The sequence below is a fragment of the Dromiciops gliroides genome, chromosome 3 (assembly GCF_019393635.1).
Source record: "Dromiciops gliroides isolate mDroGli1 chromosome 3, mDroGli1.pri, whole genome shotgun sequence".
NCBI classification, from domain to species: Eukaryota; Metazoa; Chordata; class Mammalia; order Microbiotheria; family Microbiotheriidae; genus Dromiciops; species Dromiciops gliroides.
In genome coordinates, this window is record NC_057863.1 from 525,298,873 (window position 1) to 525,363,262 (window position 64,390).

The 64,390-nt window shown below is 35.3% G+C and overlaps 1 protein-coding gene and 1 pseudogene across 1 annotated transcript; both read right to left on the bottom strand.

Moving 5' to 3' along the window:
- Positions 1-9,774: 9,774 nt before the first annotated feature.
- On the bottom strand, positions 9,775-11,126 carry LOC122745542 (annotated as a pseudogene).
- A 205-nt stretch (positions 11,127-11,331) lies between these two features.
- LOC122749901 (caspase-13-like) lies at positions 11,332-58,620 on the bottom strand. Its single transcript, XM_043996474.1, has 10 exons — positions 58,604-58,620; positions 56,821-57,066; positions 55,606-55,683; positions 50,317-50,411; positions 47,103-47,276; positions 46,362-46,596; positions 45,679-45,825; positions 37,150-37,259; positions 36,405-36,537; positions 11,332-11,821 (listed from the first exon to the last, which is right to left on the bottom strand). Exons 1-9 carry the CDS (start codon positions 58,608-58,610, stop codon positions 36,439-36,441), a joined length of 1,191 nt encoding a protein of 396 aa, XP_043852409.1. The 5' UTR covers positions 58,611-58,620; the 3' UTR covers positions 11,332-11,821; positions 36,405-36,438.
- Positions 58,621-64,390: the final 5,770 nt, after the last annotated feature.

Sequence of the window (64,390 nt, forward strand, 5' to 3'; positions counted from 1 at the left end):
TACAAATTTTACATGTCCTCAACTAATTCTGAAGTCCAGACAATGCTGGCCACCTTGCTATTCATTGTACATGATTAGTCCATCTTTCATTTCTTTGCCTTTCCATTAGTTGTCCCTTCTGCCTGAAACAATCTCACTCCTTAGCTCTGCCTCTTATAATCCTTGTCTTCCTCATTTACTAGTGCTATCATCCTGGGAAAGTCACCAAAATATATATTTGCTTCAGTTTCTTCAATTGCATAATAGGGATACTAGTAGCATCAACCTCACAGGGTCGATGGTTGTAAAACCATTTAGCACAGTACCTGGCACATAAGAAATGCTATATATAAATGGTTATTCCTTTCCTTTGTAATGATTGGAATGATGCCACCTGCTGGAGAGCTACTGTAGGAAAGCTCTGCCATGAGGAGGTGCCGGAGGGCAAGCCATGTGGTCATGTCCTTGGTGTCAGGAAATGACGTTTGCTCATGGGTGCTGTCTATCAAGGCTACCAGCCAATTAGCTTGGAGATGTGTGTGCAAGTGGATGGGATGTTGCCAGTTTCACAGGAGGCTTGTGGGATGAAGGAGGTGTTGCTAACTCTTTTTTGTCTGGACTCTCGTGAAGAGTGGAGATAAAATGTGCTCTCCCTTTGATAGATAGATGAATCTAGGACTCTTTCTCTCTTCACCAAATTCTTATTCTCCTTAATAAATGCTTAAAAGTCTATACTCTTGCTAAAGCTTCTAATTGATTGGCAACCACTAATTAGATATTTTAGACAGACTAGCTAGAATTTTAGCCCCTTACACCTTTCACCATTTCATTGTGTGCTTCTTATGGAAAGGAAGTATGTATTATAATCTAAGGGTACTGCTGTTGATGGAATAAATAATGTTCAGTCAAAAAAAAAAAAAAGAAGAAGAAGAAGAATCCTTGTCTTCCTTCCAGTCTCAGCTTAAGTGCCTTTTTGCTGTATGGCTTTTCTGATTCAGCAGTCTCATAGTATCTTCCTTCCTAAGACTGCCTTAATATTTCACATTGATTTTGACTATAACTGAATACATTCTTTGTATATATACATGTATATATGCATATATGTACATAATATACATGTGCATATACATATAAACATGTATTTATTATATATTGTCTGTCTTCCCAATGAATATGCTTGGGGGGGAAGCTTGGTGGCACAGTTGGTAAAGCATTGGCCTAGGATTCAAGAGGACCTGAGTTCAAATCCAGCCTCAAACACTTGACATTTACTAGCTGTGTGACCCTAGGCAAGCCATTTAACCCTCATTGCCCCACTCCACTCAAAAAAATAAACAAAAAAAGAAAACAATGAATATGCTTGCTTCTTGAGTACAAGTACTCTTCCATTTTTTGGTATCCCCCATGAGAAGAAAGTAGCTTATTCATATTAAGTATCTAATGTTTATTGATTAATTAGTTAACTACTCTCTCTGCTTGAACTCTTTAAATGAATGAAAAGTCACACACCACCTTCAGAGTCAGTATATTCCACTTTGAACAGTTCTAATTTTTAAAAAACATTTTCTATGCATCAACCTTGAATATGCTTATTTTTTTCCTCCAACTTCCACTCATTGCTACTAGACTTTTCCTCAGGGACCAAACATAACAAGTCTAATTTATCTTCCATGTCACAGCTTCAAAACTCTTGAAAATAGCTACCATATCCCCTCTAAGTAGTTTGTTTTAAGTATCCCAGTTCCTTCAATGATGATTCCATTTCCTATGAGAGAATAACAAAGTTATTGACTTGAGAGCCTATGGTTAAATTCAGTGGGAATATTATATAAACACAAAGAGATACATACATATATACATATATGGAGAAAGAGACAGAGACAGACAGACAGAAATAGAGGAAACAGTAGAGGATTTTAATTTGATGTCTTTTCAAAAATTGTCACCCAAAATGTCTTGTTGACAAAATTGCTTTCATTTCTTTTTTCTTCTGCTCTTTATTTTTTTTTAAATTAACAAATATATTTTAAACCACTACTATATATAGGATACTATGCTAGGTGTGGGAAAATTAAGATTAAAATGGCCATGTCTTCCCTCAACATCATCATCCTTAAAATGAGAAGGTTGGAGTAAAGGATCTCTCAGATTATTATGTTTAATTCTAAGTCCATGATCTTATTATCCTTTGCAGGGGGGGAAGGTACACTATGAATATAATCAATTATTATACAAGGCATAAATCAATAAGGCAAAGTTAGCAGTCAGAAAATGTACCCCAAGAATTTTTTTTAAAAGAAAATAATACTTAATTACAGAGTATTCTTTCCTCTTTCCTTATTCAGCAATTATCACATATCCTTAGTAACCTCTATAATTCTATTATTCTACAATCTAGAAAAACTTTGGTTCTTTCATGGAATCTGGTAAGTACAATTAAAACATTAGAGATTTCAGATTCTGTCATTGTTAGCAATGCCCCTGTCATTTCTGACTCTATCATTTTATCATATCTCACATCTCCAAATTAATATCTGCATGGCTCTAGGGAAGTTCTTTCCTTTCTCTGGTCCCTATAGTATCAAAGATTTAAAGCTGAAAGGGGATTTAGACATCATTTGGTTTAATGATCTCATTTTGTAGATATGGATATTGAGCCCCAGAGAGATGATGTAACATAGCTTAAGTCACTCTTTTTGGAGACAGAGGACACATCTGCATGAATTTGAAAATATGTCATCAACTTACTGAGCATTTCCTTATCCATGACATGAATGCATTGAAATAAATAATATATTTCCAATAGAACAAAAGTTCATAACTTGTGTGTGTTTGTGTGTGTGTGTGTGATTTATTCCTCTGGTAGTCTTGTGAAGCCTATGGACCTCTTCACACAATAAAATTTTAAACAATTGAAAGAAATGCTAGAGCACAGCCAAGATGGTGGACAGAAGCCTGGAAGTTGCCTGAGATCTCCTGTGTTTCCCTAAAAAATAACATTAAATCAAGCTTCTAACCAGATTCTGGAACTACAAACCCTACTAAAAGACAGAGAGACACAATCCTCCTACTTGAATAATTTAGGAGACTTCAGGAAAGGTCTGTCTCACTTGGGTGAAAATTGAGGGCAGCTCAGCACAGCTCAACAGAGATGAGAGTGGTGCAGCTGAGAGTGGTAAAGCTTGCAACAGTGACCCCTGTGCCTCAGGAGTAGACTTCAACTTTATAAGTTTTAAAATAGACAACAATAGGAGTAAGAAACAAAAAGGATGCTTACCATTACCATTAACAGCTACTATAGCAAAAGGGAAGACCAAAACACAAACTCAGATGAGTTTGTCAAAATGCCTACAAGACTCAAGTGGGAAGATGATCTTGTCTGAAGACCAAAAAGCCTTCTTTGAAGATCTCAAAAAGGCTTTTAAAAACCAAATGAGAGAGGGAGAAGAAAAAAAATGGAAAAAGAAATGAGAGAAATGAGTTATGTTAGAAAAATAAGGACAAATATTGACTGAAAAAAAATCCTTAAAAATTACAATTGGCTAAATGGGAGAAAAACTTGGTGAAGTGGAAAAGGAGATACGAAAGCTTACTGAAGAAAATTATGCCTTAAAATTAAAATGGGGGGGGGGCAGCTATGTGGCACAATGGATAAATCAACAGCCCTGGAATCAGGAGGACCTGAGTTCAAATCTGACCTCAGACACTTGACACTTACTAGCTGTGTGACCCTGGGAAAGTCACTTAATCCTTATTGCCCTGCAAAAAATAAATAAATAAATAAACTTGTGCAGATAGAAGCTAATGACTCCATGAGACACCCAAAAACCTGTCAAGCAGAATCAAATGGCTGAAAAAAATAGAAGAAAATGTGAAATACCTCTTTGGAAAAACAACTGACCTGGAATATCTAAAAGACATAATCAAGAAAATGGTCCAGACACCATATTACAGGAAATTATCAAGAACTGTCTTGAATTGTAGAATCAGAGGATAAAATTGTCATCGAAAGAGTCCATCAATCACCTCATGAAAGAGACCACAAAAGGAAAACTTCAAGGAATATTTTAGCCAAGCTCCAGAATTATCTCATGAAGGTAAAATACTCCAAGCAGCCAGAAAGAAACCATCTAAATATCATGGAGCCACTGTCAGGATTGCACAGTTCCTGACAGCTTCAACATTAAAGTATCACAAGTCTTGGAATATGATATTCAGGAAGGCAAAGGAGCTTGGATTACAACCAAAAATCAACTACTCAGCAAAACTTTGTACTACTTTTCAGGGGAAAAGATGGACATTGAATGAAATAGGGGACTTCTGAGGTTTCCGGAAAAAAAAAAAAAGGAGCAGAACTGAACAGAAAATTTGATTTCCAAATATAAGACACAAGAGAAGTATAAAGAGGTAAACATTGAGAAAATGGTTGGTCAATGAGGTTAAACTGTTTACACCCATATGTGGGAGGATACTTTTAACTTTACTTTTAACTCTTGCGGTCTGTATCTCTATTGGGGTATAGTTACTAAATTAACTTTGATGTTATGATTTAAAGGAATGTAAGGGGCAGAAAAAAGGAAACTATGGGGGAGGAGGAGAAGGGGAAGGTGGATTGGGGTTAATTACAACATATGAAGAGGCACAAAAAAAAAACAAAAACACATTACGATAGACGGAAAGAAGAGAGGTATGAGCATTGTTTCAACCTTACTCTCATCAGATTTGGTTAAGGGAGGGAATAATATATAATCCCAATGGTATAAACAAACTTAGCTTACTCTTTAAGAAATCAAAAGGGTAAGGCAGAAAGGGTGGTATTGATTGAAGGTAGGGCAGAAGCAGGGGCAAAAAGGGGAAAGTAAAGGAAGGGTAACTGATAAAAGGGAGGGCAGCTTCTGGGATAGGAAATCAGTATAGGACAAAACTGCTGGGAAAACTGGAAGATAATATGGCAGAAACTAGGCACATTCCAACATGTTACACTGTATGCCAAAATAAGGTCAAAATGGGTACAAGATTTAGACATAAAGGGTGATACCATAGAAAAATTAGGAGAGAAAGGAATAGTTTGCTCCTCAGATCTATGGAGAGGAAAACAATTTATGTCCAGACAAAACTAGAGAATATTATGAAATGTAAGATGAATGACTTTGATTATGTTAAATTGAAAATGTTTTATACAAACAGAAGCAATGAAGACAAAATTAGAAGGGGGGCAGAAAGCTGGAAAACAATTTTTATAGCTTCATTTCTAAAATATTTAGGGAACTAAATCAAATTTATAACAATTTAAGTCATTCCCCAATTAAGAAATGGTCAAATGATATGAACAGGCAGTTTTCAGGTGAAGAAATCAAAACTTTCTATTGCCATATGAAAAAATGCTCCAAATCACTATTGATCAAAGAAATGCAAATTAAAAGAAATTTGAGGTACCACCTCACACCTATCAGATTGGCTAGTGTGACAAAAAAAAGAGAAATAATTAATGTTGGAGAAGCTGTGGGAAAAAATAGAACGCTAATGCATTGTTGGTGTTGCTGTGAAGTGATTCAACCATTCTGGAGAACAATTTGGAACTATGCACAAAGGCCTATGGGACGGTTCATACCTTTGACTCAGTGGTAACACTGCTAGGTCGGTATCCCAAAGAGATCATTGAAGAGGGAAGAGGACCCTCATGTACAAAAATATTTATAGCAGCTCTCTTTGTGGAGGCAAAGAATTAGAGATCAAGGGAATGCCTATCAATTGTGGAATGGCTAAAAAATTGTGGTATATTAATGTAATGGAACACTATTGTGCTGTAAGAAACAATGAGCAGGAGGATTTCAGAAAAAAAACTGGAAGGACTTACATGAACTGATACTGGCTGAGAGGAGCATAACTAGGAGAACATTGTACACCATAACTGCAACATTGTGTGATGATCAACTGTGATAGACTTGGCTTTTCCCAATAGTGCAATGATCCAAAACAATTTCAAAGAACTCAGTATAGAAAATGTTCTCAACATCCAGAAAAAAAGAACTGTACAGATTGATGTATACTATTTTTACTTTGGGGCTGGGTTTTTTTCCTTCTTTTTTGAGATTTTTCCCTTGTTCTCTGATTCGTCTTTCCCAATTTGACTAATGTAGAATTATGTTTGATATGATTGTACATATATAACTTATATCAGATCGTTTTTCATCTTGAGAAGAAGAGAGAGGAGGGAGGATGGGAGAAAAAATTGGAACTAAAAATTCTATGAAAACAAATGTTGAAAACTATCCTTCCATATAACTGTAAAATCATAAAATACTTTTATTTAAAAATAAAGAAAGAAAAAAGAAAGAAATGCTAAATTTCACTTAGAGGTTAGTAAAACTAAATATATATTATTTTGAATTCACAGGACCACTTTCTGTGATATCACACCATGAAACTCTTTATATTTTATGGGTATCAAATTGAGCATTATTACTATAGCTACCATAATCCTAAGAAAAGGAAAAAGAAGTATCCATAGGACAGAACTGTCTATCCAAGATGCAGCTGTCTGAAAGAATGGAGTTAAATCCCCAGTCATGAGACAGTTTCATGGTGGTGCTTCATCCAAGATTCTAGTAACTCTTAAGAAAATAATGGGTTCTCCCATGAAACTCAAAAGATGTATGAGGTTTCTTTGAAATCTACATTATAATCCAGATCTTTGAGAAGCATCTGCATCATCATGCTATCAAGTTCAGCTCCTATCCTTACATATAGAAAACAATTTTTAGCATTCATTTTTTAAATTGTGAGTTTCAAATTATCTCCCTTGCTCCCTTCACTCCTCCCCACTGATAAGGCAAGCAATTTGAAATAGGCTATACATGTGTAGTCATGCAAAATATTTCCACATTAGTCATACTGTGAAAGAAAATAGAAAAATAAAGTTAAAAAATATGCATCAACCTGTATTCAGACACCATCAGTTCTTTCTCTAGAGATGGTTAGTATTCTTTTCATCATAAGTCCCTCAGAATTCTCTTAGATCATTGTATTGCTTATTAAAGCTAAGACATTCACAACTCATCATCTTACATTATTGATGTTACTTTATACACAGTATATTTCACTTTGTATCAGCTCATGTAAGTCTTTCCAGATATTTTGAGAGAATCTTGCTCCTTATTTCTTTTGGCTCAATAGTATATCACCACAATCTCATAGCACAATTCATTTAGTCATTCGCTAATTGATGGGCATCCCATCAATTTCTAACTTTCTGTCACCAGAAAAGAACTGTTACAAATATTTTAGTACCTATAGGTCTGTTTCCTTTTTGTTTTATATCTCTTTTTGTATAGCGACCTAGAAGTGGTATTGCATCTTTTTATAGCCCTTTGAGCAAAATTCTAAATTGCTCTACAGAACGTTTGAATCATTTCACTACTCCACCAACAATGCATTCATGTTTCATTTTTCCCACATCCGCCCCAGTAGTTGTCATATTTTCTTTTCTAATAGGTATAAGATAGTACCTTAGAATTGTTTTGATTTGTATCTGTCCAGTTAATAGTGAATTAGAGCATTTTTCTCTTATGGCTATAGATAGCTTTGGTTATTTCATCGGAAAACTGCTTGTGTCTTTTGATCATTTATCAATTGCAAATTCACTCATATTTACTAAATTTGACTTAGTTCTCCATATGTTTGAAAAATGAGGCCTTGTACTCATTTTGAACTTATTTTGGTATACAGTTTAACATGTTGGAATGTGCCTAGTTTCTGCCATACTATCTTCCAATATGAAGAGATTATATCTTTAAAAAAATTAAATTAAGGGGGGAGAGGAATGCATGGGAAGAAAGGGAAAGGGAGGGGTGGAATTGGCTAAAATATCTCACACAAACGGAACAAGAAAAAGCTTATACCATGGAGGGGACAATGGGGAAAGTGCTGTGGAGTAAGTAAAGCTTACTCTCATCAGATTTAGCTGAAAGAGGGAATAACATAAACATTCCATTAGGTATAGTAATCTATTTTACCCTGCAGGAAAGTAGGAGGGGAAAGGGCTAAGTGAAGGGTGATAGAAGGGAGGGCAGATTACGGGAGGGTGCAGTAAGAGGTACTTTTGAGGAGGGACAGGGTGAAAGAAAATAGAAAACAGAGTAAATGGCATGGGGAGGGAATAGGTTGTAGGGAAATACTGTTAGTAATACTGTGAAAAAAATTGAAGCAAATTTGTCTGACAGGCCTCATTTCTCAAACAGATAGAGAATTGAGTCAAATTTCTTAAAATAAGATTCATTCCCCAATTGATAGATGATCAAAAGACATGAAGTTTTCAGATGAAATAATCAAAGCTACCTATAGCCATATGAAAAAAAATATGCTCTAACTCACTATTGATTGGAGAGATGCAGGTCAAAACAATTCTGGCATACTACCTTACACCTACTGGATTGGATAATAGAACAGCAGAGGAAAATTACAAATGTGGTAGGGAACATGGGAAAATGAAACATCAGTACACTCTTGGTGAAGTTATAAACTGATTCAAACATTCTGCAGAGCAATTTGGAACTATGGCCAAAGGTATATAAAACCATGTATACTTTTTGACCTAGTAATACCAGTACTAGGTCACTATCCAAAAAAAGATAAAAACCAAAAAGTTGAATTCAAAATTGAGGAGATTCCCATCAATTGCACAACAACTGAAAAAAAATTGTGGGATGAGATTATGATTGAACACTATTGTGCTATAAGGAATGATGAGCAGGATGCTATCAGAAAAACCTGGAAAGACTTGCATGAACTGATGCAAAGTGAAATGTACTGTATACAAAATAACAGCAACATAGTAATATGATAAGCAGTGAATGACAGCTATTTTCATCAATACAATGATCCAAGAGAATTCTGAAGGACTTATGAAAAATGTAATCCTTATCCAGAAAAAGAACTGATGCTGTTTGAATACAGATTGAAGGATAGTTTTAGTACCTTTTGCTTAAGGTTTTTTTTTTTGTTTGTTTATTTTCTTTCACAACCTGACTAATGTGGAAAAGTTTTGCATGACTACACATTTATAAATTATATTAAATTGCTTGCATTCTTAAGGGGTGTGTAGAGGGAGGGAGGAAGAGAATTTGGAAAACAAAGTTTTAAAAATCTACATTAAAATTATTTTTATGTGTAATTTGGTAAAAAAATAAAATTTATAAATAAATAATGAAAGAAAAAAAGTAAAGCACCAAATCAATCCCCACTCCAAGATATCAATTATTAACAATTATTACTTACATCATGTAGCAATGTAAACATTTTTTATTTTCTTTGATAATAACCTTTTCCTGTTCACAGTTTTATGCTTCTCTGAGTCTTGCATTTAACAGTCACATTTTCTAAGTCAGCTCTGGTCTTTTCATCAAGAATGCCTGACAGTCCTCTTTTTTATTGAATTCTGGAATTCTGGGGTTTTTTGGGGAGTTACCCTGAAGTATTATACTAGATTTTGCTGTATAGGTGATTCTTGGTTGTATTCCCAGTTACTTTGCCCTCCAGAATATCATATTCCAAGCCCTCCAAATTTTTAATATATAAGCTGCTAAATTTTGTGGTAACTTGATTGTGGCTCCATGATACTTGAATCATTTCTTTCTGCTTGCAATATTTTCTCCTTGACATGGGATCACTGGAATTTAGCTATAATATTCCTAGAAGTCTTGGTTTTAGGATCCCTTTCAGGAGGTGATAAGTGGATTCTTTCAGTTTCTATTTTACCATCTGTTTCAAGAATATCAGGAAAGTTTCCCTTTATCATTTTTTGCACTGAATATGGTGATTTTATTGATGATATGTACACAATAGAGGACTCTAGGCTTCTCCCCCCTACTACAGGGGTGCTTTGGGACAACAATGTGAATGGGGCATGGGATCCCCAGTACGGGAACATAGGTTAGGGATGTGGGCTCCTCAGTGGTGAAACTCTTCTTTTGGCTGGGGATGAAGATCCATGGCTTTCCAATTTACTCCTTGGAGGCCATGTAGACTACTACACGGTTGCTGTAACTGTACTCATTGTCATACCAGGAAATGAGCTTCACAAAATAGTCATTGCGGGCAGTGCCAGTGCCAGCATCAAAGGTAGAAAAGTACGTGTTGCTGTTAAAGTTACTGGATACAACCTGGTCCTCTGTGTAGCCCAAGATGCCCTTCAAGGGTCCCTCTGATGCGTGATTCACCACTTTCTTGATATGATCATATTTGGCAGCTTTCTCCAGGTGGCAGGTCAGATTCACAATAGACACATTGGGAGTAGGAACACAGAAAGCCATGCCTGTGAGCTTCCCATTCAGTTCAGGTATGACCTTGCCTACAGCCTTAGCAGCACCAGTGGAAGCAAGGATGATGTAATGGGCAGCATCACGCCCATTACACCACAGCTTGCCAGCTGGGTAATCTATTGTCTTCTGGATAGCAATAATGGCATGGACTGTAGTCATGAGTCCTTCCATGGTGCCAAAGTTGTCATGAATGACCTTGGCCAAGGGGTCCAAGCAGTTGGTAATGCAGGAGGCATTACTGACAATCTTAAGGGAATTGTCATGTTTATCATGGTTTCGCTCCGATCACGAACATTGTGGTATTAGCAGAAGGGGCAGAAATAATGACCTGCTTGGTTCCACCCTTCAAGTGAGTCCCAGCTTTTTCCATAGTTGTAAATAGACTAATGGACTCTACAACATAATCAGCTCCAGCATCTCCCCACTTAATATTGGTGGGGTCTTGCTCCTGGAAGATGGTAATGGCTTTTCCATTGATCACCAGCTTTCCATTCTCAGCCTTGATGGTACCCTTTGAACTTGCCATGGGTGGAATCACATTGAAACATATAAACCATGTAGTTGAGGTCAACGAAGGGGTCATTGATGGCCATAATGTCTACTCTGTTGGAGTTGAATGCAGCCCTAGTCTCCAGGAGTCCAATACAGCCAAATCTATTGCCTCCTACTTTCACCATCTTGTTTCTGGGTTGCGACTGAAGCAGCAGATCCTGGCACTTAGCTTGGGAGAGGAGCTAAGAGCCCCTTTATTGTTTCTTGAAAGATGATTGCTAGGCTCTTAAAAAAAATCATGACTTTAAGGTAGTTCAATACTTTTAAAATTATCACTCCTGTATCTTCTTTTCAGATCAGTTGTTTTTCTAATGAGATATTTCATATTCACTTTTTCCTCTATTTATTTTCATTCTTTTGTTTTTGTTTTTGTTTTATAGTTTGTTTTTTATAATTAGCTTCCATTTACTCAATTCCAATTTTTAAGGAATTATTTTGTTTTGTACCTTTTGTACCTCCATTTATTTTCATTTGGCCAATTCTACTTTTTACGTTTTTGTTTAATTTTGTTTTGTTTTTATGTTTGTTTGTATTTTCTTTTTTGTGTTCATTGAATTTTTGTGCCTTTTACCACTTCACCTAGTCTAGTTTTTAAGGTGCAATTTTCTTAAGTATTTGTGGGTATGTATCTGTGTGCGCACCTCCTTTATTAAGCTGTTGACTCTTGTCCCATAATTTCCTTCCATCATTCTTATTTCTCTTCTCAAATTTTTCTCTACCTCTCTTTATTTTCAAAATCCTTTTTGAGATCTTCTATGACCTGAGATTAATTCATATTTTTGGTTGCTTTGGATGTAGGAGCTTTGACTTTGTTATCTTCTTCTGAGTCCCACATAAGAAGATCACAATGTGCTTCCCAAACCCAGTACAAAGAATGTAGCACCTCTTCTACCCTCAATTCTCTTTGTCTTATAAATTCTTCACAGACACAGACCTTGACACTTTCTGAGACACAGATTGTGCTGCAGACACTACAAGGAAAAAAACAAACAAATAAACAAAAACAAAAGCAAATTAAAAGAAAAGAAAAAGAATCTTTTGTATTAGTGATACTGTTTGCCTAATCAAACCATTTCATCCTCTACTCTTACTGCTGCCATAGGTAGGCCATACATGAAGGCTAGCATAATCATAGAGTAAGGAATAACCCTTTCAAAAAAAGACAAGTGAGTAAATATTACACCTAAATCCTATACATAAACATGAAATAATTCTGGAGAAAGCAAAACTTTATAATATATGACATGGAGAATTATCAAAGGTATGTGCTTAGGACTTTGTGTTTCTGAGACAAGAATTATGGCTGTTTTTTTGGGGGGGCAACCAAGATTCTGTGGGGAGGTGTTCAGGGCACTGTGGTAATTTACATGATATTCACATGGGAATAAATGCCCAAGGTTACATCTTTACCCTTGTCACCCAAGTTCTCCCTTTTTTTCCTATTAGATGGCAAAATTTAAACTTTTCAGAGTAGTTCTCTTTGGCAATATCCCTCTAATTTGTTTCAGTAGAGAAAGGCATAAATAGTCTTTCTAATATGTACAGCGAAGGCGATAGATATGAGATTCAATATTTGTTGTTTAGGAGTAAAGTTAATTATCTATTTATAAGGGTGCTAGATGGACAGCTAGTGGCACCATAGATAGAGTACTGGGCCTGAAGTTAGAAAGAATCATCTTCCTAAGTTCAAAAATCTGGCCTTAGACACTTACTAGCTGTGGGAACTCTGGGCAAGCCATTTAACTCTGTTTTCCTCAGTTATTCATCAGTAAAATGAGGTGGAGAAGGAAAAAAAAATTTTAAAAAAACCTCAAATGGAATTATGAAGTGTTGATCATAACTGAAATTATTGAACAACAAAAAATTCCCTAGACATGCTAATATCATGTACATAAAGTTTGTCAAATAAAAGAATAACAGAATTATACCTTGTGATGACAGATCACATATGGGTGAAGAAGTAATTAAGAGTCTCTAGGGTTAAGGTGGTCTGAATGTATGAAGATGAAGATGTTAATGGATAAAGAAGCATGGGTATTTAGGGGGCAACAATTATAAGTAAAATCTTAAGAAACAGAACAGGTGTTGAAGTGGAGATGAATATTGTGAGCTAAAAAATGAGCTTTTTAAAGAACTAGAAAGAATTAGCTAGAGACTGGAATTTAAATGTCACTAGAATCTGGAAGTGGTTATGTCCCTGGATAGAGCTAACTTCAAAAGAGTTGTTCCTGAGTAATTAAGATAGGGAAAATGTAACAGAGAAGAACAAGAATATTTATTACTCATCTGTCTCAATGTGTCTGGGACCTCAACAAGATAAACACAGTATTGAAGAGAGTGAACAGTAATGCAGCATATTCCAGGAAATTTGTTTTGTTTATTTGCTCATTTTTTTGTTGTTGTGCTTGCAAGAAGATGGGTAATCTGAGAGAAAGAATTTTAATATAAAGTGGAGTTTGTTAACAAGAGAATAGGTGGTTCCATTAAACACAGTCTTGAGGTGGGAAGGAGCAGAATGGGAAAAGACAAGGGATGGGGTGGTGCTGATGGGGAAGGGTATGAAGATATGAAGAGAGGTATCAAGGAAAAGAGGCTTATGCCAAGACAGTCAAAGATTTAATTACAGGGTTTCTGAGTAGAGGAGAACATTTTCTAGCCTGAATGCAGTCAATTGACATGATTCTCCTCCTAATAATAGTAGCTGGGTCCCCAGCCTCAACTCACAATTGATTTCATTATCATGGCTTAAGTAAAAGATGGAAGGGGAAGGCAGCTAGGTGGCACAGTGGATAAAGCACCGGCCCTGGATTCAGGAAGACCTGAGTTCAAATACGGCCTCAGACACTTGACACTAGCTGTGTGACCCTGGACAAATCACTTAACCCTCATTGCCCCACAAAAACCAAAAACAAAAAACCCAAAACAAACAAACAAAAACAATTATAAAGTTGAAAGGAGATAAGTATCAGGTCTCTTTCTGGTATCCAAGGGAATAAGTCTAAATGGAAAGAGTGTGTGGGATCTGATCTAAGTACTGTGGAAAAGGTCTAATCTTCTACAAGGCATTCCTTCACATCCTTGACAAGTATAACATTTCAAGTCTTCCCTTCTCCATGCCAATCATTTCCAAACAACTATTATAGAACATGTTTCTGACTACCTTACTATTCTGCTGAATCTTATCAGAGCATTTTCCAGTTTGCCATTGCCATTCCTAGAATTCCAAGAAATGACAAAATAATCCAAAAATAGTACAACAAAAACAGAACAGAACGAAAATATGCACTATTTTGAAAACTAAGTTTCTCTCCTTTTCATTCTTTCTGTGACGAACTGTATCTGGAAGTACATGTCTTCTTGTTTTGCCACCAATATAAAGGATGGCACTTCCTTCAGTGACTGGACATTTCACTGTCCATTCAGGGTCCATCACTATAACTATCTATGAGGTTTCATCATTATAATTATATCATATTTCTGCTCCATATCCAATATCGCAGCCTCCTACCTCCTTCAGTAAAGTTTTATCTGTCTAGAGGAAGTAGTACAGTATAGTTGAAAGAGCACAGGCTTTGAGTAAGAAGATCTGGGTTCTAGTTTCAATGCATTATTTGCTATCTCTTTGACTACATGCAAGTCACTTAATTTTCTTGACCCTAAGTTTACTTCTCTAAAATAATGGAAGTACTACTGAGTGAGTTCAGAGGTGATTTAACAGCTCTATCTCTATGATCTTAAGATCATACATATTTTCCTTTCAAAAATATATATATTGGAAAAAATAATAGATATTGAACCATTTATGGAAAAAACTGCTCCTAGGAAAACGCTAAATATTTTTGTCATAGCCTTCTTCCCCATAATGATTATGTGGTAGTGCAGGGACCAATTTTTAATTGGGGAGTGTTAGCTAAGTGGCTCGCCGCAATATTGGGGCAAGGAAGGAGACCAGCAGCCTCCCTCAAAACAGAAAAATACCACCACCCAGGAATCAGCTGAGAATACACAGCCCTGCTTCTGTAGCCTTCCAGTTTCCAGCTAGAATGCAGGAGTGTGTGTGGGGGGTGAGGGGGGAACTTCCTCCCAGCACACTCCTCACAGCCCCCAGCCAATTGGATGGCCCCTCTGACAGTCGCATGACTGCCTTCACTAGGCTTCCAATCATTATAATTTTGCCAGGCTCATGTAGGCATGGGTGAGTGGTGATTAGGTGAGGTGCCAGCACCATGGCAATGGCTACAACCAGTGGGTGGAGCACCATGCAATTTGCGGAGCCCCAGGCCAGTGCACACAGAGGCATAAAAACCTCAAATAACAATTAATTCTTTACAGTAGTTATATAAGTGAGAGACTTTTTTGTTTTAGTATTTGTCTTTCTAGTGCCTACTGTCCTTGAACACAGTAAAGATTTAATAAAAGTTTGATGAATGATTGGTTGCTAATATAGCCTAAGTTTATGTTATCATCTTTGGCTGTCATATTGCACTGTAATTGTAAATCCATGAAAATTCTCAGATCATTTTCAAATTAACTAGTGCCAGTCAAAAAATATTCATATAATGTTCCCCCACCCAGGGAGTGGGAGGTTAAGTGACTTCCCCAAGGTCACACAGCTAGTGAGTGTCAAGTGCCTGAGGCTGGATTTGAACTCAGGTCCTCTTGAATCAAAGACTGGTGCTTTATCCAATGTGCTACCTTGCTGGCACCATATAATGTTTTGTTTTGTTTTGTTTTTTAATCTAGAAGTTTATACATATATCCTTGTATCCAATTTAATTTTAGGATGAGACCATTGATTTAAAGTTGAAAGTTTATCCAACTCCTTTTGCAAATTACATAACTGAGGTCTAGAGAGGCATTTAGATCTATCTAGTCTAACTCTTTTTGTGTGAGAATCAGAGTGCCACTCCCCTGCTGAGAAAGACATTGTGAGAACCAGGGCAGCACTGCCCTGAGGAGAAAGCATGTGACTAGCAGCCAGAATTTACATCTATTCAAAGAACCACCTGTAAGTCATGTCAATCAATGCTATCAGCCAATTAGTTTGGAGCTGTGTGTGGGCCCTTTCGAAGGGAGCTTTGGCTCAAGGGGTACAGGGGATCTTTCCTTTGGTTGGAAGTCTTGGTAGGAGCAGCAGGTGCAGGAAGCTAGGCTCTTTCTTTCTGAACTACATGTGTTCTCTTTACTAACCCCTAAAATACATTAATAAATATTGAATGCCCAAAGAATGGTGCCATAAGAATCTAATTTAAAGCGACCATACATTAGATTTTTAGACCTCCCAGTTAGATTATAAACTTCACAGTTGCAAATAACAGAATTAAAATTTGAACCCAGACCTTCTGACTACAAAATCCTACTTATACTTATCAGTTTTGACATTACAATATCTTTGTATCTTAACTTTGTTTTCAATTTCTTCCCAATGGACTTGAATTATTGAGTTAGGAGAATAAAGCAGTGATATCTTCCAGTGATATCTGGAAGAAGGGTCAGATAATTGAGACTTTAAAAATACTGAGGAGGCAAAACTGAATTATTGCTGAGTTAGAAGCTCAAATCTTCTGTTAGTTAATATGAAGAATAAGCAAACTGAACGATGGGTTCTAGACCACAGAGCTGCTTAGGGACACTTTTTGGTTAAGATTGTTATCCTTATCTGAATAAGGGCTAGATTGAAGCCAAAGTGGGGGTCTCTATTCCAAATACTTTTGTTTAAAATATTTGGTGCTTTGGGATCATTGCATATGACAAAATCATTCAGGACCTGAGCCTTTTCCATAGTTGTATAATTTGCATTCTATATTTGCTAAAGTTCTTCCTGGTTCAGCACATTAGCTTGTAGTAGGCTATCTGACAAGCAATTCATTACTCCACTACTCACTGACTCTACAAAAAGCCTCCTCTTCTCCTTCAGGACCTGGTCTGGAAGAATTATAAAGAACACTCCTTCAGTCATGAATACATGGAAAGGAGTCACCCTTTCAATTCAAATTAATATAATTTTCCAATGGGAAAGGTCCTGAAAAATTATTTTGCACCACTTCAGTGACTTAATCCTATAGATAAGAAAGAAATATAGAGGAAAGAGTACGGGATTTGCATTGAGGTTATATCAATTTTAATGTAGTATCTGGTCTATGATCTATACAACTTCAGTAAGTTTGTTTCACTCTCCTGAACCTCAGATCATTAGCTGTAAACTGAAAGGGTGGACTAGGCAATCACCAAAGGAAAACTTCTTAAATGCAAGTTTTTATATTTGTGTGCATGTGTGTTTATGTACACATACAAACAAAAATAATTAAGAATTCCTACATTAAGGTTATTCCAAATCTAAATCCTATTATCCCTCAAATGTGGACATCTAAGAAACCTTGGGAATATTTGTTTTAAGTATACAGAAAACTTCATCAGTACTGTATATTTGGTTTGAAGGTTTGGGTTTAATTATACAAATTATGACATTTGCTCCAATATAAAGAGAAAGAAATGGTGCAGTTTGCATGTAATAAAAACCCCAATAACATGAAAAGAAAGCATTAGTTTCAAATATTAAAATATCAGCAATTTATATCATTTTAGATTTCAAAGCATCTTTGTGTAAAATTACATGCAAAGAAATAGTTAACAACAACTTATAAAACAACTTTCAAAGAGGGAGAAAAAGAGTTTCAATTTCTGTGCAATCATTTATAATTATAATGGCCGAGGCTAGACCCAGAGAATAGATAAGAAAATACAAATTTTTTGCAGAGTTGGGTGACTTGGGTGTGGAAAACTGCATATATTTTTAACTTTCATTGATATTTTAGTTTGGTCAGGATGCTTTTTATAGTTTTCTTCTTGTTGTTGTTGCTGTTTTTGTTTTTGTTTCTGCTTTGTTGCTGCTTGTTTTATTCTTTGTTACATGGAATTGCACTATGAAGAAGAATGACAACTGAAATTTATTTTGTAATAGGGGTGATATGAATAGAAAAAAGCTAACAAAAACATTTTAATAATGTAGGTTCTCAGAGAGAGAAGGGAGGGTGGGAGAAAAAAAATTTGGAACTAAAAATCCTGTGAAAACAAATGCTGAAAACTATCCTGTAAATGAAAAATAATAAAATACTTTTTAAAAATTAAAAGCATCTCTACAGTTAAAAAAATAACATTAATAATGTGATGACCACCAATTTGCAAAAATAAAGTTATTTTTGGCAGAAAAAAAATAAAAATTAAAAGAATTAAAAAATAAAAAAAATATTGTAGGTTCTCCTTATCTTGGAAATATGGAAAAGACAAATAAATATACAAATGCACATATATACATACATATACATGCACACATTTTATATGTATAATGTGTGTATGTATGTGTGTGTGTGTGTGTGTATGTGTGTGTGTGTCTAAATTTGGTAGAACTTCTAGCCCACAATCCCAGAATGCATAATAGCTAATCTTCAGGCTAAGGAAATACAAAAATCAAGGAAGGTACCTTTAAGGTCTACAAAGTAATCAATCTTCTCTCTAGACTCTTTTCTGGCAAACTTCACTCTCCATAGAACTCTGCGAAGTTTCTCTGTTATATCTAGGATCCTTCCCAAGAGTTTGCTACCCAAGAAAACAGCCAGATAGAATACCTACTCACCAGCCATCATCCTTTTGCTTCAGTCCCCTGTATTACTGTTAGAATAGAGATGAAAGGAACAGTGTGCTTCTCTTTTAGTAAGGGCACGTTTATTGTAGGGAAACATTGAATCACATGACTTGGCAAATAATTAAGGCTTTATGCAGATGAACTGTCATTTCATGTTTTATATACTGGGAAAACTGCTCTTGCTTTCTGGGCAGGTCAAAACCTGTTCAGAAGAATAAAGTTATCATTTTTTTCTATAAGAAGTTTAATACTATATTTGGTGTATCTGTTAAGAACCTCCCTTGTGAAGAAATTTAGGGTAGACAACAATGAAAAGAAACTAGGACTATGATTATGCTTCAAGCAAAGGACCCTTTAGCAATTTACATATAAACAGAATGCATGTTTAAGTTTGAAAAGAAAAAGTCACTCTTTTTACTCTCTTCTACAAGGAAAAGTGAAAGCAAGTAATTCTTTCCAGACAATTTTTTTTTCTTCAACTCTTATTGTGACACCTTTCCTTAGCATAGGGTCTGCTAATTTTGAAAGAGTAAAGCTTTTTTTTTTTTCACTGAGGTATACGCATTTCTAGCCTCACCTGCCAATGTCAATATTGTCTAGGATTCACATTTGATTATGGTTCTGAAGTGTTGTCTCTCCCTGCTACTTGGAAGCCAACAAAATTCCTTAATAAAACCTATCTAATAAAATTCTCTCTCATAAAGCTCTTTTCCCCAAGTCTGATTATAAAAAGATAAATTTCCTGACCTATTTTTGTCCTATGTAAGCATAGCTGGACATTGTTATCCTCATTTTGCACGACAGAATTATGGTGATTAAAAACAGATAAAAGAGCTATTCACATCTTGATTTTATTCTGTTTTCCATGATATGTAGAATGACCTTTGCAATATAAATGACAGAACAAAAATGCTCCCTAAAATAAATAAATAAAAAGGAGAAAAGAGAGATCATAATTACCCTTTGTATATTAGTCATATGCTCCAAAAGAATTACACAATCTGTTGCTTAATAAAACTGGTAGATGTGGCTGCTGAGACAAGTTCAATAATACTTGAAAGATCATGTAAAACAAGAGGTATCATAAGATTAGAGCATGTAAAATTTCCTGATTTTCAAAACTGAAAAAAAAACACAAAACCTAAGGCAACAAACTATAGGCTAGTGAACTTGGCTTTGAATTCTTGGAAAATTCTAGGACAGAAAAATAAAGAGATCCTTGGTTATAGCCTGATTTGGAAGGTGCCTAACAGGCCATCTAACGCATCAGCCTCATTTCACAGAGGAGAAAATTGAATCCTCTGAATTATGTTTTACTTTATTTTTCCCATTTACATGTAAATACAATTTTAACATTCTTTTTTTTTTTTAGTGAGGCAATTGAGGTTAAGTGACTTGCCCAAGGTCACATGGCTAGTAAGCATTAAGTGTGTGAGGCCGGATTTGAACTCAGGTACTCCTGATTCCAGGGCCAGTGCTCTATCCACTGCACCACCTATCTGCCCCATAACATTCATTTTTAAAGAATTTCAGCTCCAAATTATCTCTCTGCGTCAATTCTCTCCCCACCCATCCCTGAGATGGTAATCAATTTTATATAGGTTTTGCATTTGCAATAATGGAAAATCAATTTCCATATCAGCTATTTTGTAAAAGAAAACAGACAAAAAAACCCCACCAAAAGCAAAGGGCAAAGGAGAGTGCTTTGATCTGCCTTCAAAATCCATCAGTTCTTTCTCTTGAATTGGATAGCATTTTTCATCATGGGTCCTTTGAGATTGTTTTGGATAATTGTATTGCTGAGAATAGCTAAGTCATTCATAGTTGATCATTGTACAATATTGATATTACTATGTTAAATGTTCTCCTCATTCTGTATACTTTGCATTAATTCATGTAAGTCAATTTTTTTTCCTGAAATTATTCTACTCATCATTTCTTATACCAAAATGGTATTCTATTAAAATCACATAGCAAACCTGGTCAATTATCACACAATAAGTGGATAACCTCTCAATTTCCCATTTTTACCACCACATATGTCCTTTTCCCTTTTTATTATCTCTTTGGTGATGTGGTAATGGTATTGATAGGTCAAAGGGTACACATAGCTTGATTTCCCTTTGGCTAGTTCCAAATTGCCCTCCAGTTCACAACTCCACCAACAATGAATTAGTGCCCTAAGTGTCCCATACTCTCTTCAACATTTATCATTTTCCCTTTTATTATATTAGCCAATATGACAGGTATGAGGTGGTACTTCAGAATTGTTTTAAATTGCATTTCTTTTTTTTTTAGTGAGGAAACTGGGGTTAAGTGACTTGCCCAGGGTCACACAGCTAGTAAGTGTTAAGTGTCTGAGGCCAGATTTGAACTCAGGTACTCCTGACTCCAGGGCCAGTGCTCTATCCACTGCGCCACCTAGCTGACCCAAATTGCATTTCTTTAATTGATTTTTATATGTCTATACATAGCTTTGATTTTCTCACCTGAAAACTAACTGTTCGTGTCTGTTGACCACTTATAAATTGAGGAATGACAATATTCTTATAAACTGAACTCAGTTCTCTATATATTTGAGAAATAAGGCCTTTATCCAGAAAAAGAAAAACTTGGTGTAAATTTTTTTCCTCAGTATTCTGCTTTCCTTCTAGCTTTGCTACATTGATGTTTGTAAGAACTTATTTTCATTTAATTAATCAAAATTAAACATTTGACATCTTGTAATTCTCTCTCTTATTTTTTCATAAAGTCTTCCCTTATCTATAGATCTGACAGGCAAGCTATTCCTTGATCTCCTAATTTGTTTATTGTATCTACATTTCTATCTAAATAAATGTATTAAATTTTGGCCTTATTTGTTATACAGTAGAAAATGTTCATTAATACCTAGTTCCTGCCTTACTGTTTTCTAGTTTACCCAGCATTTTGTCAAATAATTCTTGTCCCAGCATTAGGATTTATCAAACACTAGAATACTACATCATTTACTACTGTGCACTACATATTGTCAACTCTGAAGACAAATGACCAAAGAGTCACCCAGATTATCAAATCCGCAATTAATTTTTTTTTTTAGTGAGGCAATTGGGATTAAGTGACTTGCCCAGTGTCACACAGCTAGTAACTGTTAAGTGTCTGAGGCCAGATTTGAACTCAGGTACTTCTGAATCCATGGCCGGTGCTCTATCCACTGCGCTATCTAGCTGCCCCCCACAATTAACTCTTAAAAATGAAATAATACCAAAGAGTTCACAGTGGTCCTAAGCAAAAAGCTTTCTTTATTCCATTGAAGGAGGGGAACTAGACACATGTGCCAGGGTCTCCCTTGATACCAAGTAGATCTGCTTTAGTGTGGACAAATCTAAATACATATACTAGTGGCTATGCAGTGAGCTATAGCCCTGACAATGAGGAGGAACAACAACAATGAGACAAGTTTGATTCATTGCAGGACTTCATGACCAAATCACAAGTCTGGACTCAGGAGCCATCTGGTGCTGGTGTGAAACAATGGTGACATTTTGCTGTGGCGGTGTTAATCCAGAGGGTGAATGCAAAGGATTGTTTTTATACCAAGCTAAGGGGATAGATTGCTTGCTGGGCCTTTGCTCTGGAAAATTGGGTGTCTCTTAAGAGGAGTAAAAGAGTAGAATAAAAAGAGAGGAGTGGTCTTGGCATGGGGATCCTGACAGTACCTAATTTATTCCACTCATCCACCTCTATTTCTTAGCCAGTACCAGATTGTTTTGATAATTACCACTTTATAATGCAGTTTGAGATCTGGTATGGTTAAGGCCTATGAATTTTAAAAGACTTATTAAATGAAGGACACACCAGAAGCAGAATTGAACTCCAGTCTGCTTACTTATTTTCTACTGTTTATTTTAATGTAACTAACCAGATTACAGAATTACCAACTAGTTCATGAAGACTAAAGCATGACACCTTTTTTGATAGGATCAATGGTAGTTGACGGGAATCTTGTGGATATACCTTATTTAGATATTGCAAAAATATTGATGTTGAGAAGATGAGGAAACATATTATTGAACACTGGATTACAAAGGGGAATTCAGCACATTGTGTGCCATGGAATGACCTCAAATAATTTATTATCAACCCATCAGCTAGTGGGAAGAGAATGCCTAACTCAACTTTCCTGCTACAGTTGATTTGGGGGTTTGTTTCTAATACAACAGCACATACTTTTATCCCTCTATAATTCTTTACTCAACCTACTCTCTAATATACAAGAACTAACTGCACCCCTTCTGAATCAAGGGTCACATGAAAGCAGTTATAAGTGAGTACCACAGTCCTGCTGTATAGATACCATTGAAAAATATAATCCCCAACCAACTCACTCACCTTCAAGTCATTGTGTAAGGATCTGTGTCCTAGACATTGATTGGAGAATAAGAGATCATTTGCCCACATCCACTCTCACTTTTCTTTCACTTGCTACATATTGATTTGAATAAGATGATTAGGCATGTACGAGTTTCAATAAGTACTGCAAACCTCTTTACTACTACCTCTTTTCCTACAAAACCTACCCCCTTCTGAATTTTCTTATGTCTCTCAAGGGAACTATCAACTTTCCAGTAATATAAGTATGGAGCTTCAGTGTCAATGCTTAACTACATTTCACATAATATATTTAGACAAACATATTCAAGTTAAATCTTGTTATTTTTCCCTTCACAAATTGACTTAATTTTTTCCAACTTTATCACTCATAAAGCTTCCACTATTATTAAAACCAACATCAACTTTCCCCTGCACAATTGCAGTAGCATCCTAATGGGCATTTCTGTGTTAAACCCCTTCCTATACTATTACATCTTCCACAAAGCCAAAAAAGAGATTTTCCTAAAAATCTGACCATGCCACTTTTCTATTTAGTTAAAGTCTAGTGGTTTCCTACTGAAATTTTAATCAAATATTATTTCATCTTTTCTCTATCCTTTTTAATTTCATTTTTTGTTTATAATTATGTATATATTTATTAGTACAGTAATACTAATTTGTTGGTTTTTTTTTTCCTCTCAGGAGTCCAGTCATATCTCTACAATTTTTCCACCTTTGCTGTGGCAGTCTTCTTACCCTTAAAGTTCACTCTGCTTCTATGATACATTCTTCAGCAAACTTCAGCTTTCAGAAAGGTATATAGAATAGTTATATCTTCATTCTCATAACTTCATTCCTCACTGGGATCCAATTAGACTCACTATCTCCACCATGACCTTCTTTATGTAATATCTCCATTCACGCCTTTTCTTCTTTCAGTTGCCCTTTATGTTTTGTTTTTCCCCTTAGAATATAAACTCCTTGTTGACTGTTTGTTTTTCAGTCATTTTCAGGTTTTATCCAACTCTTCCTGACCCCATTTGGGGTTTTCTTGGCAAACTTACTGGAATGCTTTGCAATTTCCTTCTCCAGTCATTTTATAGATGAGGAAACTAAGGTGAAAAGGATTAAGTGATTTGTTCGGGGTCAGTGTCTGAGGCCAAACTCAAGAATATTAGTCTTGACTCAAGGTCTGGCACATTAACTAGGACACCACATAGCTGTACCTTGTTGACAGGTACTATATTTTTTGCTTATATTCCCAGTATTTATCACAATTTTCAGATAGTAGTAAATGCTTCTTACTAGTTATAATTATACATTAAATAAAATATTAATTAATTAGCTTTATAATTGAGAATAATTGCATACAATTTGTAAAAATGTTAATGTACACAAATTTAAACATTCTCAAAACCTTCTTGTCAAAAGGGATAAATAAGGGGGAAAATGGACACCACTGATCTGGTTGATAATATAAATAGCAAGACTTAAAATAGTAAGCATATAAAGAAGCTTTGGTATATGACTGTAATGGAATATTATTGTGATGTAAGAAATGACAAACAGGATGATTTCAGAAATGCCTGTTAAAACTTATATGAACTAATGTATAGTGAAGTAAGCAGAACCAGGAGAACATTGTAAACAGTTACAGCAATATTGTTTAATGAAGACTTGTAAATTACTTAACTGTTCTTAGCAATGAAATGATCCAAGGCAAGCCCAAAGGACTAGTGATGAAGCATACTATGCACCTCTAAAGAAAGAACTGATATTGACTGAACACAGACTGAAGCAGGTGTAACGACTGGAATGAGGCCACCTGCTGGAGACTTACTGTAGAAAGGCTCTGCCATGAGGTGAAGGTCTCTGAGGGCCAGACCATGCATCATTTCTTTGGCATCAGGAAGTGACGTTTGCTTGTGAGAGGAAGAAGGGGGAGCCTGGTGCTCTGACTCACGCTCTTTCGTGTGGACTCTGTGGGAGAGCAGAGCTAGGAATGCTCTCTCCCTTTAATAGATAGATGAATGTAGGCCTTTCTTTTGTCTTTACCAAATTGTTATTCTCCTTAATAAATGCTTAAATGTCTAACTCTTGCTAAAGCTTATAATTTATTGGCAACCACTCATTAGATATTTTAGACAGTATACCTAGAATTTTAGCCTTTAACACAGGCTATTTTTCCCTTTATTTCTTTCATTTCTTTCTCCTTTTATTTGAGCTTTCATGTACAAAATGACTGATATGGTAATGTTTTACATACTTGAATTTGTAAACCTATATCTGATTGCTTACTGCTTTGGGGGTGGGAGAAGGAGAGAGGGAAGAAGGGAGAGAATTTGGAATTCAAAACTTTAAATAAAAAGTGTATATTATAGAAAAAATTAAAACTGTTAGTATAACCACACATAAGAAAGGTAATACTTCAATGTCAGCTTATCAGGAGATCTACAGTAGAATACAGAAATATAACCTTAATCTCAAGCCATTTAATATTTGTTTTAAATTTGTAAGATAGAGGTATAAATGGTATGCTCATCTGACATGAAGATGGGAAGTCTAGCTAAGACATTGGATTGTAGATTCAGTATACAAAATGTTATTTAAAGGTTAAAGTATTAGACTGCTTATAAAAATAAATTCAAAAGGGATTAATATAAAGTCTTTCACTTGAGTAACAAAAATCAGCATCTCATGTATAGGATACGAGAGCGATGTTTAAAAATTAAATGTTCTAAAATGATGTGGGGCAAAGCCAAGATGACATAGTAGTAGGAAGAAATATAGCCTAGACTCCAATACAACCCCTCCAGAAAGATCTAAAAGACTCACCAGATTAAGCAAGGATAAGTAAATCCAAGAAAAATACCATGAGTTCTTTTTCCAACCCAATTCATTGTAGAAAGACAGAATGGTCTGTGGGTATTGAAGACAGGGATTGGCTAAGAACCTTCTAAAGCATTACAACTCCTAGAGGACCCAGACCTTTACTGGAGTTCTGTATAAAGTGTGGAAATAGATGTCATTGGTAGATTTGTTACTCTGTCTCTCTCTCTGTGTCTCTATCTCTCTGTCTGTCTCTATTTGTCTCTGACTTTCTGTCTGTCACTTCATTTCGGTTTCCATTTCTCAACAAAGGGTATCCAGTAGATCTATAACTGATCTTGCAGAGACTTACAACTGTCCAATAATGGTTGGGTATAGCAGCAGTGTGCTTGAAATTTCATTCTTGGTTTAGACCAAAGCCGTGATGCTCAGACTGAAAGCAGGATCATTAATTTAAATATCATGGAGGAAGTGATCAGACTTTTCCCTATATCACACTTTGAGAGTACTAAAAGCTTGAAGGTTCCCAGACTGACTAGATCCTAAGTTCCTAAAATAACACAGGCCTCAACTACACCAGTCACAAAAGAAGCAGAAGGCTTGAGGAGGACAAAAACTCACACAGGTAAAGGATCTTTGAAGGAAAAAAATTAAAATTAATTGGAGGAAGCCAAGGAAAGATAGTAGAGTACAGGAAGAAACTCTGCTAAGTTTTTGACAGGCAGAGCCAACACTAAGTCAAGTTGAGACAATTTTTCCAGGCTAAGACAATTTAAGAGGTTAGCAGGAGAGATCTGTAACACTGGGTGTGACCATAAAAGCAATGACAGGAGCAACTTCAGGTGTTCTCAGTCCAAAAACAGTAAGGGGGTCAGACAACTGTTCAGAAAGAGATTTGAGGGGACTATTTGATGGCAATGGGTACAAATTTAATTGATGTTTAGAGTGATCTACAGAGTCTAATCTAGGTTTATTCCAGCCCTAAAACATTGAGCCCATGTCCTTGAACCCTCCATTGCAATCTAGGGGAACTCAGCCCATGAAGGAGAAAATCAACCAAAGTGGTCTGGGTAGAGATGGATTCCTTTGCCTAAATTGTTGGAGACTGCTGATTATCATGATCACGTTCTTAGGGCACCTCCTCATTAATATGACTATTGCTTCATTAATTGTTCCCCAATCAGGATTGATTTTCACTTCTAAGTGGTGCATCTTTTTCCGGAGATATTTAAGCATTCGGGGACCTACTTGGGACCACTAACCAACAATTGATTGATTATCAGCTAGGCTGATTAATAAATTGATTTTTAATTACCCAGAAACTCAGTCTCTCAGGCTTTTCATTCCTTCCACATGTCATTTAAGGATAAAAACACTACACAAATAAGATCTATTTTCTGAAAAATAATATAATAGCCTATTTCAATCCCATGTGGTTTTTTTCAAATGTAATTTAGATAGGAGTACTCAAAGAAAAAGAAAATCTCCTGCTATTATTCTTTTATAAGTAATGTTCTCCAGACTATTGAATAGGTAGATAAAAACTTTTTTTAATGTTGAATGAAATATTAGGATATAAGTAAATCTATAAGCTCAATGTGAAAGCACGGTCTGTACAATTCTTATACTATTTCCAATGGGCTTTCATCTTTCTTGCTTCCATTTTGCTACTTCTCTACATTTTGAAAGACTCATTCTCCTGTATTAAAATGTTATCTTTAGGAGCTGGGAGCCAAGATGGCGGAGAGGAAGCAGCAAGCTGCCTGAGCTATCCTAATGTTCCCTCAAAACAAACATTAAATCAAACCTCTGGACGGATTCTGAAACTACAGAACCTGCAAAGAGACAGAGAGACACAGTCCTCCAACCAGAGATAATTTAGAAGACTTCAGGAAAAGGTCGGTCTGACTCGAGCAAAAGGGAGGCCCAGCGCAGGGCAGCAAACCAGCACCGAGGGGGTCGGGGCAAGTCAGCAGGAGCTGCAGGCCACAGCCGAACAACTGAGGCCCCTGGAACCTGGTTCAAAAATCTGGTGGCCAAGAAGGACAGTGGAAAAACCTACCTACACTGGCCGAGAGGGCCATGAACGGGTCAGCCAGGATCAGAAGCCGGGGTCCAGCGCCTGGCTGGCCGAGCGCACCCAGACAGGAAGTGCAGGGCGGGGGATTTCCACACACCATAAAGGTCTCAGAGTAAAAACCCGGTCACACAGCACCTATACCCCTGCACAAGAAGACCAAAACAGGGACCCTGGTGCCACCAGAGCAGACCTCAACTTAAAAAATAAATAAATAAGTTGCAATAATGAGTAAGAAGCAAAAAAGAGCCCTCTCCATTGAGAGCTTCTGTATCAATAGGGAAGAAGCCAACACAAACTCAGATGAGGACAATAGCCTCAAATTGCCTACATCTGAAGCCTCACAAGGGAAGGTGAATTGGTCTCAAGAACAAAAAGCCTTCCTGGAAGAGCTCAAAAAGGATTTTAAAAATCAATTGCAAGAGGTAGAAGAAAAAATGGGGAGAGAAATGAAAGCAAAACAAGAAAACTATGAAAAAAGAATCAGCAGCTTGGAAAAGGAAGCACATAATTTCACTGAAGAAAACAAAGCCTTAAAAAATTCATTTGGCCAAATGGTAAAAAAAAGGTGCATAATCTCACTGAAGAAAACAATACCTTAAAAAATTCATCTGGCCAAGTGGAAAAAACGATGCATAATCTCACTGAAGGAAACGATGCCTTAAAAATTAAAGTGGGACAGTTGGAAGATAAGAAATCCATGTGACACCAGGAATCAGTCAAACAGAATCAAAAAAATGAAAAAATAGAAGAAAATGTGAAATACCTCATTGGAAAGACAACTGATCTGGAAAACAGATCGAGGAGAGACAATTTGAGAATCATTGGACTGCCTGAAAGCCATGACCAGAAAAAGAATCTAGACACCATATTCCAGGAAATTATTAAGGAGAACTGCCCTGATATCATAGAATCAGAGGATAAAATCATCATTGAAAGAATCCACCGATCACCTCCTGAAAGAGACCCCAAAAGGAAAACTCCAAGGAATATTGTAGCCAAATTCCATATTATCAGGTGAAGGAGAAAATACTCCAAGCAGCCAGAAAAAAGCAATTTAAATATCATGGAGCCACAGTCAGGAATGCTCAGGACCTGGCAACTTCAACATTAAAGGACCACAAGGTTTGGAATATGATATTCCGGAAGGCAAAGGAGCTTGGATTGCAGCTGAGAATCTATTACCCAGCAAAAATGGGCCTTTTCGTTCAGGGGAAAAGATGGACATTCAATGACATTGGGGACTTTCAATGTTTCCTGAGGAAAAGACCAGAAATGAATAGAAAATTCGATCTCAACATAAAAGACTCAAGAGAAGTTTAAAAAGGTAAACAGAGGGGGGAAAAAAGGTTACCCTAATAGGTTAAACTGTTTATATCCCTATACAGGAAGATAATACTCATAACTCTTAAGAACTGTAAATGTATTTGGGCAGAGAGAAGGAATTTACATAGAGGGTATAAATATAAATTGTCTTTTATGTGATGATACAAAAGAATTAAGGGGTTAAAAAGGGAGTCTATGGGGAGGAGAGGAAAGGGGAGGTGGAATGGGATGAATTATATCATATGAAGAGGTGGAAAAAAACAACCTATTACAATAGAGGGAAAGAAAGGAGGGGGAAACATTGTTTCAACCCTATTCTCATTAGATTTGACTCAAAGAGGGAATAACATATACGTTCATTGGGATAAAGAAACTTAACTCATTCTTTAGGGAAACAAAAGGGGAAGGGAAAGGGGGGAACTGACAGAAGGGAGGACAAAAGCAAGGGAGAAAAGGGTAAAGGAAAGAGAGGGGGGAGATAAAAAAGGGAGGGCAGATCGGGGGAGGCAGGGGTAAGAAGTAAAACGTTGGTGAGGAGGAATAGGGTGAAAGAAGGGGGGAAAAGTACAAAGGTGGTAAATAGAATGGAGGTGAATAGAAAGTCAGTAATAATAACTGTGAATGTGAATGGGATGAACTCTGCTATAAAACGGAAGTGAATTGCAGAGTGGATTAAAAACCAGAACCCTACAATATGCTGTTTACAAGAAACACATTTGAAGCAGAGAGATACACACAGAGTAAAGGTAAAAGGCTGGAGCAGAATATATTATGCCTCAGCTAAAGTAAAAAAGGCAGGGGTAGCAATCCTTATCTCAGACAAAGTGCAGGCAAAAATAGATCTCATTAAAAGAGACAAGGAAGGAAATTACATCTTACTTAAAGGTACTATAGATAATGAAGTAATATCAACATTAAATATGTATGCACCAAGTGGTATAGCATCCAAGTTCTTAGAGGAGAAGTTAAATGAGTTACAAGAGGAATTAGACAGTAATACTATACTAGTGGGGGATCTGAATCTCCCCCTCTCAGAATTAGATAAATCTAGCCAAAAAATAAATAAGAAAGAAGTGAAAGAGGTGAATAGATTACTAGAAAAGTTAGACATGATAGATGTCTGCAGAGAATTGAATGGGAATAGAAAGGAATATAACATTTTCTCAGCAGTACATGGCACATTTTCAAAAATTGACCATGTATTAGGGCACAAAAACATCATAGTCAAATGTAGAAAGGCAGAAATAGTAAATGCATCCTTCTCAGATCATGATGCAATAAAAAATACATGTAAGAAAAAGCCAGGGAAAAGTAGAATGAAAATCAATTGGAAACTAAATAATTTCATCCTAAAGAATGAATGGGTCCAACAATAAATCATAGAAACAATCAATAACTTTATCCAAGAGAATGACAATAATGAGACAACATACCAAAATCTATAGGATACAGCCAAAGCAGTGCTTAGGGGAAAATTTATAGCTCTAAATGCTTACATGAATAAAAAAGAGAAAGAGGAGATTAATGAATTGGGCATGCAACTTAAAAAGCTAGAAAAAGAACAAATTAGAAATCCCCAATTAGACCCTAAATTAGAGATCCTGAAAATTAAAGGAGAAATTAATAAGATTGAAAGCAAAAAAACTATAGAATTAATCAATAAAATTAAGAGCTGGTTTTGTGAAAAACCAATAAAATAGATAAAATATTGGTTGATTTGATTAAAATAAAGAAAGAAGAAAACCAATTTACCAGTATCAAAAATGAAAAGGGTGATGTTACCACCAATGAAGTGGAAATTAAATCAATAATTAGGAGTTATTTTGCCCAACTGTATGGCAATAAATTTGACAATCTAAATGAAATGAATGAATATTTACAAAAATACAAACTGCCCAGGTTAACTGAAGAAGAAATAAAATCCTTAAATAAACCCATATTAGAAAAAGAAATTGAACAAGCCATTAATGAACTCCCTAAGAAAAAATCCCCAGGGCCAGATGGGTTTACGGGTGAATTTTACCAAACATTTAAAGAACAATTAATTCCAATATTATACAAATTATTTGGAAAAATAGGTGAAGAAGGAGTTCTACCAAATTCTTTTTATGACACAAATATGGTGGTGATACCAAAACCAGGCAAAGCAAAAACAGAGAAAGAAAATTATAGACCAATTTCCCTAATGAATTTTGATGCTAAAATCTTAAATAAGATATTAGCAAGGAGATTACAGCAAGTGATCACCAGGATAATACACTATGACCAGGTGGGATTTATACCAGGAATGCAGGGCTGGTTCACCATTAGAAAAACTATTAACATAATCAACCATATCAATAAGAAAACCAACCAAAATCATATGATTATCTCAATAGATTCAGAGAAAGCTTTTGACAAAGTACAACACCTCTTCCTAATAAAAACACTACAGATTTTAGGAATAGGGGGAGCTTTCCTTAGAATAATAAACAGTATCTACCTAAAGCCATCAGCAAGTATTATATGCAATAGAGATAAATTAGAGGCCTTCCCAATAACATCAGGGGTGAAACAGGGATGTCCATTATCACCCCTATTATTTAATATTGTCCTAGAAATGTTAGCTTTAGCAATCAGAGAAGAGAAAGGAATTAAAGGAATTAGAATAGGGAAGGAGGAAACAAAACTATCACTCTTTGCAGATGATATGATTGTATACTTAAGGAATCCTAGAGAATCAACTCAAAAATTACTTGAAATAATTAACAACTTTAGCAAAGTAGCAGGATATAAAATAAATCCACATAAATCATCAGCATTTCTATACATGACCAACAAAGTCCAGCAGCAAGAGATAGAAAGAGAAATTCCATTTAAAGTAACAATAGATAATATAAAATACTTGAGAGTCTACTTGCCAAGACTCTATGAACACAACTACCAAACACTCTTCACACAAATCAAATCAGATCTAAATAATTGGAAAGATATCAATTGCTCATGGATAGGCAGAGCTAATATAGTAAAAATGACAATTCTACCTAAATTAATTTACTTATTCAGTGCCATACCAATCAGACTACCTAAAAATTATTTTATACAGCTGGAAAAAATAATAACAAAATTCATCTGGAAAGACAAAAAATCAAGAATATCCAGGGAAATAATGAAAAAAAAATTCACAGGAAGGTGGGTTAGCGGTACCAAACCTGTAGATTTACTATAAAGCGGCAGTCATCAAAACTATCTGGTACTGGCTAAAAAATAGAATGGTAGATCAATGGAATAGGCTAGACTCAGGAAATGCAATAGTAAATGACACTAGTAATGTAGTATTTGATAAACCCAAAGACTCCAGCTTCTGGGATAGGAACTCGGTATTTGACAAAAACTGCTGGGAAAACTGGAAGATGGTATGGCAGAAATTAGGCATAGACCAATATCTTACACCTTATACTAAAATAAGGTCAAAATGGATACACGATTTAGACATAAGAGGTGATACCATAGGTAAATTAGGAGAGAAAGGAATAGTCTACCTATCAGATCTTTGGAAAGGAAAACAGTTTTTGACCAAACAAGAGATAGAGTATATTGTAAAATGCAAAATGGATGATTTTGATTATATTAAATTTAAAAAAATTCTGTAGAAACAGAAGCAATGCATCCAAAATTAGAAGGGAGGCAGAAAGCTGGGAAACAATTTTTGAGGCCAGTCCTTCTGATAAAGGCCTCATCTCTAAAATATATAGGGAAATAAATCAAATGTATAAGAATCCAAGTCATTCCCCAATTGAGAAATGGTCAAAGGATATGAACAGGCAGTTTTCTGATGAAGAAACCAAAGCTATCTATTCCCATATGAAAAAAAAAGCTCTAAATCTCTAATGATTAGAGAGATGCAAATTAAAACAACTCTGAGGTACCACCTGACACCTATCAGATTGGCTAAAATGACAAAAAAAAGATAATAAATGTTGGAGAAGCTGTGGAAAAATTGGAACACTAATTCATTGTTGGTGGAGCTGTGAACTGATCCAGCCATTCTGGAGAGCAATTTGGAATTATGCCCAAAGGGCGATAAAGCTGTGCATACACTTTGACCCAGCAATCCCACTTTTAGGTCTTTTGCCCAAAGAAATCATGGAAGGGGGAAAGGGACCCACATGTACAAAAATATTTATAGCTTCTCTTTACGTGGTAGCAGGGAGTTGGAATTTGGGGGGTGCCCATTAATTGGGGAATGGCTGGACAAGTTGTGGTATATGAATACAATGGAATACTATTGTGCTATAAGAAATGATGAGCAGGAAGAGTTCAGAGAAACCTGGAGGGTCTTACGTGAGCTGATGATGAGTGAGATGAGCAGAACCGGAAGAACATTGTACACAGTATCATCAACATTGAGTGCTGACCTACTGTGATGGACTATATTCTTCTCACCAATGCAATGGTACAGAAGAGTTCCAGGGAACTCACGATAGAAGAGGATCTCCAAATCCAAGAAAAAAAAAAAAAGAACTGTGGAGTATAGATGCTGATTGAACCATACTATTTCTTTTGTTTTGAGTGCTGTTGTTTTTTTTTTCTATTTTGAGGTTTTGCATTACTGCTCTGATTTTTTTCTCTTATAACAGGATTAATGCAGAAATAGGATTAATGTTATTATGTGTATATATATGTGTGTATATATATATATATATATATGTATATGTATATTGATATATAGATATAAAGATATAACCTATATCTGATTACCTGCTGTCTAGGGGAGGGGGGAGGGAGGGTAGGGAGGGAGAAAAATCTGAAATTGTAAAGCTTGTATAAACAAAAGTTGAGAACTATCTTTACATGTAATGGAAAAAATAAAATACCTTATATGCAAAAAAAATGTTATCTTTATTTTTTTATGGATCCATGTTATAGCAATATTGTTGTTGGGCAATAATTCTATCCATAATATTAGTCCAGTTCCAATAGAGTTTATTTTTTTATTTCTCAAAGTTATATTGAAGTGTATACAGCAAGGTTTTAATTTGTGTGCCACTTCTCTAAACAGGTGCTCTTTCTTTTCTTTGGGGATTTGGGCAAAATCAGTATCTTTCCCCTTTTTCAGGATGAAGGAATTTTCAAGATGAGACATTGATTCCTCACAATGAGACCTAAAAACTCAAAAATTGTTGTATGTTATATAATTTGATGAAATATATAGGTGTATATTAAGAAATTATATAACTGCTGGGGGATGTATGGCAATAATCCCTGCTATTGAGATTAAGGCTGGTGGAACTCATGAATTTAGGAGTCTGAATGGAAGTAAGGTTAAAGATAATTGGGTATCTACAAAAAGTCAAGCACCAATATGACAAGTCCCTGGAAGTTTAGGATCTCTATGTTGCTTAAGAGGAAACAAACTAATCCAGCTCAGAAATAGAAATGGTCAAAACATCAATACTGATAAGCAATGGAACTGGTTTTGTAAGTGGCTGCTGCATTTCCAGTCTGGGCAAAATAGGGTTATCCTACTTCAGTGGTTATCATGATGATGATGGTGGTGGTGGGGATAATGATGGTGGTGATGATGACAATGATGATGATGATGATGAATTTGAACAAACGTTAGAAATTATAGTGAGTAGACAGAACCAGGAAAACAGTATATGCAATGACTAAATGTAAATTAAAATGATATTAAAAATAAACCCAAAGCTTTACAATTCGAATGACAAATCTTAGCCCCACAGAAAAGATAAAGAAATGTACTTAGATAATCTCCTTGTAGAAATAGGCAACTATGGTTGTGAAATTCTGCATAATCTGGCAAACCAACTTGTCTGAATCATAACTGATTTTTTTCTTCATTACAAGAGGAAGTGAACTAAGTTACCAAGGGAAAAACTGCGTCTATAAAATACTGAGATGTCACAACAAAAAGCATCAATAAAACCATTGTAAAAAAAATCTTTCATCTTTATAAGGTCATTAACCACCTGTAGGATATTTGGATGCCTAAAATCTCCTCACCAAAAATGAAAATCATTAAGTGTTTCAGGATGAAAATTATATAATCCATTCAATTTCAGAATTAACAATTGAATGAATTCTATTCACCAACACTATTCCAATAAATATTATGAAAAAAAAGAAATAGAAGACATCATACCTTCTCTCAATGATTTGACAAAATATTTGGAAACATAAGGCATATTCACAGTGAAACAGTTGGAATTAAAAAAAAAAACAGACCAGGAATAGACAAACTATAGCTTGAGGGACAATTTTCTTGTTTTTGTAAGGACCATGAACTAAGAAAGTTTTAAATATAGTTTAACCATAATAAAACTGTTTTAATTTTGTAAAATAGCTTACTGGCTGGATTTGACCCTTGGTCTATGTTTTGCTGACCCCTGAATGGATTGCAAATCAAGTGCATTAAGATTTATTAAATTTATGGAAGTATGGAAATATCATTAAAAGCTTCCTCAAAGATATGAGATATGAGATAGGGTTTGTATGATGAATTACTTTGATCAGGCCATTGCAGGATTTTGGGGAAAGTATATGTAAAAAATGTGGAAATGGACATAAACATTTTCTGGAAAAAGCATCATGATGATAGAATATTGGAAAAAAGGAAATATCCTTTTGGAAAAATGAAGTACCTCAGGACTTCTCAGCATATTACTTCTCATATAGAAAAAGAAATAAGGGAGCAATAAGGAAGTATGACACATGGACAGTATGTGCTGAGATATAGGCCTTTATAAAAACATGATGATGTCATCATACCTGATTAAGAGGAAGATTTGAAATAGGAATGAAGATAATAAATTAATTTATATAAATATTGTTAGCAGCACTTACATTTCTCCTAAATAAGACTGTGAAATGGTCTTCATCACTCTGAAGTAAGGACCATTTTACACATCACTACTCTTGATCACAAATCAAAATTGTGACTTTAAGTATTGAGAATATTTTTCCCCCTCTGACAGAAGAATTGACTTATTAAGAACTAATTTGAAATCAACAACATAATGATTTCTTCCCTCCATGGGTACATCCAAATTCTGAATGTCAGGCCTTATTTTATCAGGTGAAAATCATAAGTCTACACTTCATGGGGCTATGTTGGGTTCATCTTCACCTTTACAATCATGTAATGGCCTAGGAAAAATAAAAGTAGGTTGAGGTAACTTGCACCATCATCAAATCACACACAGGAAACAGGAACTTGCCAGCCAAAAGGGTAATTGCCCCACCACCAATTCTTTGTCCTCACCAGACTTCCAATCATTGATCCTGAGTAAGATGATCTTGCTTTCAATCCCCCGGAAACATTTACCTTAGTTTAAAAATGACTGTGCCATTGGATAGCTTTAAATTCCTGGGAAGAGATAGAAGTATCTTGTCATGGATTGCCTTTCAATGATGGGCATTTGGATTGCATCCTGTGAAGATTCAAATGATTTCTGGACCTGAAATAATTGAGATACATTTATAGACATCTGGAAGGAAAATCAATTTGGTGGGGTCAGTAGTGAACAATGTACCTTGACTTTTCTAGTTTTCTAGTAGAGTAAACTGGAGGCATTAAAATAGTTTTGGTGGACAAAAAGGAGGGAAGAGGTAAAACTGGGAATGAGAATTACTGTGACATCATCTTATTAGGGAACCTAGAGACAGCTTCTGGACAGTAAGCAAATAGGAGAGGGAGGTCTCAGAAATTTAGGAGAGAAACTCAGTAAAGAGAATGGAATGTTATTAAAGGCAAACTAGAATCTAGTTGACATTTTTATAATGATAATAATGATAGGATAAAATATAAATCTTTGTTATTTTTCTTAGCCATATCCACTAATAAAACAACCCCCACATAGCTCCTTGGAGAAAAGTGTATGAAATAGAATAAATGTATGTTTGATTATTTGTTTGGGGAATTTTAATCTCTGTACTGAGTGTCTTGCAAATAGTTCTATAAAATAATCCTAAACTAACAAAGAGGTGTTTTTGTTTCTGTTGTTGTTGTTACTTTTGGTTTGTTTGTTTGTTTTTTGCCCGGCAGTAGATAATCCAGATAGTCTACCAACCTTCCGGAAAACTTCTTCCACATGACAGCACCAGGAATATTGTTGGAAGCAATTAATGAGTAGGCTGATGAAAAGGGAACCCTCTTGATCATCTTCCAAAGAAATGTCATCTGTAAATAAGGGTATAATAAGATTCAAAGCCATTTTGTCATTAGACTATCTGATGTAGCTTTATTTCTTTATCTCGGGTTTAAGTAGGTAGAACTAGTTCAATTCAACGTAATCTTATTTTATTCAACTAAACATTACTTTTTTAATTATCAGTCCATCACTGTGTAAGGAACTGTGCAAACAGACAAATTGCTGAATGAGATTAATACTTTATAAACAGAGGTTATAAGTGATGTAGAAATCATATCTTTCTTGAACCCAGAATAATTATCACTTTGTAAGGGTAATTGGGGTCATACTAACATCTATATAATGGAACTACAGACTTAGAGGACACCATATTGTGGTTTAGAAAATGATAAATTCATTATTGATATTTGGAGTAAAATGGTATATTTGTTAAATAGACATGGCTTAGTGTACTTTTAGAAGTAATGGGAACATTAGTTCTTTATATATCTTTCTTTTTGTGTGTTCTCTTCACAAATTCCTAATCAATGACAAAAAGAACAAAATAGGAAGATGAACAATATTAGAGGATCTATAAAAAATGGAAACATTAATACATTATTGGAGAAATTATAAATTGGTAAGGCCATTCTTTAAAGCAATTTGTTCCTAAGTTTTGCTATCCAGAACTAATCACTTATACCCTCTGACTCAGTGACACCACTTATAGGCATATATTCAAAACAGATCAAAGAAAGGGGAAAAGGATTCATATATCCAATTGTATTTAGAGCATTTCTCTTCTGAGGAAGAAAGTAAAAACTAAAAAAATAAAGGAAAAGACCCTAAAACTAAATGTCATTCACTTAATGGGGAAGAGCTAAACAATTTATGGTCTCTGAATATAATAAAATGTTATTAAGCCAGAATAAATGAGAGAGGCAAAAATATGATAAATATGGGCATTTGTTTTACTTCACTAGCTATCTATTTATATACATGCATATGAAATGTACATACATACATATACATTTTATATTTACATATACATATTATATAAAGGTTTTCTCTTTCTTTTCCTTTTTTTCTCTTTACATCTTCAGTAGAGGGAGAAACCTCAAATAAATGCTTGTTGATGAGAAAAAAGTTTAAATCCAAAACCTATTGTTGACTTTGATATGAAAATGACCTTAGGTTCTCAGACAATGCAAAGGTAAAACAAACCCTTGAAGAATTTTCCAATTTTGGAAAAGTTTCCAGTTCAATTACCACAACAGATTTTTGTCCTGGCTGGAGTAAGCCTAACTCAGAGGTTCCATGACATAACATGATTAGTTTGGTGATGGCATGCCAATGAATCAAATAAAAAATATTTAGTGGCCCCAATCCTGTTTATCTACTCTTCATTTCTGAAATGTTTGTGGCAGAAGGATGGAAAGGGGACCAATAGGTCCCAAGAATTAAATAATTTATAGTATGTATAGAAACATTAAAAGTAATTTGTAGTCTTGGAATGTGATATTTATTCAGTGTTCATCTAGTAGACATACTAGTGAATGCACTGATTTTTTCAGTCTTTATATTGTTATAAACAAAATCACAAGACAAAAGGAATTTGTAATTTAATGGAAGGATGGATAACAGGTTCATCTCAAAAAGTCCATTAAATGTGTTAGTTTTATTATATATACAAAGGGAACAATGTAATAGAATTTCATAAAGTATTTGTTTAACTTGTATTGCAATTATCATTATAATTGTTTTCTTTGGGGAAGAGAGTGGGCTGAAACCAATCAGATGAAGTTTAATAGGGGTAAATGTAAAGTTATACACAGAGATTCAAAAAGTCAATTAAAAAATACAGGATGGGGAAGAATATAGTTTCAAAGAGGTCCTGAAAAATCTGATCTGGGGAGTTTTAGGGAGTGCAGCCTTAATATGAATCAAAAGTATGTGGCTGCATATTATACAAAAGAAGAGAGAACAGTGATAGCTAGACCTCCTTCACTGTGACCCAGTCAGACCCCATTTGGGACAATGTGTATAATTCTGATCTAAGCTTCTTAGGAAGGATATGTACAAGCTGAGGCATGGCCAAAGAAAGGTGAACCAAATAGTGAATATTTTTTTTTTCAAAAAGATGAACATGAAAATAAAAGTAGCTTTTCCACTAGTATCTGTTTTATAGAAATAAGAGCTAGAAAGAGCAAAAAATCAGCCCTATTGAAATTTATTTAATCAATAATTATATTTGGTTACTTCCTTCCAGAGGTCAGAATAAGAAAGGATAGTAAAAACAAATCTTAAATAATATTGTTCAGGAGTGAGGAAGAAAAATTGGAGATTATGCAGAAGCCACATTAATCTCCCTAATATGAATTCAAGATTCCCTGGATTATTTTTTCTAGTTGACTCAGAGTGTGATTTTAGTGCTAGCCCTGCATAGTAGATGCTATTAGATCACACAGCAGAGAAAGACAAAGAAAAGGAAACCTCCACCTGCCCAATAGGATTACATCAATTTGAGGTATATACTTCCAAGAAATTTTGTGGCCCCTGCTACTTTTTAAATACTTATAAACAAAGTAGTTAATAATATTAATTCTATGCAAGCTTGGGTATATCTAAATGACTTTACTGTTTTTGAAAGACCCAGGAAGGACATGAGAAAACCCATTAAATTGTTAGATTGGCTAGAAGGAGATTATATATAACTATCAATCAAGAAATGCTAGTTTTGTAAAGCTTCTTCATATTAATCACATATCGTATCTTATAAACATTAAGTTGTCCAAACGGGGAGAAAGGCCAGATGCAGGAATGATAGAAACACTCATGAGCTCTCGGTTGTAAATAATTTTTATGAACTAAAATCTTTACTATAATTTAATGGATATTTTTACCTTTTTGAATAATTATATTATTATCGCTAGACCCTCAATGATTTCACTGATGATTACCTGATTAGTAGGAACAAAAAGCAGAAGGTCAAGAAAAGGTAACTTAAGCGTGCTACCCTTAACACAATTTGATGATCATTAGGAAGAAAAGTATAAGAAATTTAAGAATTCTATGAACTGGTACACACATGGCTTTGAAATGGGTTGAGCAGGGGAATGGGTCCCAGAGAACTTCTGGGATAATGTGCATAGAGCTCAATTTCAAGTATGGAATTACAGTTCAATGCTTTATATTTTGATCTGGGCAAATTTAGGCACAGCTTACAAAAGACTGGCAATAGCATTAGCTAACTCTGAGCTGAGCTTCAGAACTCCTTTGTCTCACACTGTACTAATTGATGAGTATCTCACTCAGCTTGCTATATCTAGATAAGCTCTGTTTATGCTTTGATTTATTCCCTATACATCTTGTATAACCCTCCCCACTTCACTTTCCAGTGGTCAATGATCAATTTCATGTTGCCATTCATTCTAGAAAGATTGTGTTTAACCTCCCATCTGGCTCAACTAATAATCTTTAATATACATACATATACACAAATGCACACATGTATGTATAAGTGTATGTGCACACCCATAATAAATACATACTTATACATACATACACCCTTTCTGGGTTACCACTATTTTATACATGTTGTCTCCTTCAGTAGAATATAAATTCTTTGTGGGAGAGTATCATCTTAACATTTATATCCTCAGCAAATTAGTGAAGTCCCTGTTACATAATAAGAACTTTAAAAATTTCTGTTAATTTCACCAAACCAGGGAAAATTAATGTGGGAACAAATACCCTGTCCTTTAGAATTCTCACATTTAAAGCTAACTTGATTTCCACAGAAGTATAGATGAATGATATTCATAGAAATGGGCTTTTATAATAGGGAAAGATACTTGAAAATCTTCAGCATCCACCAAGCAATGTACCATTTGTATATGCATGCTTTGTTGTGTTGAATTGGCTCTCTGTGCCTCAAACTTGGATGATTCACAACAAAAGGAATTGTAAGATAAAAATACATAAGAAATGATAGTAGCTACAAAAGAGTGAATGGTCCTTGGAAATCCAAACTTCAGCCCCAGAAGGCACCTTACTATTGAGAAAATGGCAAAAATTACAAGTAGAGATTGGGCTGTCATACTTGAATGTAATTGATATAATACAAGAAAGTAATTGGTACTAACCAAGGTATTTCATGTCATGTCATGGAAGCATTACCCAATACTTTCAGACACATAGGTCAATAGAGGGTACTTAAGCTAGTAACAAGCAGATTTTAATGGCTATGAATAGTATGAAAATAGCAAATGAGTACGAGTATATAGAGCATAAAGTATATAGTATATGAGTATAAAGAGTATAAGAGTATATGAGTATAAGTGAAGTTTGCCCTTCATATGATCAAAGGAAAGCCCTGTAAAAAGAGTACAAATTCTAGAAAGCCATTAGAACCTATGTGCTTAAGCTTTTTTTGTTTTTAGGAGGTAAAATTAATATATTAGTGATGTATTAGAATATCTTACTGGCAGCAGATATTGGTTTAATAATGAGGAATCAGAAAAGATTTTTACTTGCTAATGTGATGAGAAAAAAGTATTCTTGTGTATGTGACTTCCTGAACAGTGTCCGCTCTGACCATGACAGATGCTTTGAAAACACACTACTTAAGTAGGTATTAACCTAGGCAGAAATCAAGTCCAATTCTCAAAAAGACTCATAGCTCAAGTGATTACACCACACATTACTAAACTTTCTCAGGGTACCAAAATGAGGCCTGAGCATAATCCTTACTTAACATGTGACATTTCCAACTTGGACATACAATGCAGGCAGGAATGAAGACATGGGCTTTACTCCATATCTGATGATTTTTCAATGGTAGCCTAGCTTGTCCATGGACACAATGGCATGTGTTTTGAGTTTTAAAGAATATACAAGATAGATATACTCATAGCCACACCCCCCCAAGTCAAGAGCTAAGCTCAAAATATCTCTTATACAACAAGTTATAGCATGAATTCTAGTCCATTTTCAATATCTTCAGTAAGAGATTGTAGTTTCACTAAACAATTTTAGAGTACATGAAACACATAAGAAAGCGGGTCAAGGGAGTAGCTAGGCACTTGCCCTGGATTCAGGAACACCTGAGTTCAAATCAGGCCTCAGACACTTGACACTTACTAGCTGTGTGACCCTGGGCAAGTCACTTAACCTTCATTGCCCTCCAAAAAAAAATACAAGTAGGGCAATAGAAAATCCCTTCATAAGTACCCAGCAGGATAGGAAACTTGTCAGTCTATAAGGGGTACTACAAATGAACTATATCATAAACACCTATTGCCCACTAGGGAGTAAGTAAATCTTCTTACTGAGGAGGAAAGAAATGATGGACAGCCATCTGGCTTACCCCTAAGAAGAAAATTGCCACTCACCAATTGTGAAGAGACTGTCTCAATTTGATGATAATTCAGATAGCTCTGATTCAGATGAGATAGATAAGCGCCAGAGGGTGAGGGAAGTCAACCAAGTTTATACTTGGACCAAAGATACCTCTGTCTCAAAATGATAAGAGAGTTGAATCCAGGGTCAGTCTCTTTTTAACCTAGCATCCCAGATATAGTCACGTAGTGAATAAAAGATAAGTAAAGGGGCTGGAAGCAGTAATAGTCTAGGCCATCTACAGTGTCAGAGTCAGGATTACACCTCAGGAAATCAGTGGATATTCTGTTAGTTTGGGAAATTCTCCAGCTAAAGGGGTCAAATTAAAAGTAGCAGGTTCATTAGTTAAGTTACAAAATCTAACAAATATTCACATAAAGAGAAGTAATCATTTTTATAGACAAATGATTTCCATTGCTGCAGCACATGTAATGTGTGTTCTTTTTATATACAGCTACAACATAAACTGTTATGTGTTGCATATATTTTGTATATTTGCTAAGTAATTTTTATGTTATTAACAGTTCTTTGGTATTTGTGATGTTGTGAATTACTATACTCATACTATTTCTATAGGAGCATGTCATTTCTGCATCAATGAATCTGTCACCATTCACAATACATACCATAATGCTATGTGTTTTGTTGCTTAGTTAAATAAAGTCATGCATTATGTTAGTTTCATGAATTAATAATATATTGATAGTAGCTCCATTTAAAATTCACATTCATTTTGAGTTTCATGTTGAATACAATTATCTATATCTGTTATATAATTAGTTTTAATACTGATGATATGTCCAGAGATATTTAAATGTACTTCACTTGGACAACATTTGCAGGACCTTCAAACATTTCTCTGGGAGAAGAATGTGTGGTACCTTTACTCTCTGAAACCTGATTCTCTGAAGAGAGTGACCAGGTTTCACCTACAAAATAAATATCAAGAAAAAAATATTCACAATGTAAGTGAAAGATGTTCAGAAGAGAGCAAACATCACTGGTTTGCAAAAAACATCTGTAGAGACAAAAGAAAGTTGAAAGAAAAAGGTGGAATATGTTCTTGTCCAGTCACTGCTTCTCTTTTACAAGACCGTATTGCCTTTGAGCCAGGACCAATGGATGAGAAAAGAAACAAGGCAGGAGAAGGAGAATAAAGGCAAGCTAAGGAGCTTTGTCTAAGCTGGCTTGTTTGCAAGACAATAATTATGCTAGAAATTAAGCTGAATTATCCTAATTATTGAATTCCTTCAATTTATTTTGGCCCCCAAGAGGGTCATGAGTAGAATACAATATGAATATTCTGTATTATTACATGAATCATGATTTATTTGTTCCAATGGGAGAAGAACTGATGGGGCGAAGGAACTATAGGCAAATTATAGTAGACTCTATTCCACTATATTTACCATGTCTCAGAAGCATCATTGAGTTACCAAGTTACCTCACATATTGTATCCCAAAACTCCTGTCCATGTTTATAAACTGGCTAAAGATTGTCTAGGTGTGAGAGAACCTGAAGTCACATATTCCATGGGATAGCTGTTTCAATGTGCATTCTGACTGTGTTCCTTTTCTTGATTCTATATTTATATACTGTTGCATTTTGTCTAATTGTCTTTGTAATGACTTCATTTTGTCATATCTACATGATGAGATGCTATTAAGGTTCTTTTAGATAGAACAAATTCATAGAAAATACAAAACTTGCCAGTAGATAGGGCATTAGAAACATTATGATGGGATAAAATTATCCTGAATAAATCCTTTAGGTCATGAGATACACTGCCACTTAGAGACATGTGAAACTAATGGGATAGAACAGTGCCTACTCTCTGAGAACCTCAGAGAGTACTTGGTACTTTCTTGGAGATAGCTCTGGGATGTGACATAGACAATAACCACCAGGACAAATACCAGATTTCCCAGGGCCCGGTACATTTGTTATCTAAAATAAGCTAATGGCAAAGAATGCCACCTAGTGGTTATATGTATCTTAGAGAGACTGTAAACATTATTTAAGCAAGAACTTGACTAAAGCATTCATTAGAATGTTCTATCTTCTCCTACTTCTGAGATTTACCTGATAGGAATTTGCACTCCATTCATAATAACTGTATCCAAAATGCTTGTATCATTCTCATCCCTTTTTCTAATGTTAGATACTAATAACTGACTAAATCTGACTACATTTGATGATGTCATGTCTTCCATGAAGCTCTGTTGTTATTCTTTTAGCTGTTGTTGCTGACATGGTCTATTTACTCTTAAATTTTAATACACACATATATTTTAAGAAGAAAATTACTAAGCTGGCAAATATCCAAAGAAAGACAACATATATGAAGAAGTACCATCATTATGCCATATAAATTTTGTTTGAAGAAACTGAAATGTTTAGATTAAATGAAAAAAGCTCATGGTGGGTGGATGGAGGGAAGGAACATGATAACTGCCTTCAATTTCTTGAAGGGTGATAAAGAAATTTGATTTGTTTTGATAGGTTCTATAGTACAGAACTAGGAGCAATGGTTAGAAATTTAAAAAAGGAAAAAATAGGCTGGGTATAAGGAAACAAACCACCACCACCAACAACAACAAACTTTTGTAGATCTACCCAAAAGTGGCATGAGTGTATCAGAAAGTAATGGTTTCTCCATATTGGAGGTCTTTAAGGAAAGACTGGATGGTGGGTGTTTTAGAAAAGACTCTTTATCAGGCATGGATTGACTATATGCCACCTGAAGTTTCTTCTAGCTTGGAAATTCTTTTATTCAATTTCATTATTTTGCCTGTGATTTTTCTTTGTCTTTTTTCTTCAAGTCTATGTGAGCCAGATATCTTATCTTTATTGTCATCACAGTCCTATTGATTTGGGGAGTCCCCTTAACAATAATAAGGCAGTGAGACAGTGGGCTCTTAAATATGAAGGGCATTAGATTGTAATCCTCCTCATCATCTAAAATCTCCCATTATACTAGAAACATAGATTTTCTGATTGGACAAAAGAGAGAATATTTAAGGTCAGTATTTGGGGACTAGTAAGTTCCCTTCTAGGAAGCCACATACATGGAGTTGTAGAGTGAAAACAAATGAAGTCCTTCTCTACATGTTCTTTCTCAGCTACATCCTTCCAAAAGGTATTTTTGTCATCTTTGAAGGACTGGACACAGCTGTCTGCAGAAGCTGCCATTGCACCATGGTCTGAAACCATTCCTATATGAAATGGGCAAAAATGATGTCAGTCACTGGAAAATAAATTATATTTAATTAATTTTTTAAAACAAGAAATGCAAATAAAAAATGACGTTAGTCACCTTGGTCACAGTACAACTACAGTGATTACTAAAGATGTGTATCCTTGGGAGTATATTTTACAGATAATATCCATACACATGCATGCACTTTCACATGCACAGAGGTAACCCCTTTTGACCATTATGAAGGAACTCATTGATTCAGAATGAAGACAATTGCAAACTAAAGTATGGACTTACGTTGTGCATATAACCAATTACCAGTAGGGTAAACAAATTCTCAATATGTGAGGTAACTTGGTCATTCAATGATGTTTCTTAGACACAGTAAATATAGTTTAATAGATTCTACTATAATTTGCTTATGCTAATGAATATCATAAATATATGCCTAGATAGCTGTTTCTTTCTCCCTGGGAAAGAATAGAACAGCCTTCCAAGGTCTGTGTAAATGACTGGCCATTTGTAATATAATATCAAACCATAAAAACTTACCTACTTGGCATCCATGGATGATGATAACCTTTGGTTTATGTCTCAGTCTGTAACAGTTACTATTGTTGAAAATTTCAAAGATGGTATCATTGAGTAGGATATCTGGGTCTTCCTGTTTATGCTTTATCCCAAAGATGCCATCATTGGTGCCGTGAGACATGAACACAAGAAAGGTGCTGTCCGAGGACTTGTGTTCTGGGCGGTCAGCAAATTTCTCCAACACTGACGTCATTTCCTGGGAGATACTCAAAATTATTTCCTGAGAGGCTAGTGAAAGTAAATCAACTCATATAGATGAGTATCACTGAAAAAGAACTTGCATTGAAGAAATAACAATAAAAGCTAGCTTTCATATAGCACCTGATATGTACCAAGCAATGTGTTAAGCATTTTACAAATATAATCTCCTTTGATGCTCACAACAATCCTGGGAGGTTTGTTGTATTATTGTACCCATTTTATATTAGGGGAAACTGAAGCAAGTAGTGCTTAAGGAACTTCCTAAAGGTAACACTACTAAGTGTCTAAGCCTGAATTTAAAATCAGTCCTGACTGTAGATCCTAAACTCTATCTCCTGTACCACCTAGCTTTCCTATAAGATAAAAAAAGAAAACACAAGGAGATAAGATTAGTTCCAAATGGTATATATATATATATATATATATATATATATATGATTCATTTCCTTTTGGGGTAAAGAAAAGGCATGGGTAGTGGTGTTATGGCCTTGTGGCATTTACCAATGATGTAAGGTTTTCTTTGATATCGACACTATATCCCAGGTCCTGGAGTAGCTCCATCATTCTCTGAATATCAACTTGAGCTTTATTTCTCTCATTTAGGTGGTCAAATTTTGTATTAGAGATGATGAGGGCCAGACGTGTGCGTTTTCCCTCTTCCATGACTGCATATATCTTTAAGAAAAACAATACAGAGAGTGATTTGATAGATAGATTATATTATATAATATATTATATATAGTATGATTTATGTAATATTGTATATATTATGAATATAATATTGTATTAAATGACATTGTATATATTACATGGACATATATGTATTGTGTGTGTGTATATATATATATATATATAATATGAACACATCTTTTCACACTCTTATCTTGACAAACTAGATTGATTTGCTAGCCTAAATGATCATAAGAAATGATAATAAGATCTCTGCCTGACGTTGCTATAAAAATATTACAAGAAGTGTATAAATTTCAATGTTCATTTCTTTACTTTTATTATTGTTGTTCAGTCATGTCCAAGGCTTTATGTCCCATTTGGGGTTTTCATGGTAAAGATACTGGGTTGGTTTGCCATTTCCTTCTCCAGCTCATTTACACATGAGGAAACTGAGGCCAACAAGGTTAAGTTACTTACTGAGGATCTCTGAACTGGTGTTTGAACTTAGGAAGATGAGTCTTTTTGACTCCAAGTCTGGCAGTCTATTGACTGTACTGCCTACCTGCCCATTACTCTAGTATATGTAATCTCAAATTCCCAATACAACAGGCTATTATTTTTTCTTGTTTCAAAAACTTCACTCTTTTCAACCCCCCTCATATTCCTTGTGTCAAAATTTTAGCAATCCCTTCCTTTCTCAAAGGATGGTAAAGCTAAAAAGAGGGGGGGTTTCATAATTAAAACCCCTCTTTCTACATTTAATTTTAAATGTTTTTTTTCCCTTTTGTTTGCAGGGCAATGAGGGTTAAGTGACTTGCCCAGGGTCACATGGCTAGTAATTGTCAAGTGTCTGAGGCTGGATTTGAATTCAGGTAGTCCTGAATCCAGGGCCGGTGCTTTATCCACTGATCTAGCTGCCCCTAAATGTTTATTTTTTAATCACCATTGCTTCTACACATACCTCTGTTTGCCCTCAACCCCGCTGAGTCATGCCTTATAAGAGAGGGAAAAATAAAAAAAATCAACCAACTCAGAAACTATATTCCATAGTACATACCATTAGTACTTTCACTTCTACAATGAAAGGAGTATGGAAATTATTTCTTTATATCTATTTCAATGTCAAGATTGTTCATTATAATTACATATAACTTTGCTTTGTTATTTTTACTGACATTAATATCTAGTATTACATTGTCCTGTAAGGTTTGCAAAGCCCTTAACAAATATTATTTCATTTTATCTCAAAACAAACATGTATAGTAGGGGCTATCATCCACATTTCAAAGATGAGGAAATCTTATCATACTTTAAGTTTTATATCCTTTTCTTATTCCACTTATGACAAAATATGTTGGTTCATGTAAGTCTCCCCACAGGATTTATGTTGAAAAAAATATATATAACCACCTGGACTGTCAGGAATATACCTTGAACCCTGAAGAAGAAATATATTCCATTGAGTTTTAGAGATTCAACCAGTTATTGCATGTGTTAGTTCATAAGAGGACATCTAGAGTCTAACTACATACCATGACTACTCTTTGGGTGCAGCCATTCAACCATTCCTTAATCCAGCAAAGTGCATCATCTATCTCAAATATATCATTCTTTTCTTTAATAGTATGAGATATTCTATATACTACTTTGTATGACTTTGATTATGTCATTTTGGACTTACAATATTTTCTATATCTACTAATTTAGAAGCCATATTAAGGAAAAAGGGAAGCAAAGTTGTTCTTCTGTAAGCTCTCCCTGATGGCTATGCTGAAGCTTTGTGATTTCTATTTTCTTTTCCCACGTCTCTTTAATAATGATTCTAGGATTTCCTTAAGAATTAAAGTCTATGGTATATACCATATGGTATATGGTTTATACTCTGTCATCACATTTGTGAATTTGGTATTCTTTGACATAGATCATCTGGGCAAGGCAACATGAATTTAGAAATAAAACAAGTGCTTTTATATTATCCCCATATTATATTTTGATGAACTTCCTAATAGACTTTTTTTCGTTATTCTTCTAGCCCAAGGAAAATTTTCTTTGCCAAAAAACAAAAAACCCTTGCTTATGTAAGAGTTCAGCAGGGATGCATTCTTTTTGATATCTAGTCTTGTCATGCCATATATTTCTATAAATATTTTTTTTAAATACTCCTCTTGTCCCTTCTTTTTGTGGTTATTATTCTTGTATGAACCTGGGATTTTATCAGTGGTCCATAAAATTCATTCATATTATTTCTCTTTAGAGCAATTCCACCTTCTTGGTAGCTATTTTGGTCTTACTTTTTTTTTGGGGGGGTGTTTGTTTGTTTCCTATCCCCCACTTCCAAGAAGCTTTTAAGAATCCTTAACTCAATTCATGGTTCAGTTCAGGTTCCATTCCTACATTTTTCCTGCTTATTCATGTTCTTCCTTCCTCACTATTGTGTTCTCTGTGTAGAAAACAAGTTCTTTGAGGACAGGAAATTTGTCTTTGTATGGCTAGAACCTCACATAGTGCCTTGCACAAAATAGGTGCTTAATAAATTTTGTGGAATTGAGTTGAATCATTCTTTTCTATAAACCTCACTGAATCATTATTGTATGTTTCATGTGGCAATCACCATAACCTGCCTTGCAGGACAATTAAGTGAGTCTTTCCCTGATTTCTTATGCAAAGTGATAAACTTTTTCAATGAACAATACAGGTAATTATCAATATTATTACCCAGAAGACTGTCACACAGTGGACACAATAAATATGTCTTTTAAATGGATTGAGGGGAAGGAGGGTCCTAGGGTATAACCAGGGTCAGGCTTAGGATTTTTACCTAGGAAACAGAAAGATAAGTCAAGGATGTATATTAGAGTTAGGAATTGAAATAAACTGAAAATCCTGATCATAGACATGGCTAGATGAGGGAACTCTCCACAGCATTTGTATGACCTGAAAGCATTTCTAGGCAATAGAAAACAACCACTAAAAGTTCTTCAGTTCCTATACTTGAGGAAGATTATTGATTATCCTTTTACATTTATTCATCCAAAAATGGTACCTCTTCATCCTTTGCTTCCTTCAATTCATGGTAGAAATCTTTAGGGCTGAGCTTGACCTTGTTTAGGGGTTCAGTCTCCTGCATAGCCCAAGGTGCTACAAGAGTAAGAAAAAAAAATCCTAATAAGCTAGGATAGCCTTTGACATTGTACTTCTGTTAGAACCTACTGTCATTCTGAGGAAATGCCTCTGAGAATGAAAAACATATTCACATGAATAAAAGAAAACAAAGATAGAGGAAACTATTTTGAAAGAAAACAAAAAAAGACTTTATCCTGAATACCATTGGGGGTTATCCTGTGAATACTTAAAACTCTGAAAAATTCAAACTCATAATCTGTTGTTACCAATCTTTTCACTCTCTTCACTTCCCTATATATAATAATTCTACCACAATTTTCTCAGTTACCATACACTCAACCTCCAAAAACCTCTATGATACACTCTGTATCTTGTAAGTTGCTAAGCTCTTTTGCTTTGTCCTTGGGAATGTATTCACACCCCTCCTTTCCTTTGAGTTCCCACTATCACTACTGTACAACAACTACCTCCTCACTTTTCTCCCTGCCTCTCATCTTCCCTGATCCCAATCTCTCCTGAATGTTGCTTAGTCTTGCTGAAACAGTGCTTTGCTCATATCACCACTTGTGCCAACACCCCTTTGCTAAGTAGCTCCATATTCCTTAAAATATAATGTGGGGTGTTGTATGTACCCTTGAGATTCATTTTACACAGGGTAAAATTTGACTCCTTCTTCTGTATCCCAAGTCTCTCTATGATTTGCATCTCTGCATATATTTCCCATTCTATTTCTCCAGCCTCTTTTCTTTAGGTTTCCACTGCAAACAAACTATTCCATCTGCCATACCCTGAACATACTGTGAAATTTCTTCACTTTCTCTAAGAATAGTAAAGGAGTAGTGACATCATGAATGAGTTGAAGGTGATGAAAAATGCTAGTATCAGAAAGCTAAGTAGAGGACAAGAAAAAGATCATGGAAGGATTAGGAATTCTGCTGTTATCAGGGTATAAGTTAGACTAATGTTTTCTAATGGAAACTGGCTCCTTAATGCCAACAAAGCAATCCTTTCATTCCTCTCTATTTAAATCTTTATGCCACTTTCCCCATAAGTTTTTCACAACTTCCTTATTTATTTATTTTTTTGGGGGGCCATGGGTGTTAAGTGACTTGCCCAGGGTCACACAGCTGGTAAGTGTCAAGTGTCTGAGGCTTGATTTGAACCCAGGTACTCCTGACTCCAGGGCCGGTGCTTTGAACCACTGCGCCACCTAGCCGCCCCCCAAAACTTCCTTATTTAAGGCTGTGACAGCATCCCATTCCCCAGCTTCTTAGTTACTTCCATGTATTTACTTTGCAAAAAAAAAATGCTATTCATTAAAAAAAAAAATCCCTCTTTTCCCCTTACCATAAATTCCTGGCATGTGTCCTCCACTATATCCATCATTATATATTTTTTTAAGAAATGGATTTTATCTTACTGCTTAGAGCATGGCATGAATTTAATCATTTATTTTGCTTTCTTTCATTCTCAATTAGTCCAACCCTTCTACATGCACTATTGATTCTATGCCCTCTCAACAGATTTAGCAGGTTGAATTTCATCTTATCTCCTCACCCTCTCTAATCATTAATCTCTTCCTATACATTGGTTCTGTCCATACAAATATTCACAAACCTCCCTCATCCTTCAAAAACTCTTACTTGTTCCTATAAACCCCATTAATTTTTATTCTACCTTTCCACTCCTACTCTCAGCCCAATTTTCTGAAAAAGTAATAGTCACTGACTCCATCTTGCCAATTCATACTCTTTTCTTAAGGCCTGCCATCTAGATTCCAATATCATCTGTCAAATGAAAGTGAACAATCCAAAACTATCAATGATTTCTTAATCATCACATTTAATAACTTTTCTGTTCTCATCCTCTTTCTCTTTGTATCACTTGACATTCTTGGCAACTCTTCTCCTTGATAGTCTCTCTACCCTGAATCTTGGTAACATTATCATCTCCTGGTTCTGTTCCAACTTAACTAGTCATTCCTTTTCTGAGTCTTTTCTTGGATCATTATCCATATAATTTTCACTAACTGTGAGTATATAAACTCTGACCTAGGCACTCCCCCTCTCTCTGTATCTTTCTCTCTGTGTGTCTCTGTATTTCTCTCTCTATCTCTGCCTGTATCTCTTTTGTTCCCTGTCTCTCTTCCTGTTTCTTTCTGTCTCGTCTCTCTTCCCCCTCATCAGTTTCCATGGGTTCAGTTACTCTCTCTATATAGAGAGTAGATGACTCCCAAATCTATAAATACAGTCCAACCAAGTTTCTCCCTGATTCCCATTTCCATATCAGAAATCAATCATTTAACAAATATTTTTAAAGCAATATGCTGAGTTCTTGAGATAAAAAAGAAAGGCAAATCATAGTTTTTGCTCTCAAAGAACTCACAATCTAAAAGAAACGAATTGTTGGACATTTTGAACTAGATATTTCATAGGCCCATTAAACTCAGGATGGCCAAAATTGAAATCACCATCTTTTCCTCAAAACCCACCCCTGTTCTGAACTTTTCTGTTAATGTTGAAGCATACTCACAAACATGTTCACTCTTAGTGCTGTTCTCCATTCCAGGATCTAACTTGCCATATTATAACAATCCATTATCAAAGGTTTCTATTTCCATGACATATCTTTATTTTGTCCCATCTTCTCCACTTATATTTAAGCAGTCATGTGCCAAGTTTAGGTCCATATTACCTCATTCCTAGCCAATTATAATCGCCTGCTATTTCATCTCACTACCTCAAATCTCTGTCTTTTTAATCAAATCTTCAACTCAGTCATCAAAATGATTTTCCTAAAACATAGGCCTAATCATGTCTGTATGCTGATCAATAAATTACAATGACTCTATTGTCTTTCAGCCACATTTTCCCCCTTCCTACTTTAAACTTGACTTTTCTCCTCACTCATTGACCTAGTATCCAATGCTAACATTTTGCACTGAAAGTAAATGATTCCAGTAATACATATCTTCTCACCTACAATTCTTGGAATCCACGGTTTCTTTCAAAACTCAATTCAAGGGGCACCTTTTAAATGAAGTCTTTGGTTCCCCAGGTAGTAGTAGCTTTCATTCCCAAATTACCTTGTGTATATTTCTGATTATTTTGTATATATTTATAGATAGCCACGATTTCCCTCCCATTAAAATGAAATAGCATACTGGGCAGAAGCAGTGTAACTTTTGTCCATTATATTCCCATCACTCAGCATAATGCATGGCATGTCATAAGCACTTTGTAAAGGCTAGATTACTTGATTGATGAATTATGCTAATAAATCATAATGAGAATCCTGAAAATTACTATTTTGCTTAAATAAAAGGCTAAAAGAGAGTTAAAACTCAGAAAATCAGGATGTTGTAAGACAACATCTATGTGCCCTCAGTAACTTAAGTTAGCAAACCAACTAACATTAAATTCTAGGGTACTACAGTAATTGACAAGGGTAGTTCCTGTCTTTCTCTAAGTAAACCTTGAACTATCTTGATGAATAGGATTTGAGTTATCAGGCCAGAAAAGGACAAATGTTAGCTTGATTTTTTTAAATGAAAATGGAGCTCTTAAAAAAAAAAGTCTATGATTTGAAACTAGTAACCATATAAAAACAAATGTTGAAAACTATCTATACATGTAAGTGGAAAACAATAAAATACTTTCATCATTTAAAAAAATGAAATCAGTGCTCTGCATCTTTGTGAGTGGTGCAGCAGAGTTGGAAGGAGATGGAGAGAGAAGTCTGAGGACATCAGTTTCCTCCACCCCTTTGGACTCTAAAGTCCCTTTGGAAGCTATTGGCTTCCAGTTACAAGAAAGAAAATGGATGGTACCAATCCCCCTTCAGGTTGCTGAAGGAATATCAAAACTCTGGGAAAAGCTGATGTGAAAGCAGTCTCCATTATGTTCCTATCCCCACCTTGCCATTAGAGACTTTAGGAAAGTTCTCCTAATCTGGGACTCTTGTTCTTTTGGTTATGCTGAGTTTCCTCACTGCTTTTAGGAATTCTTCACTCTATATTATCTGGTATATGAATATGTGTTTTCTGGTTTCTGTTTTGCTACTGACTTGGATAAATGGGTTTCTTTGCTAAAAAATGTCTATAGGATAAAGTTTGTGGCTAAAGATTAAAAAAAGAAAGTTGATTGATTAAAGGACAATGCTGCACAACATAATGGAAATAACACCGAATTTAGAATTACAGGACCTGTGTTTGAATTCCAGAGATAATAATTGCTACTTATACATTACTGAACAAGTCATTTCCCTTCTGTTTAGTCTTCAATTTCCTTACCAGTAAAGTTATTAGGGTACAATAGATTCTAAAGTACCTTCTATCTTCAAATTCTACAAAAGGTATCTATTTCTTAAATGGTATCTAAATTATGGGCAGAACAAAAATGAAGAAATCAGGCCAAAACAAGTACAATAAGATTCTATGTAGTACATGGAAATAAGAATTTCTCAGATCCATTCACTAGGCTCTGTCTCATATGAATTTATCCCACTCCATAATGAGGTAGAAAGACTTTTTAAGGACTCTCTGGAATGCAGTAGCATCATTTTAAAAAATGGTTGGTGGTAATGAACAATCCCATACATTTATACTGTATTATTTCGGTATAATATTATGTAGGGGGCAGCTAAGTGGCACAGTGGATAGAGTGCCAGGCCTGAAGCCAGAAAGAATCATCTTCTTGAGTTCAGTTCTGGCCTCAGACACTTATTAGCTGAGGGAAACTGGGCAAGTCACTAAACCCTATTTGCCTCAATATCCTCATCTGTAAAATTAACTGTAAAAGAAATCTCAAATCACTCCAGTACCTTTGCCAAGATGACCCCAAATATGGTCACAGAAGCAGACATGACTGAACACCAATAACAACAGAAGCACAATTCCAGAATCATTGTTTCATTTGATCTTTCCAGTGATCTCAGAGGAAAGTCAGGGTCAAAAAATTTAGCTCCATTTTTAGGTAAGGTGATTGAGTCTCAGTTTAAGGTATAAAAATTAATACACTCCATGAATAAGAAGAGTCTTAACTTGAACCCAAGTCTTCTGCTTTCCATTCCCAAACTGTCTCCTTTGTATCACATCACTTATCTGAGTACCTCTCTGCTTAGTACCTCACTGCTCTAAGTTTATTCACAGTTCAAGGAGAGAAGCAGAAATGGGTTTCAATGTCATTTCTTGGTTTGGAGACATAGTTACCTAATAAAAGGGAAGACACTGTCTGTGACATCCCTGCATTTTCTGTTGGTTCCAAGTTTTCATCTTCTGCTTGGGTTCCTTATGAAAAAAATAAAGGAGAGGAACATGAGTATGATTTTGTTGTTTTGAGAACTTCTGTCACTTATGCTGAATATAACTCATATATCATTTAGCACTTATCTGAAGAGAGTTTCTTAAAGCTCATCAATGTTTTGATATTTGTCTCTAGTTACATAGCTAGTGTTAGATGTAGCATTTATACCCTAATCCTCCTGATCACAAATTGAGCAACTTATCCATTATAATACATTGTTTCTTAAATGTCTTTGAGCCATCTTTCACTGTACTTTCTGGGTTACAGGAAAATGGGACCTGGTTTATTCTTCAAATTTCCTTTAACAGCCAATTGAATTATCAAAATTATCAAAAATTATCAAAACCTATGGACACTGACTCAGTGTCTGAGATCTCTTCTGTTATATCTATGCTCTAGGAACTGAAGCAGTATACGGTGACAAAAAGCAAGAGTTGGGAAGCACTTTTAGGTTTCCTTAAACCTTTATCCCATCGAATAATATATAATATGGATAATATTCAGAAGGGTCTGAATTCTAACATCCAAAGGTCACCTGCTGAGGAAAGTTGATTGAGACTATACAGAATGTTTTCAAGGGATTGAATTACCGAAGCTCCCTAACCCAAGAGCAAGAATCCTTCAAACAAAAGACAGATACCTGGTTGGAACCCAATAATAAGACTGAGGGGTTGAAGAGAATAGTAGCAGGATGATGACAATAACCCAAGGGGAGAGAAGGAAGCCATGGGGGGGGAGGGGGGTCAGCTAGGTGGCACAGTGGCTACAGCACCAGCCCTGGATTTAGGAGGACTTGAGTTCAAATCCGGCCTCACACACTTGACACTTACTGGCTGTGTGAACCTGGGCAAGTCATTTAACCCTCATTGCCCCACCAAAAACCAAACAACAAAAAAGAGAGGATACCGTGGAAAATTAGAACTGAAAGGCCTTGAGAAAGGAATTAATCCCTTTTCCTTATGCCTTCTAGAATAAGAATAAATACAGATATTGGGTTCTGAGTAGAGGAGGGATTATGTGGAATAATGATGAAGCCAAATATTGAGTTCTAAGCAAAAGGGGGATTATAAGGGGAGAGATTACATGATATGAGTATTTTAGGTTATGTCATTGACCCTTACCTGAATGAAGTTGTCTTGTGGCTGTCAATAATCTTTTTATAACAATTTGGCCAATTTGGCTACTTTTATGAGTAACGATCTTAACCAAGTCTTCACTCCTGTCCTTGACTGATGAAAATTGTTTTTTCACATCCTTTATCTGGTTTGGCTTGAAAATGTCTTCTTCAATCAAGTCATCATAAATATCTTTAAGTACTTTTGCAGCAGCAGTCTTTACCATTTTCACTGGATTATCATTATTTTGTTCTATTAAAAGTACAGCAGAAGTGTTACTCACAGTTTAGAGGGAATGTCAGAAAATCATCTCATTTCAGAAAAGGAAAGCCTTTGGAAATATCCCAGTGTGAATCACTTTGTAGATGAGAACAAATTTGGGATCCTAAACAAATATGCCACATATGTTTGATCCTTGCTTTACTACTTTCTAATATTGTTGGTGAATAGTTCATTTTACTATAAGCCTCAGTTTCATCAACTGTAAAATGGGTGGCTGAGATAGACATTCTGAAGGGAACTTAATGGAACATAAGTTCTATGAATCTTTGAAACTGAAGTCCAAAGAAGATAAGACACCAGCTTTTTCCATTTATATCAAATTATTTTGAGAGGGTATTAGGTATTATTAAAATATAACATGACTACATTCAGTTTCTCTATCATGACAGTCATAAAAAGTGTTCCTTTAAAAAAAATGAGGTTTTTGAACTGCTATGAACAGCACTGTTTATTGTAGTGGATAGATTGTTGGACTTGGAGTCTATGAAAAACACCTAACGTTAAATCTTGCCATATGTATTTCCTGGTCAAATAAGCTTTGTGGACATCAGTTTCCTCACCTGTAAAATTAAGATGGTGAACAAGATGGCCTCCAAATAACCTTCCAGTTCTAAACCTGTGACCCAGGAACTATATTCAGAGAATATAATTTCAATTTGTGTGGGTTTTGCTCAGAGCAGAGATTTTGAAAGCCCTAGGAAAGAAATATGCTGGGGTATTTTCTCTAAATACAAGCATTCTCTGACTGAAGCATTTCTCTTTGAAAGACCAGAATTTGAATGTGACTATTTGTGGCATTTTTTTTTTTTGGTGCAAGGTGGTACAAGGGTAGGGAAAAGGGATAAAGATATTGATTAAAGAAAGTATGGTAGCTTTCATCTTGGGGTCATGTTAAAAAGTAGAGAAAATGTTCTACTATTTCAGAAACTTTCAGGTTACAACAATATCCTATGTTCTTGTAATCACAGGACATCAGAAAAGGAGTCGAAAGACCTAGGTTTGTTTTTGGCTCTCTCTTACACTATGTGACAGTGGACAAGCCTTTACTAAGCCTCAATTTTCTCCTCTGTAAAAGGACAGGTTGGAGCACAATAGTCTCAACTATCCATTCCAGTAATAAAATTCTATGAAACTGAGGCCTAAAGAGCTTCAGCAATTCAATCAGACATATTCCTAGAAGGTAACAAAACAGGAAAGGAGAAAATAACAGTGTTATTCAGATGACAACCAGAGAAAAAGCATAAGGAAACAGAATAAAGTCAGTTTCCCTTTGACCTCTTTCCGGGAGTTTGGAGATGGGAATCTAACTCCTGCATCCTAGTTGTCATTTCTACAACATAAACCTGGCATAAGAAAAGTTCCAGCTTCAAAAAGCAACACCATCATCAGAAAATAATTTCCTGGTGTGTCCCTCTGCTCTGAACTCCCAGGCTTACTTACTGGAAAGCAATCCCACAAGCCCGGCTCAAATACTCCCACCTTAGAGACAAAAAAGATCCCCACTCACCAGCCATGTTCCTTCTAACTCGCCAGTAATGCAAGAGAGTGAAAATGAAAGTAAATGTTAGCCTTCCTGTGTACACCCCTCGGGAGAAGTCAGGAAAGAAGGGTGTGGGTTAATAAAAAAACTGAAAAAGCTGCCTCAGCATTGCACTGATCTTTACCAAAATAGGAAAGTCTGGTTTCCAGGCCTTTGGAATGTAAATCTAAACTTCATTCTCTCACTCAAAAAATAAATAGGAAAAATGAGAAAGCAAATGGGGCCCACAAACAGGCACATGCTCACAAACCTTCAATTTGGGCTCCTCATCTCATCCATTGGACCAAATTAAACAATGTACTGAAGACTTTTAACATGAAATTAGGGTAGGCTTCATGTCATGTTGAATTTTCAAGTGCCAGTATGATAGATACATAGCACGTTAGAGTAATTAAAGTCCTGAGAGGTGATCAACCACAGCCCTCTCATCAAACAGAGGAGGAAACTGAAGCCCCTAAAACATAAAGTGCTTTCTTGAGGTCATACAATGTGGTAAGGAACAGAGACAGGATCTGAACCATCATTCCCTATTGCCACTTCTTGGCCTCATTTCCATTTGCCCCTTGCACATACCCATTCCAACCCTGAAGAGTTTTGAAAAAGCCCCAGCAAAGAACAATAAAATCAATTACATATTTATCCATTCTTTTTGTTATTCTTATTAATTTCTCTGAGTACTATGAGAAGCCTGTAAGTCTGAGGACATTTTCTTCAACTTATTTTTAAATAAAGGCCAAGGATAGCCAGAAAACAAAAACACCAAAAATATCAGATTTATAGAACATCCAGACGGTTAACTGTCCATGCTCATACTCCCGGAGAACATACTGAAAGAAAAGAAACTACAGTCTCCACTAAGAGGGATTTTAATGTGAGGAAGACTTCTCTAATGGTTAAAAATGAGAGTCTAGGTCCACGATAATTTTTTTTTCTTCTGGAGCAATGAGGGTTAAGTGACTTGCCCAAGGTCACAGAGCTAGTAAGTGTCAAGTGTCTGAGGCAGAATTTGAACTCAGGTCCTCCTGAATCAAGGGCCAATGCTTTATCCACTGCACTACCTAGCTACCTTAGTGATTTTTTATTTATTTGTTTGTTTGTTTATTTGTTTATTTTTGGCTCGAGATCTTTGTTTTTTTGGATTTTGGTGAGGCAATTGGGGTTAAGTGACCTGCCCAGGGTAACACAGCTATTAAGTGTCAAGAGTCTGAGGCTAGACTTGAACTCAGGTCCTCCTGACTCCAGGGCCGGTGCTGTATCCACTGCATCACCTAGCCACCCCATGGCTCATGATCTGATCTTAAAGGAACCCCAAACGCCTCACAACAATAGCAAGCCCTGCTTGTATTTCCTGCTAGATAATATCTGGACTGGATGTTTTAATCCTTCTAGCTTCTCATGTAAGAGGACATAAACTTCAGTCTTATCCAAAATACCACCTTGTTCTTTCCTAGTAGATCTTTTTAAATGGTTTAAAAAGCAATGAAATATTTCAAGGACAGTATAAAAAGTTAAAGGGGAAAGAGTTTCTAATTCAAATCCAACAAAGCTTTATAATTACTGATCATGTTCAAGGTATTTATTTGCAGAAGAAAATGGAGAAAAATAGGAATAGAATAGTAGAGTTATTTCACTAATACCCTAAGGATCTCAAGACTTACCATTTGCGTAACCATAGGCTGAACACTTTATATTACTGGCCCTTGCCATCTTGCTAAAGCTGCATTTTAAGGATCCCTGAGCCTTTCCCTCTTCCCTCATGAAAGCCACATCTGAGGGATCACTGAGTCTTCCTATTCTCCCTGTATTTGAACCCTATATCTATATCTATATCTATATCTATATCTATATCTATATCTATATCTATATCTATATCTATATCTATATCTATATCTATATCTATATCTATTTTCTACCACCATTTGAATGTGAACTCCTTGAAATCAAGAATTATTTTGATTTTCTATTTGTATAGTATGGTACTTAGCACATAGTAAACACCACATGCTTTTTCATTCTTTCAATTTCCCCCTCATTTTCTCTGATCATTATCCCATCAACCACTATCCATTCATGAAAAAAAAAAAACTGGAAAATTATCTATTCTAATCCTTAAGACTTAATCATTTGCCTCAATTCATGGAGGCTATTAGTCTTTCTGAAACAACACTAATAACTTACTGGGATTTCTGTTATTTGTACATCTTTCACTTCCTCTTTTCATATCCTATGATTAGCTGTATTAGCTTCTTTAGCAACTTCCTCTATTATGTTCCCTTCAAAATCAATTGTGCTGTCACTAGAATTTCCTTTTTGAGAGTCTTCCATTCTTCTGGTTTGCCAACTTCCCTTTGAGAAACTTAAGCTATGTAATCCTGTCTGTCTTACTGCTGTATTCTCTTGAGTCTCTCCTTTTATTGGCAGAGTATGCCTAGTATTCCCTTCCTTATTTATTACAGATTATAAGAGTATAATAGTTGCTTTCTAAGTTTACGGGTTCCTGATATCTCAGATTCCCTTTTCTTTTGTGTCTTTGGGATATAATTGTAGTATTAATATGGCTGGGTCAAAGGATATGTACAGTCATATAAACCTTTGGGCATAGTTCTAAATTTCCCCCCAGAATTGCTGTACTGATTGAAAGCTCTGTGATGAGTCCATTGATGTCCTAATTTTTCCACATCATTACCAGAATTTGTTATTTTCCTTTTCTGTCATGTCAACCAATCTGATAGGAGTGAGCTAGTATCACAAAGTTGCTTTAATTTGCATTTCTTTAATCAATAGTAATTTAGAGAGGTTTTTTGTGTAACTATTGATAGTCTTGATTCATTATTATAAAACTTGTTCTTATCTTTTAACCTTTTTTATCAATGGGTAATAATTCTTTTTTAATAAATTTAACCCAATTCCCTTTATATTTGAGAAATAATAATTTTCTGTGAGTAACTTGCAAAATTATTTGCCAGTTTCCTATTTTCCATCTAATTTTGTTTGTGCAAAAGCTTTTTGATTTCATGTAATCAAAATTACCTATTTCACTTTCAGTAATGTCTGTCTCTTATTTATTATTTTTTGGTGTTAGGGCAATGGAGGTTGAGTGACTTGCCCAGGGTCACACAGCTTGTAAGTGTCAAGTGTCCAAGACTGGATTTGAACTCAGGTCCTTCTGAATCCAGGGCCAGTGCTCTATCCACTGTGCCACCTAGCTGCCCCCCTGTCTCTTATTTATTAATAAACTCTTCGCTTATCCACAGATCTTATAGATATATTTTCCCTTACTCCCTTTGTTTACTTATGATATCACCCTTTATGTATAAATCATGTGTCAACTTTGACCTTATTTTAGTATGCCAAGTGAGATGTTAGTCTATGCTTATTTTATAGCAAACTTTCTAGTTTCCCCAGTAATCTTTGTCAAATTGTAAGTTCTTAATCCAAAAGTGTGGATCTTTCTGTTTGTCACCACTGTCTTAGACAATATCATATTGTTTTCATGATTATAGCTTTGTAGCACAGTGAAGCAACATCTAGGAGCATAGTGGATAAAGCACCAGATGTGGAGTCAGGAAGATGAGTTCAAATCCAGCCTCAGACACTAACCCTGTGACCAGTTAAATGTGATAAAGCTTAAATGAAATGATGCAGATATGAGCAAACAGAATGGGGCTTGAGATGCAAATATATAATAAACATAATAATATATGTTTACATCTCTCATATATACCTCCTTCTCTCCTCTGATACAACTACTACTCTGGGGCAGGCAGCCATAATGTCATGCTTCGTCTATTACAATAGCCTGAAGGTTTCTTTCACTGCTATAAGTCTCTTGCCACTGTAATCCATTTTCCATTCAGCTGTCAAAGTGTTCAAGTCACAGTTCCAACCATATCACAACTTCCCACTGCATTCAATAAACTTCCATGATCACCTCCAGTATCAAATATAAAATTCTTTCTTTGACTTTTAAAGCTCTTCATAACCTGGGCCCCTCCTATATTTGTGGTCTTCTTAAACCTTCTGTACCCCATCCCCAACCCCAACTCCTCCATACTCTCTAATTCAATTACATTGGCCTCCTTGCTTTCCCTCAAACAAGACATTTCATCTCTGGATTCCAGACAATTCTATTAAGTGTCCCCAGTGCCTAGGATTCTATCCATCATCTTTTAGCCTCTCACTCTTCTGCTCAGAGGGAAGAAGTGGTTTTTCTTCTTCATAGTACCTACTTCACAGATGTGAGGTTAAAAGGAGATATTACTTGTAAAATACTTAGCATGCTGCCTGAGAGAGTAAATCAATCAAAGTATTAATTAATAAAGTCCTGTTCTCTGCCCTTCCCCTTTTCTCTGCAATCTTCATCAGTTTTCCAATATGCAGAGTTCACTTTCCTTTTAAGTGATATTTTAGATTATATTGTTGCAATGATTTTGCAATTTTCTTGGTACTGAGTATAAATTAATGTACACATTGGTGTGTTACTTCTCTTAATTGTTTGTATATTTATCATTTCTAGTTATAGAATAATATATTATCTTCATAAGCCATAATTTTGGTCATTTCTAATTTCCTGATTAATAATATATTTCCAATTTCTTTAGCACTCTCCCACACATGGAAAGAGCACTATGAATATGTTGTTAGATCTTGCCCTTTTTAGAATCTCCTTCCTTGTGGCATATTCCAGTGGAACAGTTGCTGAGTCAAAGGATATGAAAAGTTTAAACACATTAGTGTGTCTGTCTTCCCAGTTCCCCTCCAACTTTTACTGTTCCTATATATTTTTCTATCTTTCCAAATTTTCATAAAACAAGTAAAACCTCAGAACTGTTTTAATTTTAATTTTTCTTTGTCTTAGTGATTGAGTATGTAGTCATTTATAGCTTGTAAATCTTCCTTTGAAAATAGCTTGTCAGAGGCAGCTAGTGGCCCTGGATTCAGGAGCACCTGAGTTCAAATCCAGCCTCAAACACTTGAAATTTACTAGTTGTGTGAACTTGGACAAATCACTTAACCCTCATTGCCTTTCAAAAAAATAAAAAATAAAATAAAATAGAAAATAGATTGTCTCTATCCTATGAACAGTTTTCTACTAGAGAATGCCTTCTAGCATTTTATATGTCAATTCCCTGTATACTTTTGATAGGAATATAATAGACCTTCCCATATAATATATGCTTGATGATATTGGAAGTAAATACTATTCTCACTCTCTCATTTCTCTTCTAATTCTATCATCATTGATTTTATTCATAGAAACATTTTTAATTTGTGTAATGAAGAACATCAATATTATATTGCATAATTTCCTCACTTTTATTTGGTTAAGAATCACCTCTTTCCCCAGTCACATTTGTGACAAATCTCTGCTCTTGTTGTCTTCTAATTACTTTGCTGAGAAATCTTGTATTCAATTCACCTATCCATTTTATTGTGGCATATGGTTTAAGGTATTGATTCCATTCCAAATTCTTCCAAACTTCTTCTGATTTTCCCAGATGTTATTGACAAAAAAGGAATCTTTCTTTTCAAAATTCATATTCCTTGTCTTTATGAAACATTGGAAAACAATTTTCTTTTTGTTCTATATATGTATTACTGTTTTCTATTGGTTGCATATCTTGCTAGAAATCTAATAGCACTGTATCTCCTTCATTTCTACTTTTTCTCATTATTTTCCTTTGTATTCTAGGTATTTTGTTCCTTTAAATACATTTTTGCTTTAATCTTGGCTAATTCTTTCTTAGCAAGTGT

Excerpts from the sequence above, each read along its gene's own strand:
- LOC122749901 (XM_043996474.1), bottom strand. Across the intron at positions 50,412-55,605 it reads AGTGTCTTCCCTTTTATTAG|CACCTTGGGCTATGCAGGAG; the intron begins GTAACTATGTCT and ends TTACTCTTGTAG. Across the intron at positions 46,597-47,102 it reads AAGAAAACCTTACATCATTG|GAAATGACGTCAGTGTTGGA; the intron begins GTAAATGCCACA and ends AGTATCTCCCAG.